This window comes from Lepidochelys kempii, chromosome 3 (genome assembly GCF_965140285.1).
Source record: "Lepidochelys kempii isolate rLepKem1 chromosome 3, rLepKem1.hap1, whole genome shotgun sequence".
In the NCBI taxonomy this organism is placed as follows: Eukaryota; Metazoa; Chordata; order Testudines; family Cheloniidae; genus Lepidochelys; species Lepidochelys kempii.
Window position 1 is genome coordinate 102,141,188 of NC_136382.1, and position 72,089 is coordinate 102,213,276.

Here is a 72,089-nt window from a genome sequence, read left to right on the forward strand (position 1 = left end):
AACCAACAGACCATGTTCCTGCAATTGAAGAGATTCCAATCGCCGCGCCCCCACAACCAAAAAAAAAAAAAAGCCACAGATTTTAAATAAAAGAACATACCCCTGCAGTGTTTGAAACTCAAATACTTCAGCACTAAGAACTGGAAATTAAAGCGTATTTCTTCCAAAATTTAACACACATCTATAGGTGCCCCTCCTGTAATTCTGGGCTCCTATCCTATATATTAAAAATTACGAAGAACTGGTAATAAATATATCCTCCTGAACAGCCAGCCTTCAGAAAGACATTAATTTCCATTATCCAAGGCTGGGTCTTGACCCTGCAATCTGAACTTATACACATGGATTCCCATTTACGTCAACAGGCCCACACACAGATGTAAAGTCCTTGTGTGGATCAGACTGCATATTTGCATCTTACAATTTGAGTGTGTCGCCCTTTACATGAGTTTTAATCTATTGGTAAGTGATGTGTGTTGGTACAGAAAAACCATTCTGAAAAACCTTCACTTTAAAAACAACATCTTTATTTTGGATTCATGGTTACAATTTTAAGTCCACAGATACTTACAGTTAAATGGTTCTCAATTAGTAAATCTCATCTTGTCATGTAAACAGTGCATTCTCTATCAAACTGCTGTACAAGAACTTTATAAAATACAGATTAAGTGACATTTTAATCTGCACAATATTCTTGATTAGTGCACTATCATATCAATTAGAAAGGCAAATAGATTACCTTTCTAATTATGGATCAGTACAAAATGGCACAAAAAGGAAAAAAATTGGAAAGCTGTAAGCCAAGCTTCTGAGCAAGTTGAGTCAGTTCAGCTGATTGGCATTTGGAAATAGAGATCTTAATCAGTCATGAACACCACATTTAAATATAATCCTTCTCTCTGATTGTGTAAGAAACAAATACATTTTTTACAAACTGGGGTCTGTACTGTTCAAAGTATTTGTACCACAACAGCAGGTTCAGATCACTGGAGTTCAAGTGCAATTAGGAAACTACAAATTTTCCACTGTTCCCAATATCATACTTAAGAGTCCACAACTAAAATTAGACCCAGATGTTCAGTCAAACATGTTCCATTGTGCATAATCATTTTCAACACTTATTTTAGGCATGAAAGTATGAGATTTGTATACATAAATTAGGTGCACGAATACCAACTAAAAATATGGCCCAAAGTCTCATTTTAAATTTAAGAGCTTAATCAAAAAGCCTATATTAATAATTTATTGCCATCCATTCTACATATAAAATAGGCTTTGCCTGGCACACAGATACCTACTGCCAGATAAAGACAAATGAAATCTATGAAAGATTTCCTAGTCAAACAGAAACTGAACACCTAATCCAAAGGCTTCAATAGTGAAGGATAGCTTTCTTACATCAACGTGATCTTTTATGTTATAATCTTGAATAATGCATAGGAGACAGCGAGTGGGAAGACCTATTCACCAGCTTAAAAATAATTTGTGACCATAAGTGTGTTGTCCCAATGAGAATAAGTTCAGGAAAGTCTGTTTTCATTTGGCAACACTTAGAAATATCAAAGCAGATTATGCCTCACTTTATCAAAAATTCTGATTAGCCCAAAATATTTGGAGTGTTTATTTATTAACTTTACCATGAAAACTAAGTTTATAAAGCTGACTGATTGGCTATACTGGCAAGACAACATTCTCAAATCCAAGAATGGAAGGAAGTTACACCAACTAGTGGTACAAACAGTCATTTTGCAGGTTTGTTTTTTTAAAAAAAGCAACAGTGATAAAGTACAGAACCATCATTTACTGAACAGCTTCAGAAGCAGACAAAAGTGATTGTAGGAGTTTTCTTGCAGAATTTAAATAATGCTCTTTCCACAGTTTTATCTCGTAGATGCCCATATGATGAGTCCAAGAACCACTGCTCCAATGACAAGCACAAGAATGATGATGCACATTTTCTTTCGGGACTTGCGCTGTGAATACAAAAATATAATTGTTGTGCAGCGTTAAGAACTACTCAGCAACTGCTTCTGTGGTTCTGCTATTTACACAATCTAAATGAGCAGTGTACTTAAAAAAAGACAATGAAGACAGTGAATGGTTAACAGGCAGAAGTCGTTCAGGAAACAAATAAAAATTATAACTTAACTCAGATTTCAAGGGTATTTGGAATTCACATTGGAAAAATTCATTACATTTCTTGAGATGCCAGGGAGAATGTATATTTAGATTTTTTGTCAGTAAGGGCTGGAGGGGGAGGGACAGTGGAAAGAGTAGACTGGGACAAAGGCAGAGAGTATGGGTGGAGATAGGGGCTGTGAGCTGGTTGGGGGTGCAGGAGCCTGGGACAAGGAACCAAGGTGTGTTTTGGGAGGTGCAGAATTAGGATGAGGAGCCCAGGGAGGAAGACAGACTGGGACTGGAACCTGGACAAAGAAGGGGGGAGGGGATAACTGGGATGAAGAACCAGGAGGTAGGCATCTCCTCCAAGTTCTAGTCTTCCACCCCTCCCCACAGTAAAAATTCAGTGTTCTCCCTGACACGCAGCCCGCTCCCAGACCCCCACCGCCAGTAACACACTTTCACTCAGTCTCCCAAGCTAACTCCCAGTCTCCTTGCCCAACCATTCTCTCCCATCTCCATCTTCCAGTCTACTTACTGAGCCAGCCCGAGTTTCTCCCCCTGCACCCTTCCAATCGCAGTCTTGTTGGACTCCTTGTCCCAATCTACTCCTTTCCCACATGGCAATCTGGTTCCCTCCTCCCTCACTCCCTGCAGATGAATCTGATGGCTTCCTCCTCCATGCTGCCTGGATACCAGCAGGGAAGTCATTGTGAATGCAGGAGAGACAGGCTCTCCATTCCAGGGCCTGAGTCCCAGAATAGCTGGGATCAGCCATTACAGGGGAGGTCTGGCTTCACCCTCACAGCCCTGAACTGGAGGGAGCATACTCAGTAGCTCTGTGGGGATGGCACATATGCAATATGCTCAGCACTAGGAGCTGCGAGAGGCTTGAGCATGCTCAATGAGGATTGAATAATTATATTTTAGCTGCTAAATATCAAGTAAGTCTTTACTGAGTATGTATGAACTATGTTTTTTTTTTTCCAAAGGCTTATAACTTGGCCAAATTTGGATGGATTTTCGCAGGGATGTCAAAAGGCCCATCCTGACACAAAGGCCATTCCTCAGCCAAATTTCAAGTCCCTCTCCAAAATCCATGGGATGCTAAAACTTTTCAAATAAAAAGGTCACCAGAATTTTTTAGCGTGGACAAAAGTTGTCAATGTTCCGCTAGCCTTGTTCTTTGAGACGGATGAATCATTTAAGACACATTTTCCATTCCAGCGTCTGCCTGGCTGAAATTTTCTGGAAAACTTCAGCCAAAATCATTAAAGCGTGGAAACTTATAAGCAACTGAAAACAGAGTCTTATAATGGGAACTGTTGGGCAATCTTAATAAGTGGTGCTACCAGCCCTGCCTATATTTTAGAAAAAAGTTGGCCACCTTATTTTGTCCCTTACAAGCCAGCAGACAAATACAGGTTTAATAAAATTTTCCCCATTGATCTGTTTGCCTGGCTATAACTGCAACATGTGTAAGACTTTAAAATGAGAAGGCCAACTTGAGCAGAGAAGTGTTCAAGGAAAAGAATGTATTACTAATAAGATTATCTTTACCCAGGCCAAAATTTAAGGATCTCTAAATAGACTTAAAAAAAAAAAAAGAAGCCTTTTACAGGTTTCTAAAACTTTTCTCTTTCATTTTATTTTTAAAGTCCGTGAACACTGCAAAAACTGGAAAGCAAAGTCTTCTATGCGCAGAAGAGATTTATGCAGCCTGACCAGCAGCAGCACAAAACCTCCCCATACTGCCCTACCAATGAACCCCGATCCTGACTTACGGAAGTTACCAAGTAAAGGATAGATTCATTCCCCAAGCACATTCAAGCCTTCCCTCACTGTACTGGAAAGGAGAGGGTCAGTTATGATGGTTTTTTAGACTTTCAGAAGGCACTGACTTTTTGTTACTATCAACCTGGGCTGAATTTGGAACAGTCACCCAGAGATCCTATCCTATGCCAGTCTTGGGCCTTTGAGTAAGTCTCCAAACCGTTAAAAAAATTAACGAGGAAGAATTAATTTTTATTATAGAAGTTGTGGTTTAAGACAAACAACTGAAAGGGACAATTGATAGATGACTGGCAGTTTGCACAGATATTACCTGGTAGTCTGCTGCTCTTGACAGCTGCTGGTTTCCCTGCTGGACATGTACCTCAGCATTTTCTACATTGGCTTCTATGCTGTCTTTTAAAAAGAAAGAAAAAGTCAAATTTTCAATTAAAGCCTGATGCAGTAAAAGCCTCATGTGTTTGCCACCTGTTACTAATTCAATTACAGCTGCTGAATTTCTGATCTTCCATATTCCCAGAGCAGACATTTACTCTCACAAAATTAAATCCCAACAAGCCTACCCCTAGAATTTCTATGTACAATTGCATCAGGTAAAGTACTTACTGCAAGACAAAACCACCACCCTCCGAATGATTAATGGCTAAAATCAACAACATGGTATAAACAGGACCTATAGGTAGTAATTTACCATCACCTCATGGTATTTATTTTCATTTTACTCTCCTGAATAAAAAGTTAATAAGTTTGTATCCCTAAAAAGCATTAAAACTAACTTTGATAAACACAGTAAATAAAACACTCAAATACACATAGAGCAAAGTGCAAGAACAATCACTTTTGATTTGCATTTACCTTCACTAACACACAAACTTTATCCTACTGCATTATGGAACTTTCCTCGTTTGTCATTTTTCCTGTGTGTACTGTAACAACGACCAGGCTAACTTCTGAAGCGCCCAGAGTATTTCAAGGTTGACTTCAGATATTATAAGAACTTCCAAGTTCAGGTATTCTAGAAGCGGAGGGTTGGCTTGCGATGTGGACCAATAAGGATAGTTTCTCAGAAAGCTGGTGTTTGAGAACTGAAGAGTGCTTACAGCTCAGAGAAAGGTGTAGATATGAGAAGAAAGTGGTGACAGATGAAATGAGTGACCCAGAACTTCTTAATACCACCACTTGGTATGAAATTCAATTGATGGAAATTTTGTTTGAAAGATTTGGTGGATCAGTAACTGAGACGGTTTTGTGGTCGTGCGCGCATGTGCGCGCACACCCACACACCCCACAGCCAGTCTGTGACTATTGCTTAGAAGAGTGTTATTTAGTTGTACTCTGAGAAAATGGTGTGCATTTAAATTTGCATTTACTGAACTAACTAAGGGCTTACTCAAGGTAATTTACTGGCATTATCAAACCAACATAATGACAACAGTGTAACTCCCTGTGTGGATGATCTTTTTTTGGAAAAACAGTGTCTGTTGTGGGTTTAGCTTAGGGCAGGTCTACGCTACGGGGCTTAGTTGACCTAAGTTACGCGACTCCAGCTACATGAATAACGTAACCGGAGTCAATGTAACTTACGTCGACCTTTTATGATGTCTACACCATGCTGGGTTGATGGAAGAGTTTCTCCCGTCAACTTACCTTATGCTTCTTGTTCTGGTGGAGTACCGGAGAGCAATCAGCAGTCTATTTAGCAGATCTTCACTAGATCTGCTAAATCAACCCCCGGTGGATCAATCACCACACCCAGTAAGTGGATACAAGCCCTTAATTTGCTTTGCCCAACATAAAGAACCGAGGAAATAAACGTTGCTTTTTTTCCCCCTGAAGTTTCTTTATACTTTGCATTTTTTCCCCCATTTTAGGTTGGTCATTCACTCAGAAATGGGGAGAAAGACATTTCACAAAAATAAGTGCAATTAAAACCTCACAAAAATTGGAAGCAAAACTCAAAACAAAGGAGTAGGACCTGAAACTACAGTTAAAGCCATTTTTCCAAGTGTACTGGATTTCCTGACTACTTTAACAGATCACCCAACAATCTCTGCCAATATAGAACTCAAAAAAAGCTGCATCAAAAACATCAAATTTCATTTTGCTAGTTTCTGGAAAATCATGATTTTGTGGTTTAAAAATAAGATCCAAGCATTATTCATCATGATGAATAATTACATAAACCAGTGGGATATTATTCTCTTTTCTCCCCCACCAATTTCTAAATTTCATGTAAATTTTCTAAAATATTTTATGATCTGTGCTTACCTATCACATCACCCTGTTCATGAATCATCATTCCTAAATCTTTAAATATTTCATTGATGTCCATAATATCTGCCTGCAAGAGAAATTTTTTTAAAAAACAAACAATTAGCAAATACCATGGGACACTCCTGAGGTTGGCTAAGCATTGTGCATTATTTCAGACAAGGCAGCTATGGTTTCCTGTGCCAAGAAGCTAATATAAATTCTTTTTCAAGCTCAAGTTTTAATTTGGATTAAAAGAATACTATCGTGTTCATCTAAATACGCAAAATCAGTTGCACTGTGCATCCTATTAGTGCAAGAGGCCAATTTCTAAGGTCTTGTCGACACAGAAACTTGCAATGGCTTAACTAAAGGTGTTCTTAAACTAGCTTAGGGCTTATCTATGCAGAGAATTAATGCGCAGCAAGTTGGGGTGGAAATCTAGTGCTTACTCTCTGCATATACATGACCTTAGTTAAAATAGTGCAAAATTCAACGTAAACACACTTCTGTCAGTTTAAGTCTAGCTTATCTCAATATGCCTTAAATAATTTCTTTAAGAACTTAAACCAAACGGAAATAAGTCTTCCCATAAGGTTTTCCAGCAATTTAACTATGTCTGTTAACTCAAACTTGTGCAACTCTTATTGACCAGCCCTTAGTTAGCAAAAAATAGTTGAATCCAGTAGAGGGCAGTAACACATACACAATATTAACTATTACAATGTGGTTATGATAAAGTGACATGTCACCTTGTTGTTTTGCTTACATTTCCTATTTATCTAATTACCCACATCTCTGTTTTTTCACAAAAATAAGTTCTTAATCAGTATTGCAAAGCCTATGAAGAAAAAGAGGACTGGATTTTATTTGTCTCATGCGTCACCAAAATTGCCTGTTTAAGGTCAAATTCCAGACTCTTAATTGTTGGTGGAGTTTGCTGGAGCTCAATATAATATCAGTCAGTCTGGAATCCATCATTCATTTCCACTGGTGTTTTAAAAGGGAGTTACTTTTTCAAAACCCACAACAGCCACAATGCCATTAATCCTTAACCTATATTTCCATTTCTGAGTCATTTAATATGTTCATTAGTACTTCTTTTGATTTAAAATATTGGAATTTCCCCTGCCTCTCCCATCCAAGGTTTTTTGTTTTGCTATTGGTAGATGAATGCACAGACAGATGGATTGTCCTCAAGCATTTCTGTTCAGTCTCAGAAAAATTCAGTCATTACTGGAGTCAATATTTCCTGTGCCAAACTATTGGTACTTTATATGCATACATAGTATAAATAGGAGTTAAACATATTAAATGTAATAAAAATGGGTATCCTGCATTTCCAGACAATGATATTAAAGGCAATGGATACCAGGAAGAACTGAAAAATACCTACACCTGGAAAATCCTGTAGAGGGGACATTTTGCATTTTATTTAAAATTTGCCTTTGAAAAAAGATGGACTTAATGGAGGAACAAGCCATGGACAAGAACAAATGGCAATACTGGGCTACACTGCATGTCTGTAAAGATGCTTTAGGATGAGAAGTCTTTGGGGGGAAAAAAAACAAAAACAAAAACAAAAAACACCACCCCATAGTTCTAGGGATATCTGCATGAAAACCCAAGTTCTATCTTATTGGTAGACATATGGGTGACTACTTATTCCTCCAGTGAAGTCAAGAGAGCTTAGTAGACCATGGCACTGCTTAATAGAACAGCGAAAAGTTGTTTTTGTGTAGGGAATTCCACGTGCAGCTCTTTACTTACTGCGTAAAAGCAATTTCTGCATTAAAAAAATAATTTTCTAATTTTTAATGATGGATTCCTCCCAATAATGTTAATACCTGCTGCATTAGGAAGTATTCTCAAGTTTGTTCTAACGCTGCACATAGCAGCGCTGCTTACCTCAAGCTGCCTGATGGAGGACTCTCTCTCCTCAATAAGACGGAGATCATCTTCTGTAATATCTTCATCTTGCACTTGTGCTTGAGGTTGACTGCACAAAACCACAAACAACCCCAAAAAAACCCGAAGAATACTCAGACTGGCTGAACTGCTCTTATACACAAAGTTGAAAAACACTTCATGTTAAAAATATTAAAGTACAGAGAATACACATTAAACTCACTATTAACAAGACATGATGTTGTTTTTACCTTTGCAAAAATCTATGTACAGCTGATGTGAAAGGCCTGAATCCTCAGGCCCTCAATAAAGGAAGTTATACAAGCAAGCTATTAAACAGCTTTGACATATGAAACTCCTTAGAACAGGGGTGGGCATTTGTGGCCCAAGGTATAAAAACTGTATGGTGGGCCATGAATGCTCATGAAATCGGAGACTGGGGTACAGGAGGGGCTGAGGGCTCTGGCTGGGGGTGCAGGCTCTGAGATGGGGCCAGAAATGAGAAGTTCAGGGTGTGGGAGCGGGCATTGGGCTGGGGGATGAGGGGGTTTGAAGTGCAGGAGGGTGCTCCGAACTGGGACTGAGGGGGGTGGGGGGAAATCAGGGCTGGGGCAGAGGTGCAGGGGGCGGCTCAGGGGTGGAGGCAGTGCTTACCTCAAGCACCTCACAGAAGCAGCAGCATGCCCCCCTATGGCTCCTATGCAGAGGTGCTGCCCCTGCAGCTCCCATTGGCTGCGGTTCCTGGGCAATGGGAGCTGCGGGGGGCAGCGCTTGGGGCAGGGGCAGTGTGCAGAGAGCCCCCTGGCTGCCCCTACACATAGGAGCTGGAGTGGGGAGATGCCGCGTGGCTCCTGGAAGCAGCAGCAAGCCCCTGATCCTGCTCCACATCTGGAGCTCGAGAGCCAGATTAAAAGGCCTGACAGGCTGGATGTGGCCCGTGGGCCATAGTTTGCCCACCACTGCCTTAAAACCTAGTGTTTTGGCTCAGCATTTTCTAACTAAGCATGCAGATATTAAACGCATCTTTTGATTTGGATTCTGAATGGAGTGTCATTTGGAGGCTGTACTCCATTTTGCCTTTCCTCGTTAGTGGAGTCTGATTTAGAAGCCACTTTGAGAAAATGCAGGTATTAATCCATAAAACTGAATAGTTAAATATCTTGATCCAAGTTTTAGAGGCCCAGCTGTCCTAATCTGGAAGGATAAAAGACAAAAGGCTGAACTGTTTTTATGTTGTCCTCTACAGGCATAGTTGGATGAAAGCTCCTTATCACATTCCCTTTCTTCAGAAGATCCTCACAAACTAGAGGAAGCACATTCCATTTTAAATGTTTGTTAATTCATACGAATTTTAAAAAGGCTTTTGAAAATTTTTCTTATGCTTGTACATTTTTACTTAAGGTTATTAAACATCATATATCCACCCACTAGCCTGTTTCTCCCCCTTATCTTGCAGTTGGTGGTTTAGTCTCTGAAAATAATCAGGAACGCAGCAGGGTTAGCTAAATCTAACCTGAATGACTCAAACACGTAAAATCCTTAGCTCGGAGTCCATTACACATGGAAATAAAGATTCATTTGGTGGCAGCAACTCTGGTGTGGTTTTTTTTTTTGGGGGGGGGGGGGGGCAAGGGGGTTAGGAGGAAGGAGAGTTTGGTACTATGCCTATCACAATTAGGCCCTTATCTTTGTTGAAGCTTCTGGGCTCTATTGTAATATAATTGTATTACATTTTTCAACAACTAATTTTAGTTTTCTATTTCCTTCTGCAGGGGGAAGAATGAACGAACGAACGAGATCAAATTCCATTGTTTCAGTTAACAAACTGATCACATTAAAGGCCAGGAGACCCTAAAGCAATAACTTTAAAAAAAAAATTAAAAAAAATAGAAAAAAGAATAAAGAAGATATTATTGAAATTGATATTTTCAGTTCTAATTTCAACTTCTGTAGAATACTAGCAGCTTGTGATCATTAGCTTTTAGAGGGGTACAAAAAAACAACAACAAAAGAAACACATAGCGTGCCTTAACAAATAGGTTATTTAAATGCACTGGATAAGTGATCTTAATGTTGTTTCACCACACAAGTCTCTTAAAACTGGGGACTACAGTACACAGTGCATCTCAAGTAAGTCCCCATTATTGGAGTTAACCAATCAATTTACAAGACAAGTTATAAGGTTTATGCACAGTCATCCTACCTGTCCCAAGAGACAAGTGTTCCTTCTTTGTAACCATCTTCTGAAGGACCAGCCTGTAGGAAAAGCAAACATTACCATTTTATTTGAGTGATGGGCACATAGTGAAGTGTTTGTCGACATTCCCATAATGAAACAAGATTAAAGGGGCTTTAACTTTGGTTAGCTCTAAAACAAAATGCCACTTATGTTCTCAGCGTGGGGCTGGTGTGTGTGTGCGCGTGAGAGAGAAAACTGAGCTTGGTAGCAGCCTGCAATATATTTTATGCCAATACACACTGCTGTTGTATTCATGGAGTCAAAGGTCAGGATTGAGCCTACATTAAAAAAGTAAGTAAATAAATAAATAAAAATTAAAAAAAAAAATCAGAGCATAATTTTGCATTCCCAAATGTCAAAAAAGTTTAGTTTTCTAAAATTAACTAAAGTTCAATTTAAAGACGGATCTAAGAAAAGACAGTCTAAACGAAAGCTACTACTTTACTCAATGTTTCCTACTCCATGCCCATTACAGCCTCAATCCTGCAAAGGGGTCTAGCAGATGGATCCTTATGTCCAAAAAGAATCCCTATTGCTTTAGGGGACACTACAGACATACAAAGATGTACCTATATGATTCCCACAGCAAGATCAGGGAATATGCACTATGCGGAGCACCTATGAACACCTTTGTAAAACCGTATGTAGGCACAAGGACAAAGTAAATCTTTTAAATCAGGAATTATTATGAAGCTATTTTTCCCATAATCAAACCATTAAACTGAAATGCAAGTTTTAAATTTAATATCTTGTGTTCAGAGGCAAAGTAAAAAAACCCACCACACAACTATGCAGGCATTGTGTGTACATTCTACATCTCCTGCAATACTGAGAATTCCTGTAAGAATGCGGCTCTCAAGCTAAGAGGCAGGTTTTATGTAAATAACGTTTGAGTATAATAATATATTTCTGGATACTTACAGATACCCTAGAGCTGGCTCTTACTCTGGCTACAAGATCTTTTTCTTTCTCAGCAGCTTGCCTTTGGACCCTCTGGAAGTTGGCTAGTGCAGAACTGAACTCCGCCACAAGACGATCTTTCTGTATTTTTCTTTGACGCTATTGGAGGAAAGACAGACAGATTTTGACAACAACATAAAACAAGCTGGCTCTTGTTCAAGGCTTTACAAATAAGTTATTTCAAGGGTCCCCCCCCCGCCGCCTTCTTCCTGTTAGTATGGGCCTCACACTTTAAATAGAGGGTATCATGGGCATGTTCCCTCCCATTTGAGACTGTATGGACTACCTCCCATTTGGGTTCACATAACAACCCTAACACTATTACAGCAGTTGTGAAAAAGTAGTATTAGGAATGCAATGTATTTTCAACTGTCTTATTGGTATTTAACAGCCGGAATTAAGGAGGATCCAGCATCTCACATCCAGACAGCTTTCAGTAAACCACTAGTGAGAACTTCTGTCTTATTTATTAACTATTAAGTAGGTGCACTGTACAATTGCTGAATATTTTGATATTGTAAAATTTAAACTGTGTAAAAACAGCCCAGAGCATCAGTGGGAGGAGGGGAAACTCACTGATTTATTTATAAGACAGAAGCGCTGAATGTATGCCCTGAACTGTACCCGAGAGGAGAAATGACCTTGTAATCATGTGTCACAAAAATATCAATTTCCAATATCTACTCCCATTGAGAGTGGACACTGGGAGGGCATGAGAGAATTTCCTCGAGATTGACCCTCCCTTTGAATTTGCAAAGAGCTACAACTTGCCCTTAGTCAATCACCTCCACTTTTCCATCTTGGAGTCAAGGAGCAAGGGTGGGAGAGAACAGTCTGGTCAAACAACATGGTTGAGTTTCTTACCACAAACTTTCAGACTCCAGGGACAAGCAAAAGAGGCACTTCAATTTTTTTTATTTTTTTTTTGGGGGGGGGGGGGGGGTCCCAGAGGTATTTATGTACCATGTGCAAAGTTTGAGCAGCAAACATGAATGAGAGAAGTGATTAAATAATTATCATCTGTTGACCATATTCACTCATTTTAAATCTCTTAATCCTACAGGTCACAACAACACACCATCAGCAGCAATAGTAATTACCCTGTGTGGTAGCAATTCTTGTCAGAGTGCTTTAGTTCTGATACACGGTAGGAGCAATTGCTTAGAGAAAGCTGTTGTGCATTTTACTGCAGTTGAGGCCTATTACGTGACTTCTGCATAGCACTGAACATTCATTTTAAACACAGACCTCACTTGGATGTTGTCAACATCTCGTATTCATATTATTGCTCTCATTACATAACTAAAGCCATTCAGATACTTTACATCAGCCAACATTATGTTCAAATGATCCATGTTCTTCATTTTTATACCTGTTCGCTTGTCGCAGGCAGAGACCCAAACTCTTTAATGTTCTTGTCAGTTTCTTTGGCAAGCTGGTTTGCATGCTGCTGCTTCTGCTGTCTAAACCAAACACAGTCTATATTATAGCCACTGGATTATTTTGCTGGAACAATTTCACTGATGCTCAGGAGCAGTATTTTTAGAAGAAAGTTACCAAGTGTCTTACTAAAGATTTATTTATTGGCATTTCTATTAGTCACTATACTATCTGTGAACTGATCACTCAAACGGGTGTTGGATGAGACACAGACCCTGAAAGAAATGATGTTAAATTAATGATCTAGCAGTGGAATCGGCCACAAGAGGGCCACTGGCTATTGTACAGAAAAAGTTACAAATACCAGAGCAATTTTGGGAAATATCCCTAAGCAAAATTATTTGTAGAAAAATAAAAAGTAAGTTGCAACCTCAATGAAATGAATCAAGATGGTTTTGCGGTGGCCCCTGAACAATGAAGTATACATATAGCAGACTTCAGACACACTCTAAAAAAGAGAAGATCCGGAAAACTTGATTTATCTAAAAAGGAAACTTAGCAGTCAAATTTTCATTTTTTAAATTGTGGTCTTTGGCTCAGGTGTAAATTTAGGATCATGCCACCCACTAAATCTATAGCAAATTTCTTCCTGATGTCAATTGGAGATTTGTACCAATATAAGGGGAGGATGTGTTTTATGTGGTAACTAAACTTGTATTATTTGTTCAGTATCTTTTAGTGGAGAAAGATACTCACCGTTAGGAGCACAGCTATTTATGCCCTTTGTTACTCTGCCTTCCTCATCCTCCTTTCCTTCACTGCCTTTTCCATCCCTGTGATGCTCCTTACTTTCCCTTTCTATTTCCTTCCCTTCCTCACCCCAGGGGTTTAACTTCAATCACCTCCCCCATTTCATCTGCAAAATGATCAGCAATGAAAGGGTTAATTTTTGTTTGTTTGTTTCAATAAAAAAAACACACACCAAAAAGTGTCCTCATTAAGCTTTAGAGGCAAAACATTTCAATGAGGTAACAGAGGCCAGGAGTTCCCACCTCTCAGGGTATGTCTTCACTGGCAATGTTAAAGTGCTGGCTGTGTAGTTGTGGCACCAGTGCTGGGAGAGAGCTCTCCCAGCACTGTAAAAAAGCCACCCCCGTGAGAGGAGTGGCCCCCAGCGCTGGTGCACGGTCTATACTGCCACATTACAGCGCTGAAACTTGCATCGCTCAGGGATGGGTTTTTTCCACACTCCTGAGCAAGGAAGTTGCAGCGCTGTAAAATGGCAGCATAGACTGAAATTGTGACAGAGGCGCTGTCTATCTGGAGACTGAGGCAAACAGCACTGCTTAAGTCAACCATTCAAAAGTGACTGGAAAGGGATCTTCACAGTCTCAGTTTTTTTTTTTTTTTTTTTTTTTTTAAAGAAAGCTTAGATTCTGCAGAATGACTCAAACAGAAAAACATGAAGCATGCCAGACCCATCCCAGATATTTTAAACATCTGCCATATCATCATCATTATTTTCCTGGACATTTAGAAGCAGCTAGGGATATAAAAGTACTCCCAGATTGCAAATCTGTACAACAAAAGGCACATGGCTTCCCCAGTTTCAGGGAGCAGAGCATCACTCCTCTGGTATACGTTCAATTTTCCCCCATACTGTACCAGAATAACTTTGGTTTTGTAGATGTAGTTGTAGCCAGTTTACCCTCAATCCAAAGAAAACATTACATAAGTCAGAGGTTCCCAAAGTGCGGGACATCCCACGGAGGAGTGTGGACGAATGTTCAGGGGAAGGGGCACAGCTGGGGCCCAGGCTAGCTCTCACAGCCCCGCCTCCAGCTGGGGCCCCAGCCTCCGCCACCTAACTTCCCCTCCCTCCCAGAGATGTGTCCCTGCTCCCAGCCCTGGCTCGCGGGGCACATACCGGAGGAGAGGGGGGCATGCAAGGTAAAGAGTTTGGGGACTACTGGCATAATCTGATCAAACCATACTAGCCAAGATCAGATTTTCAACTAATGTAGGTATGCAATTATGTCCTTAATTTTCAATATATAATCACTGCAATCATATGTGCAAATGGCTAAAAAACCAGGAAGCAGCACTAGAATGCCCAGCAGCATCCCCTCCCGCCCCCCATTCCCCGCTCCATGCTGAATGATGCCCAAGTGCAACAGGAACTTTACTAAACTCAAAGATTAGTTACTGTATAAGTGTTAGAGTTTACTTCCAATCACCGTCATCAGTAAGAAATCCATTGTGGATCCAGGGTTGTATGTCACCAATTTTGTACTCCTAGCTCAGAGTAATTAGAGTCCTGCCCAGAATGAATGTAACAGGCCTGGTCTAATGTACACTTCCCTCCTGCCATTCAGTGGCTACCGTGCTATATTAACAGCCACAGAGAAGTCTGCCAACTTTCTCACTCAAGGAGTTTGCAGATGCAGCCTGTGCACGTGTGTGTTAGGATTAAAGAGTAAAAGTAGTAGAGTTTGGTCCAAGTCGAATGAGCCTCTGTATTGAGGAACAGAGTGGCTAGTAGTCTCCTTCAATGGGACATGAATGAAAGCCCACATTCAGAGGGCTGAACTGCAGTGTAACTTCTGACAACTGGCCTTATTTCACTTCTGCTTTTTCTAGTATTTTCGGCATATGTTCACCTTGTAATTTCACTAGATACTGTGGTTAGCATTGTTTAACAGTTTCACTTTGCCTTCTTGCAGTACCCCACAAAAGCATCCCCCCCTCCAGACTATGCCACATTGCGTGCTCTACAAAAAGAACGTTCTGGAGGTTTTTAAATCCCTAGAGCCAAATCAGTACCTTCCAGTGCTGTCAGTTTGTCTGTGTTTACATTTAAACACGCATATGTTCAGCAGAAGTACTGAGAACTGCCAGTTAGGTAGGTTAGCATGGCAAGATCCTATAGGTTACAAAAATACCTCAGATTAATTTTTTCATGTTTAAACTTTAATACGTCTGTTCTACTTCCACCATCCCACTCCCAACAAGGCTGGGCACTTTGCTAAAATCACTGTCACCTACTGAGGCAGTACTTACAATACAGTGAAATGAGAGATCTTCATGTAAAGTACTTACAGCTGTTGCCGCAATTCAGGCGTGTCTTGTGGTGTTCCAAGTTGATGCAGTATTCTTTGTATTTCTGCAGCTGTTGGTGAAGAGGAAGAGAGATTTTAATGATCCAATTAGATATATTTCCCACTTTAGTTTTATGCATTTTTGCTTGACAACTCTAAAACCATACACGTTTTTGTCAACAAGCGTATGTACACCTGTGATGGGCCAAACAAAATGTGATTTTAATAAGCCTAAATTAAATCCTAGACTATATTACCAAGGAACACAACATGCTGAAATATCTAAGCAGCAAGTGGTGATGCAAGGATGAAGTTAGTTTAAGCCAGACTCCTTAACTCAAAATTTATCTACAGTTATTTTAAGAAGCAATACAAACTGTGTACTGGTTTATTCATCCTGTGTGTGCGCTAGATCAGACAAACATCTGAAAGCCTGACAAAATATTGACATGTGTCTAAATATTCATAACTAGTACGTTAGTGAAACAGCAGCTCACAAAACATGCCTAAGCTTAAAAGTAGTACTAATACAAAATGAATATTGAGGGTTACATTTGAAGTTTGATTTATACATTTGGTTCAAATGCTTTAAAGAGTCATTTTCTTATGGGATACAATGAGAAAAAGACAGTTACCTTTTCCGTAACTGGTGTTCTTCGAGATGTGTTGCTCAGGTCTATTCCACAATAGGTATGTGTGCTCGCCACATGCACCGGTGCTGGAATTTTTTCCCCTAGCAGTACCCGTAGGGGGGAGTGCCCCCGCCCATCCCGTGACCCCTGGAGCGGCGCCTGCCTGGCATGGTATAAGGAGGGCTGCACTCCCCCCACCTTCAGTTCCTTCTTGCCAGACAACTCCAACAGAGGGGAATGACGGTGGGATGTGGAATAGACATGAACACCACATCTTGAAGAACATCAGTTACGGAAAAGACAATTACCTTTTTTTCTTCGAGTGATTGCTCATGTGTATTCCACAATAGGTGATTCCAAACTATATCTGTTGGAGGTGGGTAGGCGTTCACAAGTTCCCAGGACAGAGGACAGCCCTGCCGAAGTCGGTGTCATCCCTGGCCTGGGAGACGATTGCATAGTGCGAGGTGAACCGAAGACCACGTGGCGGCCCTACAAGTGTCCTGGATGGGGATGTGGGCCATGAAGGCAGCTGACGAGGCCTGTGCCCGAGTCGAGTGTGCCCTCACAATGGGTGGCAGGTGAACCCCCGCCAGCTCATAACAGGAACAGATGCATGAAGTGATCCACTTAGAAAGCCACTGAGTGGAAACAGACTGACCCTTCGCACACTCAGCCAAGGCAACGAACAGTTGTCAAGACTTTCTGAATGGCTTGGTCCGCTCGAGGTGGAAAGCCAGAGCTCACCTCACGTCAAGCATGTGGAGATGGCATTCCTCACTAGTCGTGTGAGGCTTGGGGCAGAGGACTGGCAGAAAAGTGTCCTGACCCATGTAGTAGGTGGAGACCACCATCTGGAGGAATGTGGGGTGTGGGTGGAGCGGGAGCTTGTCCTTATGAAAAACAGCTGATGGCAGTTCGGAGATTAGGGCCCTGAGCTCCGAGAGCTGCCTGGCTGACATGATAGCTACCAGGAAGGCCACCTTCCACAAGAGGTGAGACCAGGCATGTGGCCAGTGGTTCAAAGAGGGCCCCTGTGAGATGAGCCAGCACCAGGTTTAGGTCCCACTGTGGAACCAGGGGGTTGGAATATGGGTAGATGCGGTCCAAACCCTTAAGGAACTGGCCAGTCATAGCATGGAAAAACACCGTGTGCCCTTGCACCGGGGGATGAAAGGCTGATATGGCCACCAAGTGTACCCTGACTGACGAGGGCGCCAGTCCCTGGGCCCTCAGGTGGAGGAGGTAATCAAGGATAAGCTGGATTGGGGCGGCTGTTGGGGAAACGCCCTGGCCCGCCACCCACCTTGAAAACTGAGACCACTTCACCACATAGGAGCGGCGAGTGGAGGGCAGTCTACTTTCGAGGAGGACACGCTGAACCTGTTCTGAGCACGTCCTTTCCTCGCCACCTAGCAGCCACACGGTGAGGTGAAGTGTTGCTGGGTTGCGATGGAGGCGGCGGCCCTGGTCCTGAGAGCGCCGGTCCAGGCAGAGCGGCAACTGCCATGGTGGAGCTACCACCAGCCCTGAGAGGGTCCCATACCAGTGCTGCCTGGGCCACACTGGGGCAATGAGGAGGACCCTGGCCTTGTCCGTCTTTATTTTCTCCAGGGCCCTGCTGATCAGAGACAATGGGGGAAAGGCACAGAGGAACTGCCCTGACCAGGACAGGGTAAAGGCATTGGAGATAGCGCCCCTCCGTACATTCTGCATCTGGCGTGACGGACCACATATGTGCAAGCAGACATGTGACCCAGCAGTTGCAGGTAAGCCCTGGCTGTCATCACCGGGACCTTGCGACCGAGTCGATGAGCCCTTTCAGGGTCTCGAACCTGTCTGGTGGGACAGAGGCCCTGGCCAACATTGTGTCCAGTAGCATCCCGATAAACTCTATGTGTTGGACTGGGACGAACGTGGACTTAACGTTGTTTATCAGCGGGCCCAGAGCAGTACATGTGGAAAGGAGGAGCACCACATGATCCCTCACCTGCGACCGGGAAGTGTCTTTGGCTAGCCAGTCGTCCAGATATGGGAATATTTGGACCCCCTGGCATCTGAGGTAGGCCGCTACCACCGCATTACACTTTGTAGAGACCCTGGAGGCAGTGGACAGACCAAACGGTAGGACCGTGAATTGGTAGCGACTCTGTCCCACCACGAAACGAAGGAAGCGTCTGTGCCCCTCTAATATGTGGATGTGGAAGTACACGTACTGTAGATTAAGGGCAGTGTACCAGTCCCCGGGATCCAGGGAGGAGAGGATGGAGGCCAGGGAAACCATGCAGAACTTGAGTTTCACCATGTAGTGGTTCAGGCCTCACAGGCCCATGATGGACCTGAGCTCCTCTTTGGCCTTCGGGATAAGGAAATGCCAGGAGTAATACCCCTTGCCCAGGAACTCCTTGGGCACCACCTCGATAGCTCCTAGGTCCAGGAGCTGGCCCACCTCCTGCTTGAGCAGAGCCTTGTGAGAGGGGTTCGCCAGGAGGGACAGGAGGGCAGGGAGGAGGTAAACTGAAGGGTAACCTCGGGAGACGGTATTGAGGACCCTTCAGTCCGTGACCATTCCGGAAGGAAAGCGCACGCGCACGCACACACACACACACCCCTAACTGATTGGAAGAGTTTTATTGTGGGTAGGTCCCTGCTGAGAACTGGCGGGGTACCCCGAGTGTCCTGTCAAAAATGCCTTTTGCCTGCCTGCTTCTCCTTAGAAGACCCAGGCTCGGGGGCAGGCTGGGATTGCCGTTGCGGGCGCTTTCTATAGTCCTGCTGCTTTTTGTGGGTGACCTCATACTTCGGGAGGGCGGCCTGGGTGGGAGCCTGCTGCAGCTTGAACTTGGGTTTTGCCAGAAGAGGGACATAGAGGCCCAAGGTCTGGAGGGTCATGTGGGAGTCTTTCATGCCATGCAGCCTTGTGTCTGTTTCCTCAGCAAACAGCCTTCCCGTCGAAAGAGATCCTGTATTGACTATTGCGCTTCGCTGGAGAGCCCATAGAGCAGAAGCCATGACGCCCGTCTCATGGACCCCGCTGAGGCCATGGACCGTGCGGCTGTGTCCGTTGCATCGGAAGCAGCCTGCAGGGATGCCCTTGCGGCCACCGCCCCTTCCCCCACGAGCACGTTAAACTCCTTATGTTCCCAGAGTCAGTCCTCAAACTTGGGGAGGGATTCCCAGAGGTTAAACTTGTAGTGACCCAGGAGAGCCTGATGGTTTGCTACTCGTAGCTGAAAGCTTGACAACGAATAAACTTTTCTCCCCAAAGCATCCAGCCTCCGAGATTCTTTGTCCTTGGGGGTCCGTGCCCTGCTGCTCCCTGTGGTTGACTGACTTGACTACCAAAGAGATGGGTGCATGAATATACAGATATTCGTGTCCCTTCGTGGGTACAAAGTACTTGCGTGCTGCCTTTTTAGAGATGGGAGCCAACGAGGCTGGAGTTTGCCACAGGGCATCAAAATTCTTGCCACCCCTTCATGGAGTGGCAAGGCCACCCAGCCCAGTGCTGAAGGGGACAGCACACTGAACAGGAAGCTTGAGGGCTCTTCTGTCTTCTCAGCCTGGAGGCGGAGGCTCGCTGCCACCCTTTTTAGGATGTCTTGGTGGGCCCAGTAGTCCTCCTGAGGGATGGAGGGGGGTGGGGCCGCAATCAGCTCCTCCAGACGGGGCGAGGCCAGTGCGGTGCTTTGGGTGTCGTCCAGCACCACAGGATTCACCACCTGGTCGGACTCCAGGCACAGTACAGAGGACACAGGTCCCACCGACCTTTTTTCTGGTGGTCTAAAGATAGATGCCGCTGGTGCTTCCAAGGCCCCAGCCACCGAGAGAGCCCCGATGGGGGATGCGCTGGAGGGCATGGTGCCCACTGGTACCACTGGGCCAGCCATGACGCTTGGTGCCATTGTGCTTGCTGAGGCACTGGCAGAGCCAGCTGTTCGGGCTGGCTAGCTTGGCCCTTAGACTGGAGGCTGTGAGGGGAGGCCGGGCTGGCATATGATCTGCTGCTGCCTCTGGACCGGGAATATCGGCAGTGCCGGAATATATGTTGGCCACAGGACTGCGATCTCAACGCGGAGGAGTGGCACCGACGCGACTAGCTGCTCCGTGAATGTCCTCGATGGGCAGACCCGTGTCAGCGATCAACACCCGGGGCTACGATGCCATGGAGGAGACTTGGAACAGGAATCCTAGCGGGAATGGTGTCGATGATTGTGCCGCGACTGACTGAGGTATCTCCAGCAAGATGAGGACCATTGGCGACATCCACCATGGTCCTGTCAATATTCGTTACGCGAAGATGAGCGGTGCCGGGAGTCCCAGTTGGATGGCACCTATCCAGACAGTCCGGCCCGCGTCGAGGGCGATCCACATTGACTGAGCCCTGAACGGTCGCTGGGTGGTGAGTGGTGTCGGGAACATTCCCTCAACTGAGGCCGGTACTGGACTAGTGGTGACTGTGGTGATCCCAGGGGTGGCTTTCCTCTGGAGTGGACAGACATCGGCGGAGCTCCGGGAACTGGCACGGACATGACGTCCCTGGCTGCTTGGAGAGCTTCAGGCGTAGATGGCATCCGGACATCTGGAGAGGCCTGCTCCGAAGGGGCCGGGCTACTCCGCTCAATGTGAGTCAGAGGCCTAGGGCCCGATGGGGATCGAGGACTACCTGACATGGGCCTAGCCTCTGTCCCAGTCTTCCCTCGGTGCCGTTGTGAAGAGGGAATCTTTCCGGTCCTCTTGGTGTGCCCCATGGACGGGGAGCAGTGCTGACTAGACAATGGTACCAGAGGGTCTCTGCGTATCGATGCAGGAGTCGGGGCCAGCACCAACTCCTTCAGGACGGCTCAGAGCCTAACATCCCTTTCTTTTTTAGTCCGGGGTTTGAAAGACTTGCAGATCTTGCACTTTCTGCAAATATGGGTTTCTCCCAAGCAGCGCAGACAATCCGCATGTGGGTTGCTCCTTGGCACAGAACGCCTACAAGAGCCGCACGACTTAAAGCCTGGGGCCCAGGGCATGCCCCAGCCTGGGCTAAATGACTAAACTCAACTAAAACTAAAAACTGAATAAGCTAACTGACTACAGGTTACTACTGAACAAACGAAGAGTTCTGGGGACGAGCTGCAGCAAAGCTGGAGCAGAGCAGTTCCGATGCACCTTCACTGGTGGCAAGGAGGAACTGAGGGTGGGGAGAGAGCAGCATCCCTTATATCGTGCCAGGCAGGTGCCGCTCCAGGGGTCGCGCTTCCCCCTGCAGCTACTGCTAGGGGAAAAACTTCCAGCACCGGTGCACAGGGCGAACACACACACACACCCCTATTGTGGAATATGAGCAATCACTCGAAGAAGAACTCAAAGCCCCATGCCAAGTTTTAAGCTTGTTACATAAAATGCATCTCAGCTCTGATTTAGCAAAATGAAGAGGCACCTAAACCTTCCTTTTAAGTTAATGTGTCCGGGGGGGAGGGGGAGAGAAGAGGAGGGATGAAATGTTACAATAATATTTGCAACGTGATCACTAGTCTGATTCCAGTGGCACATTTTCAGAAGGCCAAGACAGGGAGAATATTTAATGGGGAGAATCTATATTTGCATACCCTCAGTCAGTTACTTGTCTCCCCAAAACATATTTATTCCCGTGCAGTCCGGGGCAGCCATCTAGGCAGCAGAAAATATGATGAAGTCATCAAATCCAGACCTCTTCCTACATGATACATAATTTAGTGTGTTTTGAGGAACTAAAGAAAAATTGCAAAATTTAGCTAAAGTGAGTTTAAGAAAGATGCCTTCTTTTTATGTTTCTTTTATTAGTGATTAAGAACTGGAAAAATAAAGATTCAGGGCATTATACACTCAGTCTACCAGGCATTATGTAAAACTAAACTAAATATTATAGCAAGGTGTTTATCCAATCACAAAAATATTTTAAAAAAAATCATTCAACTGCTAATGTTTAAAATGTTTCAATAAGGGATCCTCACTTTAAGAGTCCTCAATTAGGGAATCATTATATTGCATTTTATATGTTTAGTTTTGAATATATACATTCCAATATTCAGTATTGTTAAAGTGACTGATTACTTTCTATATTATGATGGTAGAAAAAATTCTTAAATGTTTTGGGAAAAACTGATCATGCAAAGTTTTCTTTAAAAAAATCAAACTTTCTAAACACACAAATAAGCTTTTGAGAAGTTTGAAAGTGAATTTAAACTACACAAATTTAAGTATATAAACTACTGATCTAAAAAAAGAACTTAATGGTTTTAAATCAAGTTAAACAGAACAGATGTAGAGAAAGTTTTAAGAAAAAAATCCTGAACCAACAGCATAATTTGTTAACAAATGCCACCTGCTGGCAAGTTTGAGAGACAGAGCTTTGGGGCTCAAGTCACATTAAATATCCCCTTGAGAACATGGTGTCCTAAAACAGACAGACAAGGTTTATTGAAAATGAATGTTAACTCAAGAGTTGAATAATAACTACTAAGCTGAAATATACTGTACTAGAAATCCTCTTTATTGGTAGTTAACCACAATAGTTATTTCTGAAGTCTTTTTGGAGGGGTGGGGTGTGTGTGGGGGGGTCCTAATACACCTAAGTATTAAGTAATTACTTTAAATGTAAAATATCATTTAAATTGGTAACTCTTGCAAGTGACCCTGTGAAATTAATCAAGATGTTGGTTGATTGGCTGTTATAGACTATTTATAAGGTTTTACTGGGTACTAAACTCTCAAAGCAAAACAATTTCTGATATTCTACCTAAAGAAAGATATCTTGGACATAAGAACCAAGGTGCTCATACATTTACTGATAATTTCATCTCCAGAGTGAAACACTTCTGCATGTATTTTGGACATATTAGCTTTTAAGCACACTACTATACCTACATCTATTTCACAGATGTTTGAAAGTTTACAAGTTTGGAGTACCTTACTGCCATCTGGAGGATGAATTTTCTAACTGCAATATGACAGGTTTCAGAGTAGCAGCTGTGTTAGTCTATATCCGCCAAAAGAAAAGGAGTACCATCTGATGAAGTGAGCTGTAGCTCACGAAAGGTTATGCTCAAATAAATTTGTTAGTCTCTAAGGTGCCACAAGTACTCCTTTTCTTGTAACTGCAATAGAAGATTAAAAGTGAATGAAGGTTTAAGCAGAGGCCATCATATGTAAGTTACTCTGAACAAAGTCGGCACTTTCACTGTATTTAGTTCCAAATGCCACAGGCATGACTTTCAAAGATATATATATTGTACCATAGTTTTAAAGCTTCCTCCTGAATATTTTGGTGATTGGAAGGGGGATAGAGAACATGAGGGGGCCGGGGAGGGAAAACTTAGTCCCTATAAAACAAGGGCTGTATGTAAAAATTCCAGATACCCCCCATCTAGGGTCAAAATGGTTTGTTGCTCACAGTTAAGAGCACTCAAAAAACAAAAAAACAGACCGCACAATTTAAAAAAAAAAAATCCATCTAGTCCATTATCGCAGTTCTGAAACTTATCACGACTGTACAATTCAGGGGATGTTTAAAAACCCTACCAGGCAACTGGTCAATAGTGTTACACTAAGTTAGAGAGTTAAATTTGTTCTAGCTCTATCCTTAGCTAGCAGGATTTTTGTAAGTTACAATACACATGAACCCTGGATGGGTCAAGAGATTGGTATAGGTTAGAAGTTCTTCTTGTAGTGTTCAGTCCAGTTTTCATAAATACAGCCAGAAGGTACCACTGTGATCATTTAGCCTGATATCACAAGATTGAAATCTTTTTAGAAGCCTTTGGGAAGCAAGTTAAATTTCAGTCTAGTTTCCAGTGGGCAGATATTGACACCACAAACAATACTCTATTGAAAGGCAAGTGTGGAGTGGACATGTTTAGGCCCAACAAACAAAAACCTTTCTCCCAAGAACCATGTTTTGACACAGTAAAGCAGAAAGGTGTTAATGCAGTGTGAAAAACTTCATTAAAAAAATGAACCCAAGGAAAAAAACCCAAGAACTAAATGAATTACAGCTCTTTAGTAAGCAGTCGGGGAAAGTTTTTACTACTACTGTCTTCATTATGTACGCTTTATGAAAAGAACACTTCAGTAGCCAGAGCTGCCAATCCAGCAACATTATATGAGAGCAGGGTGGGCATGGAAAAGCATCCAACCCCCAAATACATATGCAGGAAAAAACAAAGAATGGGTACATCTAATTGTAGGCCTACTATCTTGGCAGCATCCCTTTCGATACAATATGCCTATGTATAAGCCAAGAGCTCATATTTTTTATGTAAGATGAGAAAGTCAGTGTACCAGGAAAGCCCACAAGAGTCCATGCAATACAAAAGGCCAAATGCTTCCTTGAGTTGTAATGGCAATGCCTGGGGTATAAGTTGTGTAAAATTTTCCTTTTAGCACTAACGAGGTTGACTATACACCATATATTTAAATCAAGAAATCTTCAGATACAAGTTAAGCAGGGATTTAACCCACAGTTAGTGAGGCAACTGCCCCCAGACTTTTTAAATCTTAATAGGTTTGTCAAGCTGCAGTGGTTTATAGTGGGTTTGGCACATACAGAAAAAGTGTGATGAAATAAAATAAACTTATTTTCATTAGGGGAGTGGGAAGGTAACTACCCACACACTGACATCTTAAAAAAAAAAAAAAAAAAGACTGAACTGGTTTTAAAACAAGAACTAGTTTAAATTTGTTAAACTACTCAAGATAAAGACAAACAAAACAATTCCCAATGGAACTTTAAGATGGTCTATTTCCTGGGAGCAGATGGACCTTAGCTTCTTTTTTTAGGAAAAAAAATTTTGTACCTTACTCACGACCTTTTAAATTATTTCTTAATTCAGTATACTAGAAGCTTTAAATAAAAGAAAGCTATGTCCCAGTGTAACCAGCAGGATAGTTAGAAATATTAATATTATATCTAAGGATTTACATTTATGTAATTAAGCTTTTCAACAATTAAGAAGACTTGAAAGCAAATTGCATTAATAATTTTATTAATTCCCCCAAATCCAGGACTTTCTGCACATTAATATCTTTAATTTACCATTAGTATTTAGTACTTTTATTATGTAGTATACAAAACAGTTATACCCACACATGATAAGTGACGATGAAATAAGGCAACAGTTGCCTAGACTTCATAACAGCCAACCAAAGTAAGGGATGGCACAATCTCTCAGTCAGTATGCCAATGCAGTAGACCTGTAAGTTTAAGGTCTGTGACTGAGGTAAGATAATATTTCTAAATATCCCTGGTAAGAGGGATGTGGGCCCCTTAAATGGAATTGGGCCCAGCTCTCCTGTTCCAGTCCAGCTTCACCCTAGTTTGGTGTAATGTGGAGGATGGGGCTGCCTCTGGGAGTTACACAGGAGAGATCAGAACACATAGTCTGGAGAGAGAATGACAGAGTTTGAAGAGCAGAGCTTCAAGGAAGTGATGCCAATGACAGAGGGGGCGGAGAGTTCCCTGGTAAGCAGTGGAGCAAGATCAGGCTGGTGAAAGTAGAAGGCAGGCTGGTGGAGGGGAGGTTGGGGGTCACCTACAGACCTCTCTAGGCCAGAGAGCCAAAGGCTGAGAGCAGCAGAGGGAGACGCCTACTGCCTCTTGAGCTGGAGAGCAGAAGCTGAGGAACGATGGAGGGGTGAGCCCACTGATGCTTCCAGGTAGGAGCTGGAACCATTTCTGGGAAGAAAAGCATGCCAGCTAAAGGGTCTGGGACAAGAGATACTGGAGTTGTACTGGAGTGCCAGACTGCAGAGAGAGACGTCCGAGCTGTACTGGTGTGTACTGGACTGTCAGAATTTGAATGAATGTACTGCGGAATTCTAGATGATGGTTATGGGACTTTTGTAACAAATTAACCCTGAAAAAAAGAGTTATTTATACTTGGAAAGCTAGCATGGAGTTATTAGGGACTCCAGAACAAAAGGGGAAACTGAGGCACATGCACTGGTAGCGCCATGGCCTGCTGCAGCACGGCAACCCAGGAAGGGGCCGCCATATCGCACACCTCTTAAGGCTGTCAACAAAGATAAGTAACAATGATTTAACGTTACTTGAGTCTAGTTTTGACCTGGACTCGTTCTGGGCCACCATAAAAAAAGTTGACAGTCGGCAGAAAAAAAAGTCAGTAATAGAAGAACTGCAGCTACCAAGAAGATTTTATCTTCTCAGGTGAGACTTTGTAAAGATGCATTGACCCTCACAGCCAGGAACTTTTGTAAGGTAAGGCCTGATGCCCCCAGCAGGCTGTACATACAAAAAGAGTTTGCAGGACAGAAACTGGCTGCTTTTCAGCTTTGTTACAGAATGCCCCCAAATCTCATCCTACTTCCTGTTCTGTTGTAGATTTGCTTCACCAGTACCAGTACATGACACCCTTAGCTCATCAGGACTCTGAACTCTTGTTTTGCCTTGCTGTGGGATCATGTTTTTTTTGACAGTGAACCATATGGTTCTGCTCAATCTCACTTGGCTTTGCTGGTTTGAAATGTTGCAAATGGAGTTACCTAAAGACACGCCGACTTTACACCTCTGTATAAGTATTCAGGAGCAGGCCATGGTGGTTTTTCCAAAGGATCACAACTTTGGGCAGTAGGTCTTGGCAACTGGGACATAGACTCCTCCACCACCACCCCATCCCACCTCTTCTTTAGGGCTTGGAAGGCTTAGCTATTTTTATCATGAAATGTCAGTAAACTCCATTTCACCATACATGCACAAACTCACAAAAACATATTTCCATCAATAATGAAAGTTTACAGCTAGGCTGAAAAGTTATACTTAAGAACAGAGTTAGATTTAAAGATATTTACTTTATATATTTTGACACGTGATGTTGACAATTGGTGTTTTAAGAATTATAAAGCTAACTTTTTGAATCTTGTCATCTACAAGCACTAAATAATTGTCTGACCACCTCAATTTCCTGAGACTTGAAATAAAAAAAAGTGAAAAAAAGCCTAAAAATAGACAATGATATCCATCAAAATTATAAATAAAAATAAAAATAAAATCAAAATCCAGTTTTGCCAAGCCTAGTTATGTGATGCTTATGGTAGGGTCCAAGGGTAATGCTCAGCACTTACCTATGAATTAGAATTAGAATCAGCTCTCCCTCATCAAAGGCGGACAGGGCTGATCTGCAGAGATTCCCAGGCACTTCTGAGACTTGGTGGTGTTCTCCAAGTAGTAGTGTAACCAGTTTTTTTGAGCAAATAAAGGCCCTGGAATAAGGTGGGCTCTCAGCAGCTTTGGTTTAAATGGGTCCGTTTCTCTTAGAGAGGCTCTGGATTTGAGCCTTTGGCAGTGGTGGGAGGACTGTGAGGACCCAGGATAGGCATGGCTACTTTCCTCCTCCTTTAATGCTACTAGGACAAGCTGCCCTGCAGAATTTTCCTGTTTAGGTTACTCCATTTACATTTGCTCAATCCATAAAATTAGCAATGATTGTCTGCTCTCATTGGTCCCCTTACTATTCACAGACAGTACTGTGGCTCCATGTATATCACCTCAACAAATTTCCAAACCCAAAGGGCTCAGTTTACAAGTAACAGATGCTTTTTTCTGACTTGAGAGTAAGGCTAAACATGAAGGGCTGAAAAGTCACACCAGGATTTCTTCTTCTTTCAGGCACCAATCAGGAGTTATGTAGGTCAAATTAGGATCTCATTTACACCTATGAAATTATGCCTTTTGTGAATAAGATCTCCACAAATGCACTGGCATTTGTGTTTGTGATGCACATGATGGAATAGCATTCTCAGATCACTACCACAAAGCCAAACACTGTTAAAAAGCAACAGGAATAAAAAGCAGAAGAGGTACACTTTTGCCACTAATGTGAACAGATAAGACTTTGAATTCACACAAGAAAAACATCCGTTACATATAGAGGTGCCATTTTCACACAGACACTTTTCAGAGCAGAACCACACTTTAAGAACAGTATGTAAATAATCTGTCACAGAAAAGCTGGGCTTTTCTCTAACTAATTTTAAACACAGTTGTATAAAACTATAGATAAGATGGGGACAAAAAAGACAAGTAAACTGTTTTTTGTACAGGCTTGGACTTCAAAACATCAGTGAACTAAAGTACTTTTCACATGCATATTTGTATGCCCCTTAGCTAAGAGCAATTCTACCTATATCACATGGACATCCCCAGTTATATCATTGACCTTATTTATAGGATGGCAAAAGATGTTTCATAAGAAGCAGTCACTGCACCATTTAAAAACAACTAAAAAAGACATCAGAAGTTTTCCATCTTCCAAGAACCAATCCATTTTTGTAACTTTACACTTGCCAGGACTGAAGTCATGTAGCAAATATAGTCCTGATTCATCTCATTTTAATAACACTTAGCAAAAAAGCTTACTCCCAGCACACATGGAATATAATAAAAATATCTGACAGACCTGACTTCACAGGACAGAAAAATTTAACATGCTAAAATTTACCTTCATGTGCATGTAATCTGTACTGATGGTTGCATTGCCTCAAAATCAACAGTAAGTAACTGGGGTAGGAGAACTCCTCCTTATGGGAAAAATTCAGTAATGCTTGTGAGACATCAGGGATTGACAGTCTCGTTTTTTCTTTTTACCCAGGTGAGGATTATGCCTGATTATTTTAATCAATTTACAGTATCCAAAATGCATATGCTCCCCCAGCTACATTTCCTTTCGTAATGTATGCAACAAGGTCAAATACTGTATCAGTCACCTTGTGAGTACTGAACAAACTTAGTTGCAGAGACAAGTCAATAAGAACCATATGATTCATAATCTGCTATGGGTCAGAAGCATGACACAGTCTTTTTAAATGGAAAAAAAATACTGTTACACTCACAAGAATCAAGAAGTTAAAGTTACAGCTTCCACACCAACTCCAACTGAGCTGCAGCACAGATATTTTCTATTATTTTGTAGTGCTACACAGGGCTTTGCCCTGCACCTACAAGCTTTGGGCAGTATGTTATTGCCCTGCCCCTAAAATCAAACCAGAAGGCTGAATGAAGACTTAAGCCTGATCTACACTGAAAAATTACATTGGCATAGTTGCGTCTCTCAATGGTGTGAAAAATCCACACAGAGATGTAGCTAACCTAACCCTCAGTGTAGCCAGCATTAGGTTGATGGAAGAATTCTTCCATCGACCTAGCTGTTGCCTCTTGGGGAGATGGATTAACTACAGTGACGTGAGGACCCTTCCCTTTGCTGTAGTGTCTACAGTGAAGTGCCAGAGCGGCATACCTGCAGTGCTGCAGCTGTGCTGGGGTACCCTGTGCAAATCCTCTACATGGTACAGTTTACTTCTCCCAGCACATCAACGTCGCTACACTAACCAGAGCTTTTTCAGTTGGGTGATGGCAGCTCCACTCCTATTCTACCTTGTCCTGCCCTCTCCCACAAGGGTGGAAATAGCCACTTCCCAACGGAGGCTGCTGTCCTTTCTGTGAGTTTACCACCATGCAAATTAGGCCACAGTCTGGCCATATGGTATTAGTGTTAATATTTTATTAAAGGAAACTAATGGAATGTAGTGGTCACACAGAAGAAAGCATCACTTAAAAGTTTAAACACAATATTTTAAAATAAAATGAAATAGTATACTTGTAAAAAACAACAATATATTTAATGTCCAAAATGCTAGGTGCTTTACAGACATGTAAGAAGAATGGCCAAAAAGAGCTTGCAACTTAAATTAACAAAAATGTGGAACAGGGACAAGGGTAGTACAATGAGGAAGGGACGCTACACAGAACATTTTTAAAAGCTTTTCCCCTTTTGTGCGCGCACGCACGTACATACTCACAAGTTTGTTTTTTCAATCAGGGCATATTTAATAAGTGTCCATCTAGTTGCAGCCAAATTACAGCATTTTTCTATAATACTTTATAGATCTGGAAGAGTTACAGTCGCTGAGAGAGGCAACACTATCAATTTGCATATAGGTGTCACTTATTTTGAAACCAAGAAAATAGAAGGATTGTATGGCACAGGGTTTGGTAAAGAATATAAAATCTTTCCACTCTACATCATTGTTTGTTCATAACTAGCTATGTTGGTAGTTTACAAATAATAATGATTTTTAGGTGACAACTAATGGAGAGGCCAAGAGGTAAACAAGCATGCAGACTGCATTACTTCCTCAAGCCTAGAGGTGGTTGCTGCAGGAGATGGGCAAAGGACAGTGGTGTCTCACGGTGGTGAAGGCTTTCACTGCTGTTGGCTACGATTACCAGTTCTGTGCTCAGACTGAACACTGGAGCACCCTGCACTGTCAATCCAACACCTGGCACTACCACTAATTTGTTATCATATGAGGTATCTGATGAAAAAAAAAAGGTAGCGGCTATTATGTATGTAACTTTTCTGCTTCTATTTACACCACCCCCTCCATAAAGGCCCGGATATTTATTTTTTAACCTAAACGTTTTAAAACTATTTTCCTAGGGGTTGTTTTGGCTGGAGACTCCAGAAATGGAGTGGGAACTTTTTTCAGCCCCAACTGAAGAGACAGGGGTGTTATTTCTTTAACAGAAAATCTTTGATTTTATCTTGTTCTCACATTTGTCAAAAGTTTGAATTCAACAGATAAACAAGCAAGAGTTTTAAACAGACTCTCTCAATTGCTCAGGTTTCAGTTTCTTGTGGTGTCATAATCCCTTTATTTCTTTAGTCCATCATAGAGGGTTCTTCTGCAAGAGTGAGAAAGAGAAGACCTAATATTCTTCTCTCAATGGATATACTGTACTTCTAATGTACAAAATGACCTTAGTGAAAATAAATACAAAATTAGAGAGACTCAAGCCCTTGTATGTGATAAAGCAGCAGACAGGTGAAGAATTTTTGCACATCTTGCTTTTGTGATTTATAATTCAGTTCTGTAAGAAAAATTCTCCCCACCCCTTTCAGTTACAATGTTATTTTTATAACTATTGTCCCAGTATTGAATTTTCCACATGACTAAATAGTGCCAAAGCCTCCCCTTCTAGCACCCAAAATAAGTCCACATGCACCCACACACACCACATTCAGGCTTACTTCCTATCCCGTCTGCTGCTCCTTATCTATTCCAACATCCTGAAATTTGGCTGAGGATAGTTTTGTGAAATGGTTCTTTAAATATGAGGCAAGGTGTTTTACAGTACAACAATACGATTTTTGTTGCTCTCCAAACATATACAACGAGGAATAAATAAGAAAGCTCATCATAATCAAAGAAGTTAATAAGAAAAACTTAAATCAAGAGGTGATATTTTCTATCTTTGTATTCTGAATGCATTAAGAGATTTGAGTCCAGATTCACTAAAGCTGTCGTTCAATTAGCATGTAATTGAGCATGTGATCTCTGAAGCCACTGGTGTTTTAAAATGGCTGTTCCTTTAGTAAACACTGATTAATTAAAGTATCTTGATGCTGTGGGTTTCTTTTGTTAGGCCAGTAAGCTAAAGACCTCCATGTGGTTTGAGCAATTTGATTCACATAACTCTTTTTTCTTTTAAAGAGTAGGAACAAATCTCAACCACTTTGGATTTAAAACTACCCAGCAGCGCACTCACATACAAACAAAAGAGTCAAACAAAAAAATCACCCTTCTGTCTAGAACTTAGCCATATACTACCATCCTTACTCATGGTGACTAGTATATGTAGCCCCACTGAGATAGAGGTAAAATTCTGGCCCCACTGAAGTTAATGGAAAAACTCCCATTGACTTCACTGGGGCCAGGATTTCACCCAGTGTCTCGACTCACAGTAAAGAGTTATTCAGCGTGAAGAGGAGCAGCAGAACCTGGTCTTGTGCACTTTCAGAAATATCTTGCCTATACAATTATTTGCATCAGACTGAACTATTCTTCTCCCTACACACCCAGAACTTCCCTCAACACAATACTGAGGGAAATTTGTGCTGGTATGGAAGAACAAATGGATTTCTCATAGCTACTTCCACACAGATAGTTACTCCAGCACCAAAGCTGTTCTCACTTTTATTGTTTTCCCACTCTCACTCTGACCACCAGGAATTTTAACTTACCATCAAGTTCCTAGTTACAAGGCTAACCAAAAAACCAGGGCTTCATTTCCCTCACATCCCCCCACCCCCCCAATGCAGGACACAATTCCCTGAAGTCACAATGAGAACCATAGGTGTATAGCACCTCAGGAAACAAACAAATCAAGCCACCTTTATTTAGGTGGCTAAGAATATCCCTAGGCAACTATAGTTGCAAGTTTTGGTCAGTGCTAGTGCTTTAATTTCAACCATCAGCAGCAGCTTCACCAAGAGGGTTACTCTACAATAATTTTTGCTTTACAGAGGCTCTGAAGTGTTGGTTGCTGTATGTGAGGAAGCACCTGAAAAACTGCTTGAGTTATTTATGGGAGTAAAACATGTTTTACAGATCTGTGGTTTGTGAATAAAAGGAAGAATTTAATTTTTATATAAACAAGAAAAAGGAAGAAAGTCACCCGTATTAGATCGTTGTCTGTATTACAATCTCACTCGTTACTGAAATTACAGTTACAACCCTTTCTGTGAGCTAGAAACTGTTTCTAGGGGGATTATTTTATTCTGTTATTTATTTATTTATAAAATAAAATAAATAAATAAATGCAAGTTATAAGAGGGGAAAGATAGAAATACAGAATTCTAATAGTAACTCAAAAGGCTACATTCACATAATTTTATGTTTAATATAAACTAGGCTCTTTACAAGGAAAAAAGCAAGGACAGAGGTGCTAATGATTTAGAGTTTTGTAACAATAATAGAGAGTGGGTGAAAAAGATCAATCTTCCTTTCTCTGCCACTTTTAGGTTGCCTGACACTCCAGAGTGGTTAAAAGGGGATGACCTACATGAAATGAGTTGGTGATCCTAGTGAGCGGCAGTGCTTATCACAAAAGCCACTATCACAAGCTAGTACTTTTGTTGGTCTCTTTCCCAAGACAAAAACTGAAACAGCAGACTCTTATTGAGTCAATATCAAGAGTTAGCGCATAAAGGCATTTTAAAATGTGAGCCACACACAACATCGCATGTGTGGTTTAATACCATTAGAAGAACCGTGTCAGGTTAATTTTTTTAATCTAGATACGGAGAGTACCCTTTAAATAGTATGCCCTCCACTTTTAAAATATGTAGCATCTTTCTTTTCCCCTGATGATACTTATAGAGATCTTTCAGGAAGGGAGAAACAATGTACAATGAATTGACAAAACACGAAGTGCTCTCAGTATACACACAAAAAAAGGGAACAAATGCCAATCATTTTAAGAAGCGTTATGTACAAGCACAGAAGGTACAAAAAGTTATACAGAAATGAGATTCTCAAACTGACAGAAAAGGAGTACTTGTGACACCTTAGAGACTAACAAATTTATCTAAGGTGCCACAAGTCCTCCTTTTCTTTTTGCGGATACAGACTAACACAGCTGCTACTCTGAAACCTGTCAAACCGATAGCATTTCTTTAACATCAGCACAGTTTTTTGCATAGCTACAGGCCTGAAAGTATTTTCAATAGATTAGTTTAAAAGAACATGTATTAATTCATTCAACTTACTGCATTGGGTGATCTTTCGGATATTAGAAGTTATATGTTGAGCTAGCTGGGTTGGATCCCCATCAATGCCTGTACTGTTCGACATGGCTAAATAGACTGTCCACTAAGAAGATCAAAGGTGTGAGAAGGTCAGAATTTCATCAAGTGAAGGCACCTAAAAATAAAAAGTAAGTAGTTATACACTGGTAATTCTGCAAGTCCATAATGCATTTTATCAGGTTAGAGCACACACAGACTGAAAAACTCCAACAACATGAAACTCCACCATACAATCCTATTTGGCCTTTACCAAGTAAGTCTGTTTTGAAAAGGGCATTTTAGAGAATGATTTCTCAAACTAAAGTAAGGATGTGAAACCATTTCAGAGCCTGTTACATGATATAGGCCTGAGATTTTGTGACTATGACTGTCAATTAGAAGATCAGACTAGATGATCATAATGGTCGTATCTGGGCTTGTAATCTATGAATCAGCAAATCACAGAAACAGCTTCCTATGAGAACAATTAGGTCAAATCTGTCAAGTTTAATATAAGATTTTTCCTACCCATACAAAAAAGGAAACCCTCAAATTGGGAAAAAACAAAACCAAAAAACCAAAAAACCAGAAACTCTATCCAGAGAAACTATATTAGAAATTCAAGAAAATGAATATATTAGAAATATTCACACTTTACTCCCCATGAAAATTGAAGTCTCTGTTGCAACTTTAACTATTGTCTTCTGACTACTTGTCCATAACATTTTTTTTAGGCTTTTCTCTCAAGAGATTCTAACTCTTGTAGTCTTATCTGTAATCTGATTTTCTTTTTAGTGCTCGGACAGGCCATTTTACCCCGTGTAAATGACACTATTGCTCAAAATGGAGACGTTTTTGTGCAACCTAGGGATACTACTTGAATTTTTAGTTACAATAATTTTGAAAAAGTATCTCATCAAAACAAGCCTTACATGAATCTTTTACAAGACAATCTTCGCTATACAGCATAAACATACATAAAATCTTCTACAAGTGTACACTGCTTTCCCTAGTGGCCTGATAACCTAGGTGACTGTACAGTGGCTTGTACAACGGGGTCCTAATTGCTGTTTGGAGCCCTTAAAGCATAACTGAACTACACTCAGAGAAACATTATATAGAGCACAGGTCCCTAAACTGTGGGGTACACTCCACTCTGCTCCTGGGCCCCCCCACACCACCCAGTTTGGGGACCTCAAGGAAATACTCAACAATTCAGTTTGTAAGACTACAAATACAGGTGAATTTTTCATTAGTGACAAGTAGGTTACTGAATGATAGGTTAAATGCATTTCTCACAGTGTACATACACACAATCATTCTGTTTTAAGACCTTTTGGTCTCAGTTTTCAGAAATGGATGCCCAGTTGGAGACACATTGAAAATCAGATCTTTAAAAGAAGTGGTGGCCCTGCTCAAACTTTGAGAGCAATGTCAGATGCTGGTAAGAACAGCTAATGAAAGTTTCTTCATCTTTACTCAATTTTGTAAGACAGCAAGAGAAGCCTGATTACATTAGTATAAATAAAGGATACAGGTCAGCACAATGTGAGAACAGGTTAAATGGTTATTTTATTACAACGCACTTTTCATACAGACTGGCTCCCCATACACTTGTACATACATTAAGCGAGATTAGCGGTGAAGGCAAGAAAGAAAAGCTAGGTTTCCAATCAAGATTGGAAATGAAATAGTAAATAAATGAGGTGGCAATATATGGGAATGACATCTCAGCTAAGTACGTGTGACTGAAAAGATTCTCACACCAACACCACTTAGATTGTGTAAGCTATTTGGGGCAGGCACCAGCTTTTTTGTATGTTTACATTGTGCCTAGCACAATGATTGTACTATCATAGCACCTAGTAGCCCCAAACACCACACACAACAGTGAGCATGCTTTCGATGGACAATTTAGAGTCGATATAAACAATATTTACCACATTGGGGAAGCATCTTAAATACAGTAATGCCCCAACTGCACTAAGACCAACTGTTGCAAAAGAATTCTCCTCAGTAGACAAAGCTAGTAGATTCTGGCAATTCTGCTCTAGACTGTCAGCTGAAACTGACAACCTTCAGAGGGCCATTCAAAAACTATCACCTCTCAGTCAATATCACAAATTCCTCAAGAAATACCCCAAAGGAGCATAAGACAGAAACTGCAAGGCCGGATGAAAATGGAAGCTTTATGGCCTGTGCTTTAGTTTATAAGAAGCAGGAGAAAACAAAATTCAGAGAAAACCTGGATTTGTGCTGGAAATGGCCCAACTTGATTATCATACACATTGTAAGGAGAGTGATCACTTTAGATAAGCTATTACCAGCAGGAGAGTGGGAGGTATATTTTCATGCTTTGTGTGTATAAAAAGATCTTCTACACTTTCCACAGTTTGCATCCGATGAAGTGAGCTGTAGCTCACGAAAGCTTATGCTCAAATAAATTGGTTAGTCTCTAAGGTGCCACAAGTACTCTCTTTCTTTTTGCGAATACAGACTAACACGGCTGTTACTCTGAAGTGAATAAATTAATGTGTTGTATATTGTTCCTTGAGAAGACAAGGCTGGAAAAGGGCACTTTCCATTCAAACCAGAATGGAGCAATGTTTGCAACAGTCCTTAGTTCTACAGTCTGGGGTCAGCACCTGAGAGAGATCTGTCTCCTCTGCCTACCAGCCTTATCTTTGGGATACATATTTTCGTACAGTTACCCCTGTACTGAGTTCAATAACTTGTGTTTTACCAAAGCATACCTTCCCGAAAGGCATCCAGTCTTGATTTGAAGACATCAAGAGATGGAGAGACCCTAACCATTGGAACAAACTACCAAGGGAAGTGGTAATCACCATCCCTGTTAAAAAGGTGCACTTTATTTCTAACTTGAATTTGTCTGGCTTCAGCTTCCAGCCATTGGTTCTTGTTAGGCCTTACATGCTAAAAAACTGCCTTGTGCCTGGATTTCCTTCCCTTACATGTTGCACAGGACTCCACATTTAAATAGAAAATATCCACATTTGAAAGCTCACGATGACAGGCACTGATGGGAGAAGCACAGATCAAGTTTTAGATTTCAGCTTTGACAACAAAAATATTTTCCCCCAAAAGCAAATCAGTTTCAATTATTGAGTCTCATCCCTTGTTTACTGGTTTGCTACTTTCGACTATATAGCAGAAGGATCTTCTTGAAAACTAGCCTATGTATGACATAATCAGAACTATTTACCAAGGCCCTTACAGTTTAAGTGACAATTTAGGTTCTTGTCAACTGCTGGAAACGGCCCACCTTGATCATCACTACAAAACATTTGTCTCCCCTCCTGCTGGTAATAGCTCACCTTACCTGATCACTCTTGTTACAGTGTGTATGGTAACACCCATTGTTTCATGCTCTCTGTGTATATAAAAATCTCCCCACTGTATTTTCTACTGCATGCATCCAATGAAGTGAGCTGTAGCTCACAAAAGCTTCTGCTCAAATAAATTTGTTAGTCTGTAAGGTGCCACAAGTCCTCCTTTTCAATTTAGGTCCTGACCTCGCAAAAAATTTATGCACATACAATTTTAAACATACGAGCAGTCATTGAATTCAACAAAAATAGTCACATGCTTAAAGTTAAGCATATCCGAGTCTTGCAGGATCAGAGTTTTACTCAATAAGTAGCTCTAGAGAAGTCAGTGGGACTCCCTGCCGAGTAAGGTTCTACCACCTTTACACTGAATAGTGTCAACTCCACCACAAGCAATCTGACCATTTTTCACAGAAATGTTATTTTTTTTTAAAAGTTTCTTTAGCTGGAAAAAGTATTTTGCTCAACTTTCTTCAAATTTCCAAAAAAAGTTCTCACTTTCAGTAACCATTTTTTAAACAGGTGCACAAAATATTTACAGGAAAATTTGGCTCAAAATGAAACCTGCTGCAATAGGGTTGTCAACCCTCCAGGCCTGGCCAGGAATCGGCATCAGCATCGATCTCCCGGTAACTACTGAAAGCAATCCAAGAGATTTTAATAGGATATTTTAAGAAAATGATATTACATCATGTTTTTTTGGGGGGGGGGGGTTTTGGGGGGGGGGGGGGGAGAGGGAGAAAAGAAACCTCCCGGAATAGCTTCCCGGAGTTGGCAACCCTATGTTGCAACCTTAGTTGTAGAAAGACCATTGTCTTGCTATACTCACGGTACTTCAACAAAGTATTATTCAATCCTCCTCATTCATACAGGTTTCACCATTGTCTGTATAATATTTTGATATATTAAAATAAAAGGCAATCAAGATGCTCTTGAATCTGCAGTGGTTTAAATGGGAACCATATCTATGAACCAACAGGTACATCCATACCAGCCCAGCACCTGTTACTACCTTTAGCAGTCACTTTGGAATAGGTAATTTTTTTTGTTTGTTATTTTTTAAAAGAATACATAAATTCTTGCTAGGATGAGCCTAAAAAAAGCAAGTGAAGGGACGAGAGCAGTACACTACACCGTACTATAAACTTTCCCTACGTCTAGGAGTCAGACACATCCTCACAATTGACTCCTAATATTTAGGAACAAGCAGTTATGAGTAAACATTTCATCTTATTAGAGATCAGTATTTTTTCCAGTGGGGGAGGGAAGGAGTTCTCAACCCAGAGTATGTATGTAAACAAAATAGTTAATTTTTCCCCTTTAAAAGTTAAAAACCAAATCCCTTTCTACAATCAGCTTTTGGAAACAGAAGAACTAAGTTCTGAGACATTTGAGAAGAAAGTAAGTTTTAAAGATGCTGAAAACCTCACTTTTGCCCATCATTATTGCAGCATGAGAGCAAAGTGAATAAAATAAGTCAGCCTGCTTAATTCTCCAATACATTCTCAAAATACTACAGCGTCAGTCATACATAAAAAGATGGCAATGATCCTACAGGCAGGTCCCTGAGATAGTCAATATCTGGGACCCCTTTGACCTTCTTCGCAAAGTCTAGAGATAGTATTTTAGTGAAATAAATTGACCCAGTTATCAAGTTAACATGGTAGGAGAGTTTGCAATGTTTTTGTTTCCTTTCAATTCAAATTAAAATATACAACAGGATGTATGTTTTTAAAAGGTCCTAAGGATCAAGACACTCAGGTAATTCAATTTAAAGTTTATAAGATATACCAGACATACAAAGAAGAAAAAAATGACACTCTTAACTTCAACACCCAGCTGAATGTATGAAGATTTAAAAAGCTAAATTTGCTCGTTAGCAGACTGTGCAATAGGTTAATTGATTTAGTAGGAGTCTTCTCAAGAATTAACTCTGTTTACATCAGGATGGAATTGGAATCAGTCACATGGGTCATGTAACATTTATTAAGTACTGGTGATTTTATTCATAAGCACTGTTAACAAAAAATAAATACTGCGCTTATTATTTGATTTTCTTCCCCCACCCTTCCTTCCAACTTTTTTCTTCTTTTGAAGACACACAGAATGGAGGAGACATTTGACTGGGTTAGCATTTGCAAGCCTCACAGAACAACTGAGTCTTTAGGATAGATTTGAATAAAAAGAAACTGATTGGAGGCCTGGCTAAATAGGATCAGGAGATCAGAGAGCATGGAAAAAGGTACAAAAATGGAGTGGAAGAAGCAAACAAAGAGCCAGTAAAGCTGGTATAGTTGACAGTGAAGACCAAGAAAGGGTGGAGGAAAATATGATTCATTAAGAACCTGCAGTTTATCTTACAGTATCAGATTTCTTATCCTGTACTCATTTTGAGGCAGATAATGTCTGTACATATTTGTACACCATCTAGCGTAGCTGGGCCCTGATCACAATTAGGGCCTCTAAGAAATACTATAAGTATAATAAGCTCTGTTTCTAAGAGCTCCTCCTCAGATTAAAAAGTTAGTTCTGCTAACATGTAAAACCCCACCTGTCCTCAATGTAAGTCATGGAAGTAACTGTTTATTGGAAATAGCTAAACATGAAAAACATGAGGGGAAACAAAATATTTTATGGAAGGATATAGTTTCCATTTTGTGCATTTAGGGGAAGCCTCACTAAATTGTTTCAGAATAACTTACTTTCAGTTTTAGTTTAGGGTATTTAAGAATTGATTATTTTTACTAGCAGCATTTGTTTAGATAATACCAGGCTCAGACACTTTGTTCTCCTTCAACAACTAATGCAATTGTGAATCATGTCAGTAATCCTTGTCCAGATATATACATTGCAGCTCAATTGGTCAGTGTGTTGAGTATTTTGCACTGTTTGTACACTTATCCTGGTAACTAATGAATATATCCATTTAATGAACATTTGCTCTGAGGTTTTCCCATAAAAAACAAAACACAAAACAAAACACACACACTGAGTTTACTTATTTGCATTTCAGAGTGGACAATAAAACCAGTCACGTTTAACTTTTGTTTCTAGATACTGTCAATTTTTCTTTTCTTGTACTGTAGCAAAGAGGTGTGCAAATTTTTCAGCCAAGGTCATATTAGCATCATGCCAGAAGCCTAAAGGATGGACCTAATTTGCACAGTCAATTAAGTAAAATAAGTTATAGTTTTATGGGTATGTGTGTTTTAATTAGGACTCTACGTTTGTCATGGAGGTCACGGCTTCTGTGACATTCCGTGACTTTTGCAGCCACCGGTGTCGCTGACCCTAGGGTCCCCCAAGCAGCTGGCTCTGGGGACAGCCACACCAGCTCCTCCTGGAACAGCTCTGCAGCCAGTTGCCAGGTTTTTCCAATAACGCCAGTCGCACCGGCCGCTGATGGAGCCGCCCTGGGGCCAGCTGCACCAGCCACTACTCAGACAGTCCCCAGGACCAAGTGAGCAGGAGCGGCTTTTAATTTAATCAGGGGTATTTATAACGTAAGTCATGAACAGGTCACATGCCATGAATTTTTGTTTATTGTCCATGACCTGACCATGACTTTTACTAAAAATACCTGTGACTAAACTGGAGCCTTAATTATAACATTTCCATCTCCTTTAATATGTTTTACTCAGAAATAGCCCAGGACTGAAACAACAGGACTCATGCATGTAAGGAATTAGGCACTAACAAGGACCACTGAATATCATCTGTATTAAAATTCACCAAAAATTGTGCTAATTGTACAGCACCTAAAACAACTGGGCCCCCATGGGGCCTCTGGAAACTACTACAATATAAATAAAGAACAATTCAGCAGAAAACTGTCCCAAAAGTAAGCTATTTAAATAAAATGTGACACTAGCTTCAAGAGGAAAATTTATAAACTTTGGGGCAAACAACCCGAAGTAACAGAAGAACAAAACCATTACTTTGAAGACATAGTATTAAGGAAAGAGTATACCCTCAGCACACTTTATGACTCCATTTACAGAATTTAATCTATTTAGCTTGACAAAGAGTAGGTTAAGGGGTGACCTGGTTACAGTCTGTAAATATCTACATGGGGAAACAAGTATTTAATGATGGGCTCTTCAATCAAGCAAAGAAAACAACATGATCCAATGGAAGTTGAACCTAGACAAATTCAGACAGGAAATAAGGCATAGTTTTTTTAACAGTGAGAGTAATTACCATTGAAACAGTTTACCAAAGGGGCCAGGGTGGATTTTTCATCACTGAAAATTTTAAAGTTAAGATTGGCTGTTTTTCTAATTTAAAAAGGTATGTTCTAGGAATTATTTGGGGGAAATTCTATGGCCTGTGTTTCTCTCTGGTTGAAAACAACTGTGTGCTTCTGACATTGGAATCTATGAATGCATTCAAGACCCACATCTCTCTGTAGGAACATAGATAGCTGCAACATATCACAAATTATTCTATGTGACAACAGGCCAAGCAGACTTTGAGCACATTAGCTTATTTACACAAAAATATATGCTTAACACCACAAATCTTGAATGTGATAATGAGCACAAGATGAAGGATTCTCTTCCTCAGGCTTTCACATGCTAACTTCCTGCACACAGAGAGTCCAGCAACTTCCCAAGAACACTACAATGCCTGCTTTTAAGAGGGTGAAGGGGAAGTAGGGGAAAAAGGGAAAAGGACTCTGCTTCAAAATAAGTGCAGATAACCGGGGTGTAAACCCACACCACGCTAGCCTGCCGTGCACAATGTGGACCCTGCTGCTGCATACTAAAAACTCAGTTGTACGCTTTGCTCTATCCCACTTTGAAACGGAAGCAGATTAACGTACACAATGAACCCTTTCGAGCCCAACCCCGCACAGGCAGTTGGTGCACAGTAGGCTACTGCAAGGCAGCTTTATGCTCCAGCTTGCTGAAAACTGTTTGTGTAGGCAACCCCTAAAAAGGGATACCTACAAGGATGTGTGTGTTGGTTAAGACCATAGCAGAAGCCAGGCAGCAGGAGAGCAGGGCAAGATTTAGGCAGAAGTTCCACGGTCAAGCAGAGAAGTAGCAGCTTTGGGGTAGCACTGAACTCATGATGCCAGGGAGGCGCCTTGCGCAGGCAGAAGACAGGAACGCCGCAATTCTCTACCCTCGCAACAACGGCAGGGCTGCTAAAGAAGACAGAAGGGGGTGGGGTGGGGGTGCTTTGGCTTGGCGTGTCCCAAGCCGGTCTCTCTGGAAGTAGGAGGCGCACACGCGTCCGCACTTCACAAGCCCTGCCCGCCCCCGAACGCGTCGCTCGTCCAGCCCGCTCGGCGCGCACGGCTCCTTCCGGCCATGGGCCACTCCCGGCGCGGGGAAAACAGGCCGAGAGGCGGAGGGCTGGGGCGGGGGTCGTCCCGCTCCACGCTCCCGGGGCCGCCAGCAGAGCGAGGGCTGCCCGCTCTCCAGCCGGCTGCGGGGAGAGGCAGGGCGCACGGAACCGCAGCAACTGGGCTGAGGGCCCCGGGAACGCGGAACTAACCCCTTCCCGCGGGCGCCGCCGCCTCAGCGCGGCCCCTCCTCTCCCGCGGGCAGTCCTGGGGGGCTCGCCTGGCGGGCAGGGCGGCCGCGGCTGCCCCCCTTGCCGCAGAGCGGCTGGGAACAGGGCGGCGCCCACCCGAGACGCCCACTGGGAAAAGCGAGTCCCGCTGCGCCCCAGGCTCCCCGAGGCGCCTCTTACCGGGCCCCAGCAGCTCTGCCTCCCAGCGCCCCGCCCCCAGCACAGCTGGGCTCCGGACCCCGCACTGCAGCCGCCGCCGCCGCCTCTCAGCTGACCGGCCGCTCCCGCGGCTGCGGCAGAAGTCCCCGGGGAAAGAGGCGGGGCTGGGGACGCCGGCCCCGCCCCCTCTGCTTGGCCCGGTGGTGAGGGGTGGCGACGAAAGCAGCCGCCTTCCGCCCCGTACCGGGCTGAGCGGTGGGTGCAGCTGCTGGGGCTTGTGGCCAGCGTAGGGCGGCTCCATAGTGGGGAAGCGGGTGCCTCCCTGTCCCCACAGGCAGGAGCGGCAGGTTTGTATAATTTTTGGTGGCGCCCAGAGCGAGTCCAAGTCCCTCCCCCCGATCACACTTGCCTAAGGCTCGGGGAGGAAGTTTGGGTGCTGGGTGCAAGCTCTGGGCTGGGGCAGGGGGTCGGATTGCAGGAGGGGGTGCGGGCTCTGGGAGGGGGTTTGAGTGCAAGAGGGGGTTAGGGGTGCAGGCGCTGGGTGGAAGTTTGACTGCGGGAGGGATGTGGGCTCTGGGAGGGAGTTTGGGTGCTGGGTGCAGGCTCTGGCCTGGGACAAGGGGTTGGGGTGCAGGAGGGGGGTTGGGGTGCTGGGTGTGGGCTCTGGGAGGGGGTTGGGTGCGGGCTCTGGGCTGGAATAGAGGTTTGGGGTGCAGGAAAGGGTGTGGGGCTGGGGATGAGGAGTCTGGGGTGCAGCAGGCAGGCTGCCCCGGGGCTGGGGAGGGGGGGCCAGACAGGAGGATTCCTCCCAGCCCTCTCCCTGCTGGCAGTAGTGAGCTTCGGGGGCGGGGGCTCTCACTGCCCCCTCCTCCCCGGCACAACAGTCACTCAAGCCCCCGCAGGCTGCTGCTCAGAATGTCCAGCCAGGATAAGCCCCCCACCTCCCTCAGAGTGGACTCAGAGTTGCCTGCCAGGGCGGGGGGCTGCTATGCGCCTTCTCCCTCCACAGGCGCAGCAGCCGCCTCAGCCAGCAGCAGCTGGCAAGGAAGCGCAGTGTGGAGCTGCAGGGGGAAGCTGCCTGCTGCCCAGGGCTGACAGGAATGCTCGGGGGAGGGGGCATGCGTGGGCGGCAGGCAGGGCCAGGGCCAGGGGAGAGACCTGGCCCCGAACATTGGTGGAGCCGGGCTATGAATTTGCTGGAGCACCACAGTCCCATACAGCTTGCCACCCCTGCCACAGATAGGCATCATCATAGGGGATCCTAGGAGGATTGGATCCTCATTGCTCGGGAACTGTTACCCCTTTAACTACTCAACCATCTCTTTCTCAGCAGGGATGCTGCAGCTAAGAATCATAGAATCATAGAATATCATAGAATCATAGAATATCAGGGTTGGAAGGGACCCCAGAAGGTCATCTAGTCCAACCCCCTGCTCGAAGCAGGACCAATTCCCAGTTAAATCATCCCAGCCAGGGCTTTGTCAAGCCTGACCTTAAAAACCTCTAAGGAAGGAGATTCTACCACCTCCCTAGGTAACGCATTCCAGTGTTTCACCACCCTCTTAGTGAAAAAGTTTTTCCTAATATCCAATCTAAACCTCCCCCACTGCAACTTGAGACCATTACTCCTCGTTCTGTCATCTGCTACCATTGAGAACAGTCTAGAGCCATCCTCTTTGGAACCCCCTTTCAGGTAGTTGAAAGCAGCTATCAAATCCCCCCTCATTCTTCTCTTCTGCAGGCTAAACAATCCCAGCTCCCTCAGCCTCTCCTCATAACTCATGTGTTCCAGACCCCTAATCATTTTTGTTGCCCTTCGCTGGACTCTCTCCAATTTATCCACATCCTTCTTGTAGTGTGCGGCCCAAAACTGGACACAGTACTCCAGATGAGGCCTCACCAATGTCGAATAGAGGGGAACGATCACGTCCCTCGATCTGCTCGCTATGCCCCTACTTATACATCCCAAAATGCCATTGGCCTTCTTGGCAACAAGGGCACACTGCTGACTCATATCCAGCTTCTCGTCCATTGTCACCCCTAGGTCCTTTTCCACAGAACTGCTGCCTAGCCATTCGGTCCCTAGTCTGTAGCGGTGCATTGGGTTCTTCCGTCCTAAGTGCAGGACCCTGCACTTACCCTTATTGAACCTCATCAGATTTCCTTTGGCCCAATCCTCCAATTTGTCTAGGTCCTTCTGTATCCTATCCCTCCCCTCCAGCGTATCTACTACTCCTCCCAGTTTAGTATCATCCGCAAATTTGCTGAGAGTGCAATCCACACCATCCTCCAGATCATTTATGAAGATATTGAACAAAACCGGCCCCAGGACCGACCCTTGGGGCACTCCACTTGATACCGGCTGCCAACTAGACATGGAGCCATTGATCACTACCCGTTGAGCCCGACAATCTAGCCAGCTTTCTACCCACCTTATAGTGCATTCATCCAGCCCATACTTCCTTAACTTGCTGACAAGAATACTGTGGGAGACCGTGTCAAAAGCTTTGCTAAAGTCAAGAAACAATACATCCACTGCTTTCCCTTCATCCACAGAACCAGTAATCTCATCATAAAAGGCGATTAGATTAGTCAGGCATGACCTTCCCTTGGTGAATCCATGCTGGCTGTTCCTGATCACCTTTCTCTCATGCAAGTGCTTCAGGGTTGATTCTTTGAGGACCTGCTCCATGATTTTTCCAGGGACTGAGGTGAGGCTGACTGGCCTGTAGTTCCCAGGATCCTCCTCCTTCCCTTTTTTAAAGATTGGCACTACATTAGCCTTTTTCCAGTCATCCGGGACTTCCCCGGTTCGCCAAGAGTCTAGAGCACAGTCCTGCAGTACAGCCTGGACCACATCTTCTGCAGCAAAGTTCCTGGCTGTGGAGTGGAGCTGATTATCATCACCCTTGGGCTACTTTGTCCTAGTGCAAAGGATCCAGGGGTACAAGGTGATGTGGAACAAGACTCCCCCAGCAGGATGGCACAGCGAGGCACAATGCCACAGATTAAGTAGCTGCCGCATGCACCACCCCCTTTCTGGGCTAGCTCTTCCACTTGGGTTTGAAGACCAGGTCTCAACAACAGGCCCACTTGTTGCTCCACACCCGCTAGGGTGGCTGATGGCACCATAAATAAGGCTACCTTTTAGTCACAGCTATTTGTAGTAAAAGTCACGGACAGGCAGTAAACAAAAATTCACAGTCCGTGACCTGTCCGTGACTTTTACTACAAATACCCGTGACTAAAACTTGGGCAGGGGACTGTGGATGCTTTGGGGGGTGCACTCTGGGGGTGTTGCGGGTGCTGGGGGAACTGGCCCAGGGCACCCCGCTGGGGGTGGGGGCCAGGCAGTGTGGCCCGGGACCCTCCCTGTTGCTGGGGGGGAAGGGTTGGCGGGGCTGGCAGGGGCTCCCTACCTGGCTCCACGTCCCTGCAGCTCCTAGGCAGCGGAGGGGTCAGGAGGCTCTGTGCGCTGCTCCTGCCACAAGCACCAGCTGCTGCAGCTCCCATTGGCTGCAAACCGCAGCCAATGGGAGCTGCTGGGGAGGGGCCCGTGGGCATGAGCAGCATGCAACGCGGAGCCTTCCTCTGGCCCCTTCTCCGCCTAGGAGCTGCAGGGACATGCCCCTTCCTCAACCCGTTGGCCATCGCCCCCTCCCACACACCCAAACTGCTGCTGCTGGCTCTGGGGCTGTCTGGTTTGGGCAGCCCCTGAGCCAGCAGCTGCAGAAGTCATGGAGGTCACAGAAAGTCACGGAATCCGTGACTTCTGTGACCTCTGTGAAAGACTCATAGACTTAAACATAAACAACATTAGCTTTCTGCCTGTTACCCACCCACACTGTCTGTGCATAACCTTGACCCCTAGGGTTTTATCTCTGAATCTGTTACAAATCTTGATTTCTTCAGTCATTACATTTTGAATAAATAATAAAATCTGAGGATTTGAAGGAAAAAAATCATGAGTGCAAAACTCCAAGTCAGTCAACACTTAAGTCTTGAAAATAAACAGCAATATTTTCCATGAAAATACGTGACAACAGATTTGTAATCTTTGCTTGCTTATTTTAAAAATACACTGCCAGAAATGTTAGAGCTGGTAAAGATGCATTGGCAGAGCTGTGGGAAACTAAAAGGTTTCATCTTGTGTGTTCTTTAAATCTGTGCTAAAGTGTTAAAAGTGTCAAGGACCTTTTTTGTGGTCGTTTTATTTAATCCTGTGCTTGCACCTTCTGAGTTTCACACAGAGTTTAGAATTTGAATGAATACATGGAAATTCTCAGAGCTGAGCTTGGCTTGTACCACAGTGTTTAACACCTCCCACACCCAACCTACACACTTTTTAGAGAACTTTTCTAATACACATGAGGAAGGAAGTGGTTCTTTATGAAACTCCATCAAGGTTTATGAAAAACTTATCCTCAGTTCTCCTACAAGTTTTGCAAACCTTAGTGAAGGTTTCAGTGAACATACTTTGACTTTCAGATTATTAACAAAAGGTCATGGGATTTTACTACAAAGATACAGCTAACATGAACAGATTTTCAAATTGAAATATTGGGCCACTTCCCTTTGGAGAGGAGATAGCAAAGAACAGTTTTGGTGGAAACGTTTGAGGCTGCAGAGGTTCATGAGATTATTTGCAGGGTCTTGATTTCATGCTTGTGGCAGACCATAGCTCAATGGTGACAACTGCATGATAATGCATATTGGAAGTAATAACTGGAACTAATCATGCACATTACCGGGTTCTAAGTTAATTGTATTCACTCAGGAAAAAGACCAGGGTATACAAGTAGACAATGTAATGGAAACCTTTGCTCAATCAACAAGCAAACATAATGTTAGAATACATAAGGAATAGGATTAAAAATAATACTGAAAAAGTGATAATGCCTTTACATAAATCAATGTGATGCTCTTGCCTGGAGTTGTGTGTTAGTTCTGTCACCTCATCTCCAAAAGGATATAGCAAAAATACAGGGGGATTGGAGATGAGATATATTATTAGAGGTATGTGACGGGGCGCACTTGCCCTGCACTGGATGGGAAGGAGCTTATGCCACATTGTGGGCTGAGGAAACCACGCCCCCTTCTCCCTACTGGGCATGCTCCAGCTGTACCAGTATAAAAGAGAGCAGCCCAGCTCGGTCAGGAGGAGATGCTTGTGGGGAAGTTTGTGTGCTAGGAGTGCCTGCTAAGGATGGCCTCTAGCCTGTGCCAGAGGGACATGGAGGTGGGGACCCTCGCCTCAGACCCCAGCAGCCCATGGAGCCCCAGGGAGCGGCCAGTGCTGGGGAACTAAGAGGTCCCAAAGCCTCCTGGACTACAATGCCCGAGACTGTGGTAGGAAGTGACCTGGGGCAGTGTCGCAGTGGTATCTCCCACCAAGATACGCTTGGTGTGTTTTGGTGGGACTCCCTGCTGAGCAGTTAGCTGATTGTTCCACTGATACTAAGATCCTGGATCAGGGCCCAGTGGAGTTGGGTGGGCCTGGGCCCCTCTATCTGGGCCACCAGACCTCCTGCCAGCGGCCCCCATGAACTCTGGCCATTGGACCCACACTGTAGGGATGTTTCATGGACTCCAGCTGCTAGGCTGTACTACCCTGAATGAGCAGGGTGTTTGCATAGACTCTGACCATTGGGCAACTCTGCTCCACAGCTAAGCCCAGATGTGCAGACTTGAGTTGGGGTAAATAGGCATGTAGGGCACATGCACCTGCCCCTATTCCCCGAGGAAGGAATGCACACTTGCCCTGCACAGGATGGGGCCCACCTTAATTGTGTCACAAGATACCAAAAGGTGACAAGATTGAGACTGTAGTTTAGAGAAGACCCCCCCCCAAGTCCGACCTGTACCTCATGGTGACGGAGGGGGGTGTAACATCTGAAGTTGGGGTTGCTTGTTGGAGCTATGCTATCAGTGATGAAGGCTTGTCCAAAATATCACGTTGGGTATTATGTGAAGGTGGACAGATCTAACATGAACCCTGAAAATGATGGCTAACACAGGTTGCGAAGATGCAGGGCACCTAGCTACCTGAGGTGAAGGAAGTCACTGAGAGACTCAACGGCTCAGGTTACACAGTGTGAAGCCAGTACTGGTAGACCAGGAAAAGGGTCGTGTTACTGCGCCTCAGTCTCATCCCAGTGGGACGAGGTATTTCCCTGGATAATCGTTCGCTCCTGTTTGTTGACCATGAATAATCTAGTACTCAGCACCAGGGTTAAAGCCCCTGCCTTATTTTCAGCTGTAGATGCCTTGTCGGTGCCATCTCCCCTCAGTGCAAACATGACAGGTTTGTGTCAAAGCCCCCCTGGGGACGTGCGTCCTCTGATGTCAGCAGGCTCGTCTGCAGTACATGGTGACAATGCATCCAATAGTATCTGGGATCTCTGGCAGTCCACCAAAATTGCAACTTGGAATGTTGGAACTCTTCACAGGCATGGTCATCAGGTCACTGTCTAACGTGAAATGGACCGTCTTGGTATATCAGTCGCAGGACTAAGAAGGAAGGCTGATAGATTACGGATGTCACGAGGTGGAAGATTACTTCTGTATTCTGGCAGCCCCAATCATTTATATGGGGTAGCACTGCGACTGCGAGGCGAGGCCAAGTCTTCCCTGACAACTTGGACACCCATGTCTCCTCATTTACTTATGGCACATCTTAAACATCGGCACAGTAACATCACTTTCATACTAGTCTATGTGCCGACAGAGGAATCTGACTCAGTTAAAGATCATTTCTGTGATTAATTGGAACATCTAGTATGTACAGTCCCTCCATATGATAATCTCATGATCCTGGGTGACCTAAATGCAGATACTGGCTCCCTGCGAACTGGATTTGAATAAGTCATTGGTCATTATGGTTCAGGCACAACGAGTGATAACTCTCGCCACTTGCTTACATTCTGTGCCCCGCAGAATCTTTCCATTCTTGGGTAATGGTGCAAGCAGTGACACATACACCAGATGTCATGGATCTCTCGTGATGGCATCACTTGGAAGGAGTTGGACCACATCACTGCAGGTGGCGAAGAGATGCCTATTGCGTGACAAGTATATGGTGGTATGGAATGCGTGGCGAACACAGATCACCATCTAGTGGTCCCCCATATGATGTTGATGTTCCAATGAGCAGGTAAACCCTCTGCGATGATGAAGAAGTTTGACATCGACACACTCTGTGTTACAGATTTAGTCAACAGGTTTTGTACTGGCATCAGCAACAGATTCTCAGTTCTAACTAGTCTGCCAGATGACATGGAGGTTGCCTGATCCCTGTTCACTTCTACGCTCAACCAGTCTGCTGAGCAGACGATTGCCTGTAGGCATCCAGCTTGCTGACCATGGCTATCGGAGGAGGCCTTCCAGATAATTAAATTGAAGGCTGCAGTCTATCAGCATGGTGATAAGAATAGTCATAATCAGCTGAAGAGAAAATTTAATACCCTGGCATTCCGCGATCGTGAGTCACAGTATAACCAAGTGTTGGATGATGTCGAATTTGACTTAGCCAGGGGTGACTTGAAGCCAGCATTTCTCACCATTCACAACCTCAGTGGTCAAGAGGTAGTCAACTACAAACGGCATCCTGAATGACAGCCAAAGCCATCCATGTAAATTGGATGATGAGATTCTCTCACTGGCTGGAACGTTTAGTGTCCTGAACCATCCTTCAGCTGCCACTTGTTCAGAGCTGGATGATCTGGCAGCCACTGCAGTTCCAGATCCAGACATTTGTACTGATGCACCAACATTGAATGAAGTGAAGTGTGCCGTATTTAAACTGAAAAATGGGTGTGCAGCCGGTGCTGATCACATCCCCTCAGAGGTGCTAAAATGTGCTATTGATCCTGTAGCAGAATCACTTCTGGCCAGCTTTCATCTGGTGTGGAGAACTGGAACCCTGCCAAATGCCTGGAAGGACAGCATTGTGATCTCACTGTATACAGGCAAGGGACCGCACAGTGAATGTAAGAGCTGTAGGCTGATCGCCTTGCTCTCCATTCCAGGGAAGGTGTTTGTGCATGTTTTTCTGGTACGCCTGGAGCCTTTGCTACATTGGAAGCATCATCCCCAGCAGTCGGGCTTTATGAGGAACAGGTCCACATTAGATGCCATTTTGGCCATTCACGTTTTGACAGAGATACACTACATGCAGGGGCTTCCTGAACTTGCGATGTATGTCGAACTTAAGACTATATTTGATTCCATAGACCATATCACGTTATGAAAGTTCTTAAAGGGCATAGGCGTCTCTACCACTCTGCTGGATTGATTGGAGAGCTACATAATGGAACCACTGCCCATGTTTGTCTGTCTGGGGAACCAGATGTCAGCGCCTTTTAAATCAGTATCTGGTGTTAGGCAGGATTGCGTTCTGGCCCCTGCACTCTTTTTGTTGGGCAATGGATTTCATAATGCAGTATTCCGTCAGGTCCATAGGCATTGAGATTGGTAATCTCTCGCTCACCGACCTTGACTACACTTATGACATTGTTCTTTTAGTACAGAACCCCGACAGGTTTTGTGAGGCACTCCAGCATATGGAGGAGAAGTCAGCTAAGACTGGGCTCCGTGTTTCATGGTCAAAGAAAAAACTGCAAAGTCTAGGACCAGGTCCATCTGTGACTCCAATCTCTTTGAACAATGAATCCATCTAATCAGTTTCCAGCTTTTGGTATCTGGGTTCTATACTTACCTGTTCCTCCAATTCTCACACAGAGTTTCTCCATCAGATTGGTATTGCAGCATCTGCCATGGGCTGTTTACAACTGATATGGAATCAACATCATCTTAGTATGACAACCAAGTTCAGGATTTATTTGAGCTGTATCCTTCCCATACTGGTGTACAGATGTGAAAAATGGACACTACACCACTCAGACTGGACAAAGCTGGAGGCTTTCCACACAATGTCAGCATCATGTATTGGGAATAAAGTGGAATGACTTCATCTATAATGCAGATGTTTATGGTCACTTGGGTCTACAGAATACTGGGGCCTTTGTCTGCAGGGAGCACCTTACATTTTTCAGACATGTCACAAGGGCGCCGCAAGATGTTCCAGCAAATGTCATTGTCCGGGTGGCTTGTAACATCCGGGATAAAATTCCACCAACCAAGGGGTGAAGACGGCCCAGAGGCAGAATCCCTATTAGATGGGTTCATCAAGTCTGTTCCAATGTTGAACTATCAGGCCATCAAGCCTTCGCTGTTGTACAGGAACGGACCAAATGGTGAATGATTGCTACATCAGACTGTCTAGCTAAGCATTGAAGAAGTTTAGGGAAGAGACACATATGAGGGGTCATGACAGAGGTATACAAAATAACAAACAGTATATCATGCACTTCTGTTTATCCTTTCTCATAAGAGCAAAGGAACTCTTCAGAAAAATTGAAAGGCAGATAATTTTTTTTTCAGTTTTAAATTATTTTTACATAAATATAACTGACCTGTGGAACTTACTGCCACAAGATATTACCTGTAGGATTCAAAAAAGAATGTGAATATCATCATTTAAATTAAATTTTTAAAAATGGAAGTTTATAAACTTTTTGTGCTTTAAGGCATAAGACAACCACTAAGTGACAGGTGTTAGGAAGTGTTATAGACCAGGGTGGGGCAGCCAGGCCAAGTGGTCTGAGCACTGGTTCTCAAGGCTAGTGATCAAAGGTGGAGACAGAGGCCAGGAACAGCACTGATGGTCAGTGCCAGAGTCAGGAATCAGTCAGAGCCGAGGGTCAGAGAGAGGTGGGAACCAAGAGCCAGAGCTCAGGGTCAGAACCAGATACAGGAATTATGCAGTGGAGTGGACTGGAGCAGGGCAGGAGTGAGGCTGGGAACAAGGTCTGTGCCTGCCTTGCTTCAGTCCTGCTCAGGAACAATCATACCTGCAGGTGTAACACTGAGCAGGCACTAGGTTGGTGCTGCTGTTTGGGCTTTAATTGTCAGCCCTATGCACCAGGACTATTTTAATTGCAGTTAACTCATATGGTTTAACTCAAAAAATTAATCGCACTGTTAAACAATAGAATACCAACTGAAATTTATTAAATATTTTTAGATGTTTTTCTACATTTTCAAATATATTGATTTTAATTACAACACAGAATACAAAGTGTACACTGCTCATTTTATATTAATTTTTATTATAAATATTTGTGCTGTAAAAATGATAAACAAAATAGTATTTTTTCAATTCCTTCATACTAGTACTGTAGTGCAATCTCTTTATTGTGAAAGTGCAATTTACAAATGTAGATTTTTTTTTGTTTGTTTGTTACACAATTGCACTGTTAAAAAAAACCCAAAACTTTAGAGCCTACAAGTCCACTCAGTCTTATTTCTTCTGCAGCCAATCACTAAGACAAACAAGTTTGTTTATATTTTTGGGAGATAATGCTGCCCACTTCTTATTTACAATGTTACCAGAAAGTGAGAACAGGCATTTATTTGCATGGGACTTTTGTAGCCAGCATTGCAAGGTATCTAAGTGCCAGATATGCTAAACATTCATAAGCCCTTTCATGCTTTGGCCACCATTCCAGAGGACATGCTTCCATGCTGATGATGCTCATTTAAAAAAAAAATGCTTTAACTTAAATTTGTGACTGAACTCCTTGGGGGAGTATTATGTCTCCAGCTCTGTTTTACTTGCATTCTGCCGTATATTTTATGTTCTAGTAGTCTCAGAAGATGACTCATCATGCTGTTCATTTTAAGAACACTTTCACCGCAGGTTTGACAAAGCGTAAAGGAGGTACCAATGTGAGATTTCTAAAGATAGCTGTAGAACTCGACCCAAGGTTTAAGAATCTGAAGTGCTTTCCAAAATGTGAGAGGGATGAGGTGCGGAGCATGCTTTCAGATGTCTTAAAAGAGCAACACTCCAATGCAGAAACTACAGATCCCAAAGAAGATTGTGGGTTTAATATTTAATTTTGATTAGCCATTATTTTAATGCTGCAATTTGTATTGCTTTCTTTGTCTTACAGTTGAAATATTCAGAATAACCCAGTATTATCCACTAGATGGCATAACTGAAGATCTTGGGCTTGATTTTGATCTCACATAGGTTTTACACTTATATAACTCTACTGATTTCAGTACAGTCACTCCTGATTGACAGAGACTCAGCTGAGATGAGAAACCCTTCTCCCAAAGCAATATACCTACCAGTATTTTGTTTTGCATTTGTATTTATGATTAAAAATGTCCTTTTCAGAGGACATTTTGTCTGGAACTTGGGGGACAATTTACTTTGATTCACAGCATATGGACAGCTCTGTCTACTTTTCATGTCTTCTGATGGTAGTGTGTGATGCCTGTGCTCTAAAGCAGAGGTTCCCAAACTGTGGTTTGCAGGCTATCTGTGGAACCATGGAGATCTTCCCAGTGCGCACATGGTGCTGGCTTCTCCTCATTTCCAGCAGCTATTTTACGTTGCAAGGCAGATAAAAATACATTAAATATTTATCTAATATTGTTCCTTGTAGGCAATTGTTGTTGTTGCCACAAGGATGTTACAGGGTGGCAAGAGAGGTAGATCACAAAACAAACCCAATTGCCCCAAGGGAGAGGGAGAAAAAATACTTCTGAACAATAGTCTGTCTCAGACTCTCCTCTATTTGTTTCTAGAGCCTCCCTGCTTGTAGCATTTGGGTGCTGAGTTCAGGGTTAAATAACTGTCTGATTATGTACCATCTTCTCTGCTCCTCTGGAAGCAAAATCATGTTTCATGTGCCCATATTAGGCAGAGGAAAACTAAGGGGAATGAGAGGAAAAACGGGAAGGAGGGGGCGATTTTCAGAGCTACTAGTCCCCAAAATTCTTTTTGAAGTCCATGGAAGGTGTGGTACTTAGCACCTCTGAAAATCAGACCTGCCCCCCAGTCATTCTGTATTCCTCCTTATTGTGGGAAAGGCTGCATGAAGAGCTGTCTTTCCCAGCACCCAAAATGGGGATGAGTATTCCGTATGGTGTTCTGGAAGTGAACTGGAAAGATTAATGTGCTTTTTGAACTGATCAGACCCTGATGCGTGGGTTGGTCGTGTAAAGTTTCATTTAGCATTCTGCAGTATAAAACTCTGTCGAGTGCTTGTTAGAGGTCTCAAGATTGATCAGTCGCAGCCCTCTTCTCCAAGGAGGGCTGCCATTGGCCCATGAGCACTACAGTATCAGACAAGGGTGTGTGGCCCATCCGCTTCCACCTCCCCCCATTCTACAGTCTCTTCTTTTATCTTCAGTTTTGAACAATAAAACTAATGATAAATACGTAGATGATAAACCATATAGCAGATGTGTCCAAGGCAGTTTTTATAAGTGTGGCTCATCAGAATGAATAACAATAAAGTATTATTATATGCATTTATTTATTTGTTTGTTTGTTTGTTTGTGTTAAAGTAGTGCCTAATGAAATCTCAGCCCTACTGTGCTAGGCTCTGTACAAACATATGGTGGAAGATGGTCCATGGCCCAAACAGTTTAGAAGCTAATTACATGTATTGCTTAAACCACTTACATAAATTTACACTCCATAGTGTTTTTCATATTATTTAGAGCGGGACTTAATCTTCAACAGGAGCAGAGTTAGGCCAGTGCTGGATGCTTTCGAAAATCCCACACTACATTCTTAAGTCTGTGCTCAAGTACCCTTCAATCTCCCTACCTTGCCCATGCTCTAGTTTGTCTCATCCATCTGTTATATCTTATCTTTTAAAACACAAGTTCTTTGGGGGGGGAGCTTGGGCTGTCACTTATTGTTTTGACTATATAGTGCCTAGCACAATGCAGCCCCACTCTGTCTGAGATTTCTGTTTTTTCTTAATCATGCTACAAAATCACTATGACTTTATATTTCACATTACTTCACCTGAAAAAAAAGAAACTACAAAGGTTTAGAAGAAATGAAGAGTAGAAAGGTGCCCCAGGGTTCACTGACAGAAGGATTTAGTGTTGTTGTTCAAACACAGCCTCTAGACAGATTTTCAGTCTGAAATTCAGCTTTGAACAATCATCAGTTATTTAAATTTTAGGACTTTTTTGCACTGCATCTTAAGCAAAGATAAAAGCTGGCATAAATCAGAGTTGACAGAGAACTTATAATTAACAAAATTATCAGCCCACAAGAATCAGCAGGACTGTCAGATCAAGAAAAAAACATATATTATGTTAAATAAAAGGTGATCAAAACCCCAGAAGAGCTCCTTTGAATACTAACAGAGCTTTACTTTTCTCTCCTTTCACTATTACCTGTTGTGTTTTTTGTGATGATGACTGGGTTTTGCTTGTTTTACTTTGGTTAATTCAAGTCTGTTGTTCAGCTAGCACAAACACTTTGAAATAAGGGAATAGCCAGTCGGTCCTGCCACTGTGGCTGCATGGATATTTCCCTGAGCTCTGGGCTTCTCCAGTATTTGTCTCAGAATGGACCATACTTTGCAAACACTGGATCTTGCGAGATTTACCTCTGGAGTTGCAGAAAAGTGGTGTTCTGCAAGGTCCAGGGATAGGAACCAGTGAAGAGGCTACAGGTGGCTGCTTCTGAAGGAGGCAGGATGAAGTGGGCAACCTGCCTATCCCAGTCAAAAGGCTGTGCCATGAGAAGCGGGAGTAGACAGATACTCAACTTCGAAGTAGAGGCACTATTTTATATGATATTTGATTAATAGTAAGATGTTGTTTATTCAACTGAAAGTCAGTTGTCGTTCTATTGCTATGTATAGCCAAGTACGTTTTCTTGCAGAGGCGGTGAGCGACTGAAGTTGGTTTAAAGCCTTGGGTCAGTTGGACATTTATAAAATATGTCTCATGCTCTCATTAATGATTTGGATATAAGCAGGAGGCACAGTTTTTTCTGTTGTGAAGATGCTAATTTATATCTGCTGACTCCATGTCACTGCTTTGTGGCTTGTTAACTCCACTCTGGGGGTGAAGGAAGTAAGAGTGGCTCCTTAGGCAGAGGGACGTATGGCTTGGGACAGAGAATTCCTACGTGGAGAGCCCTGAGAACTGTCAAGCCTGGGGAGAAGGTTTGGACTGAAATTTATTATTATTTTCTTTTTAATAACCTCAGAAAGGAGGAGAGTTTCACGCTATGCAGTTTGAAGCAGGCAGGGAATACTTGCCACTCAAATTGTACTTTAAAGAAAATTTATTTTTGGAATTTGTAAATTAAACTTTTAGAAGCTTTTATGAACACAATCTAAATTAGTTTTTGTGATACACAGTTAACTTACCAGCTACAGTAAAGTCAGTGGCATGCTCCTACTTAACTTACAATTTAGCAAACCAGATAATAAGCGGGTATTGTTGTAATACGACAATATTGCAAACTAACAAATCTTTCTCATTCACAACTGGCATGTCCAGGGCTTCTGTAGCAAGTGTTTGAAATCCAGATCCCTTGCTGCCAGTAAGAAATATCTGAGGGATTGTCCATATCGGAAATTTTCTGGAATTGATATTGTAGAATAGCTAGCTATTGCACTTTAAATTCACACTTTACTTTAAACCAAAATAACTTTCAAGGATAGACAAGCCCTTAGAAGGTTGCTGTGACACAGAAGACTATTCTGTGATTGGATTTTCTCCTGTAATGGAAAAGACAGTTTTCTCTCAAAACAGCAGGTGTAAAATCTTGGTCCTGTTGATGTTAAGGGCAGTTTTACCATTGAATTCACTGGCATCCGGATTTCTCCTTTGTTTATTGTTTTCTTTTAGTGACTGTTATTATTAGAACCCTCCCAGTGCACAAGGATTCTTCACACATGAAAGTGTCTTATTTCTACTCAATCCTTCCCCGAGAGAAAGGTTGGCCTTGTGGTTAAGGCACAGAGCTGGACATTTCCTGCGTGAATATGGGCAAGTCAGTTCCAGCTTATTCTTGCTCCCATTACAAGTCAATGGGAGTTTTGCCACCAATTTAAAAAGTAGCAGGATTGGGTCATTGATTTCTTTGGGTTTTTCAATGGAGCCTAAGGGAGTTAAATGTCCATCTCCCTTTGAAATTCAATTTTCTTACCCATTAAATAAGGATAATAATATCCATTCCGTATGGGTGTAGGGGGACTTAATTCACTAGTATAAGTAAAGAATTTGAACATAGGTTGACACTAATATATAAGTATAAAATATTAATGTTTACTACTGATTTGGTAAAATATATTATCTAGGTTTTAAAGGTATGGAAAAACATTTGTTTCTCAGTATTGTTATCACTTCCTAACAAACAGATGAATTGCACTGAAACCAATTTTTGATATTTTTTTTTGCCTTTGTTTAATTCTGGATGGCCTTTCTGTCTTCTCAGTCACACAATTACAACCAGTGGACATTGCTCTATTATTATTTCATAGCATAATATAATATTAACAGTATCTGTAAATAAATTGTCTTGATATCATGTGATAAACCAGTTTTTCACAATGATAAAAAGTTTTACAAAGTATAAAAGCAAGATGACAATATTTCATCCAGCAAAAGAAATACACAGCTAGATTTTATGAAAAGGACAATGACTGTGAAATCTGAATTGAGTAGCTTTGTGCAGGAGCGGATAGGTTTTCATTCTGGAAACAAATTCATTGTTGAACAGTCAAGCCGGAGCATTTTACAGCTCAGAATCACTTTCATTGCTTTTCGAAACCAAGGATAAAAGACAGAGTAAATCAAAGGATTAATGGCAGAGCTGGAATAAGTGAACCAAACCATGATGTCAAAGAGAAGGGGTGAAGTTATGAAGTTAAGGAAAACATCAATTATTACAGTTATAAAAAAGGGTGACCAACATACCAAAAAAGCAATCACAGATATACCCAGGGTTTTAGCAGCTTTCCTCTCTTCTGCTAACTCTGTCACTGTAGTTATTAGGTGACTGGGTGTTGTTGCTTCTCTCTATCATTCTAGCTTGTCGTTTAGCCACAGCAAAGATTTTGCTGTAAAGTGCTATCATTGTAAAGAAAGGTATGAAATAAAGGAGAGAGGTTACAACCACCCATGTTTTGTTGAAGACAAGTTGACAGCTTCCTACACAAGAGAGGGCATTTACTAATTCTTGTATCCCTTTGTCATTAGCCCCAGTGAAGACAACAGAAAAACTGTATACTAAGGAAAATGTCCACGTAACAGCTATGCACATGACTAAAACTGGCACTGTGAACTTGAGAGGGTAAATTAAAGGATCAGTAACAGCAACGTAACGATCAACAGAGATGAAAAACAAGTGAAACAAGTAAACAACAAAAAGATGCATCTAAAAAACTGTGGAATCTACAGAATGTTTCCCCAAAATACCAGCATGTTTCGACAGATCTTATACTGCTGAAGAGCAGCATAGTCAGACCCAAACAATAATCAGCACATGCCAAGGAGGCGAGCAAAATATTTGTAGAAGAGTGAAGCTGTTTGAAATAAGCAATTGTAATCATTACCATTAGGTTTCCACCTAGTGTAAGAATTGTCAGAAAACTAAGCACAACATACAAAGTTATGCGGATTCCAGAAGACCACGATGTTTTATAGCAGGATCCATTAATATTCTCAAAGCAATATTGTGTTTCTTCATTCTGAAGAAGCGCTGAAGTCATGTTGTGCTTTTGTTGTTAACTACTCTGAACTTTTTAGTGTTTGCGTTTGTATACCAATGGTGTACATCAGTGTTGTGGCACTGGCTGGTCAAGCGCTTCAGTTTTTAAATCTTTCTGAAAAAGAGAATTAAAGTCAACATGAGTGAGAGTACAGTAATTCCAAAGTGTTGCATTATGTCCATCAGTAGACTAAAAATGTGTACGTAACTGGGAAGTAAATAATAGAACATATCAAAATATCTGTTGTAACTACAGCTTTCAATGGCATTTTGAAATATGTAAACAAGTAGCAAAAATATTTTATAATTGAAAAGTTTTTCCTGTACTATAATATAGAATTTGTTTTTACTTATTCATATTTATTTACATTTCCTTGATGCCTGATCTTTCCATTTAAGTCAATTGCAAAACTCCCATTGATGTCACTTGTAATTGGATGGACTGCTAATGCTTTACCTTTTGAGAAGCTTTTCTTCAGATAGAACCATGGATTAAAATGTGAATAGAAGGCAGGAAGAGATGCATGTTTTCAGTAAAAAGAAAAGGAGTACTTGTGGCACCTTAGAGACTAACCAGTTTATTTGAGCATGAGCTTTCGTGAGCTACAGCTCACTTCATCGGATGCATACCGTGGAAACTGCAGAAGACATTATATACACACAGAGACCATGAAACAATACCTCACCACTCCTGAGGCTGTCTTAGCAAAGTTAATGAGAAAGTACTTGCATGCTCTCCTCTCAAAAATGAGGGATGGTGTGAAGAGAAAAACAGCAAACATAAGGGAAATTTAGCGATCATCCCATAATGTTAAATCCTTCTGGCAAATGGTGTAAACACTGATAGATATGTAGAGTCTGAAAAAAACCCATCATTAAGCAATCTACTTTGATTCATCACAAGACAGTCATTTAACCAGGTACATACTGTCATGCATATGTTTGAACTAAGTCTCATTATGGGGTCTTTCCTTTATTTTTTGAAGGCAAATTTAACTGGTTCCCACAGCAACCAGGTGTTATCTCAGTATTATTACTGTAAATTGCTTTGTCAGGAATACTGACTAAGGAAACTGAGGTCATAGACAATGGTACGTGTGTTAAAGAAAATCTATCCCACCTTTATTAATCTTGCAGTGGGTATTTCTCTCTCTCTCTCTCTCTCTCTCTCTCTCTCTCTCTCATATTTTAGCCATTTTTCCACACTCTGGGCTAAACTCATTTCAGTCCTAAGAATGCAGCAAGGGTTGAGGCAGCTTGTGTTATCCCGATGTGTCTGTTGTGGTCCAGTGCAGTTCCTCTGCCCCATGGATTTCTGCAAGTGTAAAGTTGGTGGAGCAAGCTCTGAACCTGGCACCCTTGAGGCTACTTGCCGGGGGACTGTGCAGCTGCTGGGCTGCTGAGGGCAAAGGAGTTGTGGGCCACATATGATTTAGGTCCTGTCTTCCTCAATGAGTTTGAGTAGGTGTAGAAGTATGGTCGAGATGGCGCTTCCATTCCAAACCTATATTCTCCATGGCTTATAGGTTTCTCAGAAATGCAGGTCAATCCTTTAGTGGTGTTCAGGCCCTTAGGCCTGGTCTATAGTACAAACTTATGTCAGTATAATTACATTGCTCAGGGGTATGAAAATCCACACCCCTGGGCTCTGCCGCAGTTAAAGCAATCTCACCCGCACTGTGGACAGCAGTAGGTCAATGGGAAAATTCTCCCATCAGCCTAGCTACCGCCTGTTGGGGAGGTGGATTACCTACACCAACAGGAGAACCCCTCCTGTCTGCGTAGGTAGCGTCTTCTCTGAAACCTTACTTTCACTCCTTGCCTCCCCCCCTCCCCCCGCCAGCAGGAGGATGTGCTGTTTTTACCCCCCTAACCTCAGCCAGGAGGGTGACACATTGTTTTTGCCCTCCTTCCCTCCCCCCACAAGGTTGCAAAGTCATGCCAGGGCTCAGTAGAGAGCTTAGCTGCTGCTGAATCCTGGTCTGGAATGTCAGCTGCTGGATCTGGAGCCCAAACTGCGCTTTGTTCAGAGTTACAAACATTCCAGAGTTATGGACAGCCTCCATTTCCTAGGTGTCCATAACTCTGAGGTTGTACTGTTGTGATACATGAAGGCGGGGGAGATGGGGGCGGGTAGCACCCTTTAATGGACACCCAGCCAGCCAGATAGCTGTAAAAATTCGTCTTGGTCTGTTCTCCACTTGCTTTACCTGTAAGGGGTTAACAAGCCCACAGATAAAATAAAAGGGCTGGGCACCTGACCAAAAGAGCCAAGGGGAAGGTAGAACTTTTTAAAATGGGGGGAAAACCCTTCCCTTTATTTGTTTGGGACCCTAGTGTTGCAGCAGTTGCTCTCTGGCTACAGAGCTGTACCACATCCCAGTTTGGGATTTTCACCCAAAATCTTGGGTAAAGAAGCAACGGGACGGGGTTACATCTTCTCCAGGAACTAACCTGCAAAACACCCTCAAGGACGCTCTAGCCCTTGCTTGAGAAAACCTACAGGATCTCAACAAGAGCAAAAGGCCTGGTATGATAAATGTGCAAGAAAGCATTCCCTTCAGAGTAGGTGACCAAGTCATGGTCCTGAAAGTGCTCCAGGCCAGTAAGATGGAAGTGTCGTGGGAGGAGCCATTTATGGTCCGAGAGCATCTGAGAGCTGTTAATTGCCTCATAGTGTTCCCAGACCCAACCCTAAAACCTAAAGTATACCATGTTAATTCTCTAAAGCCCTTTTATTCCCAAGAAATCAAGGTTCTCCAGTTTACAGACCAGGAGAGAGGCGATGCTGAGTGGCCTGAAGAAGTCTACTATGACGGAAAAAGCAACAGTGGCATGGAAGAGGTGAGCCTTTTCATTACCCTTGGCCGTAAGCAGCAACAGCAAATCCAGAAGCTGTGCACCAGCTTCGCACCAATGTTTTCAGCCACTCCAGGATGGACAGAACGGGTGTACCACTCCATTGACACAGGTGATGCTCGCCCAATTAGAGCCCAACCCTACCAGATGGCTCCTCAAGTCAAAACCTCAATAGAAAGGGAGATCAAGGATATGTTACAGATGGCTATAATCCGCACCTCTGAGAGTGCATGGGCCTCTCCAGCTGTTCTGGTTCCCAAACTAGATGGGGAAATCTGCTTTTGTGTGCACTACTGTAAACTAAATGCTGTAACTTGCCCAGAAAACTATCCAATGCCATGTACAGATGAGCTATTGGAGAAACTGGGACATGCCCAGTTCATCTCCACCTTAGACTTAACTAAGGGGTACTGGCAAGTGCCACTAGATGGCCCAGCCAAGGAAAGGTCAGCCTTCATCACCCATGTAGGGCTGTATGAATGTAATGTGGTCCCTTTTGGGCTGCGAAATGCACCCACCACCTTCCAGAGACTGGTAGATAACCTTCTGGCTGTGTCTGGGGAATTTGCAGTCACCTACCTCGACAATGTGGCTATATTCTCAGATTCATGGGCAGAACACCTGGAACACCTCCAAGCTGTCTTCCAGCATGTAAGGGAGGCAGGATTAACCGTTAAGGCAAAAAAGCGTCAACTAATCCTAAACAGGGTAACATACCTTGGACACTAGGTGGGTCAAGGTACTATCAACCCCCTACAGGCTAAGGTAAATGCTATCCAAAATTGGCCTGTCCCTAAGTCAAAGAAGCAGGTCCAATCCTTCTTGGGCTTGGCCGGGTATTACCAATGATTTGTACCACACTACAGCCAAATTGCCACTCCACTGACAGACCTGACCAGGAAAAAACAACCAAATGCAGTTCAGTGGACTGAAAAGTGTCAGCAAGCCTTTAACCAGCTTAAGCTAGACCTTACATCTGACCCTGTACTGAGGGCCCCAGACTTCAACCAACCGTTCGTCGTAACCACAGATGCATCCGAGCGTGGTGTGGGAGCAGTTTTAACGCAGGAAGGACCCGATCAGCAATTCCATCCTGTCTTGTTTCTCAGCAAAAAACTTTCTGAGAGGGAAAGCCACTGGTCAGTCTCAGAAAAAGAATGTTACGCCATTGTGTATGCTCTGGAGAAGCTACGCCCATATGTTTGGGGACAGAGGATCCACCTGCAGACTGATCATGCTGCACTGAAGTGGCTTCACACAGTCAAAGAGACTAACAAAAAACTTCTTCGGTGGAGTTTAGCTCTCCAAGACTTTGATTTTAAAATACAACACATTTCAGGAGCCTTTAACAAAGTGGTGAATGCACTCTCCCGGGAAGGTTTCCCAGAATCAGTGGGTAAAATGTCCCTGCATTCTAAGTCATTGTAGTCCTTGAAATGTAAAAAGTACTGTTTAGTTCTTCATGTAATTATTAGTAAAATTAGAGGTGCATGTATCTTATTAACTCTGTTTCCTAAATCCTAAAGGAAGAAATCCCAGCTGGTGTAGACCTGACCTGAACCAGGCTGGCCAGAACGTCTGTGATTTGGGGGGCGGTGTGATACTTGAATGGTGAGGGAGTAGCTCCCTTTGATGGACACCCAGCCAACCAGTTAGCTGTAAAATCCCTCTTGGTCTGTTCTCTGCTTGCTTTACCTGTAAAGGATTAACAAGCCCACAGGTAAAAGAAAAGGAGTGGGCACCTGACCAAAATAGCCAATGGGAAGGTAGAACTTTTTAAAATGTAGAAAAAAACTTCCCTTTGTGTGTGTGTGTGTGTCTGTGTGTGTGTCTGTCTCCAGGAAAGAGGGGAACAGAGGGCAGCAGGAATGCTGTGTAAGGCTTGAACCAGGCATAAAAATTCATCTTCTATACCTAGAAGATGTGCATAGGGAATGTTTAGTTAGATGCTATCAGGTTTATTTCTTATTTTGGCTTGTGGATCTCCTCTGTGCTAACCCCAGATGCTTTTGTCTGCTTGTAACCTTTAAGCTGAACCCCCAAGAAAGCTATTTTGGGTGCTTAATTTTTGGAAATTGCTCTTTTAAAATCTAACAAAAGCCTAAGTTCCAGATGTATTTTTTTTTCTTTCTGTTTTAATAAAATTTACCTTTTTAAAGAAGGGTTTGGATTTTTATGTCCTAAGAGTTTGTACGTATGCTGTTTGATTAGCTGGTTGCCACAGCTAATACCCTTTGTTTTCTTTCTCAGCTCTTTCCCTGGAGGTGGTGGTGGGGGTGGGTGGAAGGAAGGGCTTGAGGGTACCCCATAGGGAGGAATTCCCAAGTGCTCCTTCCTGGATCCAAGGGGTTTGTTTTGTTTTGTTTTCATTTGAGTGGTGGCAGCGTTTACCAAGCCAAGGTCAGAGAAAAGCTGTAACCGTGGGAGTTAAATACAAGCCTGGAGTGGCAAGTATTAATTTTTAGAATCCTTGAGGGCCCACACTTTCTGCACTCAGAGTGAAAGAGTGGGGATTCAGCCTTGACAACTGTACTACCACCTAACCAGTTATTCGAATTTTGTAGTTGTGCGTTTGATTTTTTCCTTCCTAAGTGAAATACATTCCACTTATCTTTATTGAATTTCATCTTGTTGAATTCAGACGTATTCTCCAATTTGTTGGTCATTTTTAATTTTAATACTGTCCTCCAAAGTGCTTGAAATCCCTCCTAGCTTGGTGTTATCAGCAAATTTTATAAGAATACCTTCCACTCCATTTTCCAAGTCATTAATGAAAATGGTGAATAGTACTGAACTGAGGCCTAACCCTTGCGGGACCCCACTAATATACCCTCCCAGTTTGACAGCAAAGCATTGATAACTACTGTTTGAGTAGGGCCTTTCAACCAGTTGTGCACCCACCATACACTAATTTTATGTAGACCACATTTCCCTGGTTTAAGAGACCGTCACGTGGGATTGTGTTAAATATCTTACTAAAATCAAGATATATCATGTCCACTGCTTCCCCCTTATCCACTAGGCCAAAGAAGGAAATTAGGTTGGTTTGGCATGCTTTGTGCTTGACAAATCCATTTTGCCTATTCCTTATCACCTTACTACCCTCTAAGAGCTTACAAATTAATTATTTACCAGTTTGTACTAGGGCTGTCAAGTGATTTATAAAGTTATTCTTGATTTAATAGTGCAATTAATCGCACCATTAAACAATAATAGAATACCATTTATTGAAATATTTGTGGCTCTTTTCTACATTTTCAAATATATTGATTTCAATTACAACACAGAATACAAAGTTTACAGAGCTCACTTTATATTTATTTTTATTACAAATATTTCCACTGTAAAAATGATAAAAGAAATAGTATTTTTCAATTCCCCCCATACAAGTTCAGTAGTGCAATCTCTTTATCATGAAAGTTGAACTTACAAATATAGAATTATGTACAAAAATATAACTGCAGTCAAAAATAATACAATGTAAAACTTTGTATTAGGGGTATAGAACAGCTTCTGTATGAGGAGAGATTAATAATGGGACTTTTCAGCTTGGAAAAGAGGCAACTAAGGGGGGTATGATAGAGGCCTATAAAATCATGAGTGGTATAGAGAAAGTAAATAAGGAAGTGTTATTTACTCCTTCTCATAAGACAAGAACAAGGGGACACCAAATGAAATTAATAGGTAGCAAGTCTAAAACAAACACAAGAAAGTATTTTTTCATGCAACGCACTGTCAACCTCTGGAACTCCTTGCAAGAGGGTGTTGTGAAGGCCAAGACGATAACGGGGTTCAAAAGAGAGCTAGATAGATTCATGGAAGATAGGTCCATCCATGGCTATTAGCCAGGATGGGCAGGAATGGTGTCCCTAGCCTCTGTTTGCCAGAAGCTGGGATTGGGTGACAGGGCATGGATCACTTGATGAGAACCTGTCTGTTCATTCCCTTTGGGGCACCTGCCATTGGCCACTGTCAGAGGACAGGATACTGGGCTTGATAGACCTTGTGTCTAACCCACTATGGCCATTTCTTATGTTCTTTAGAGCCTACAAGTCCACTCAGTGCTACATCAGCCAATTGCTCAGACAAACAAGTTTGGTTACAATTTGCAGGAGATAATCCTGCCTGCTTTTTGTTTACAATGTCTCCTGAAAGTGAGAACAGGAGTTTGCATAGCACTGTTGTAGCTGGCATTGTAAGATATTTACATGCCAGATGCGCTAAAGATTCATATGTCCCTTCATCTTCAACCACCATTCCATAGGACATGCTTCCATGCTCATTATGGGCTCTGCTTGGTAATGATCCAAAGCAGAGCGGACCTATGCATGTTCATTTTCATCCTCTGAGTCAGAGGCCACCAGTAGAAAGTTAGCTTTCTTTTTTGTGGTTCGGGTTCTGAAGTTTCCACATCTGAGTGTTGCTCTTTTAAAACTTATGAAAGCATGCTCATCACCTCATCCCTCTCCGATTTTGGAAGGCACTTCGGATTCTTAAACCTTGGGTTGGGTGCTGTCGCTATCTTTAGAAATCTCACATTGGTACCTTCTTTGTGTTTTGTCAAATCTGCTGTGAAAGTGTTCTTAAAATGAACATGTGCCGGGTTATCACCTGAGGCTGCTAGAACATGAATAGATGGCAGAATGTGGGTAAAACAGAGCAGGGGACATACACTTCCCCCCCAAGGAGTTCAGTCACAAATCTAATTAACACATTACTTTTTAACGAGCGTCATCAGCATGGAAACATATCCTCTGGCATGGTGGCTAAAGCATGAAGGAGCAAACAAATGTTTTGCGTGTCTGGCATGTAAATTCCTTGCAATGCCGGCTACAGAAGTGCCATGAGAACACCTATTCTCACTTTCTGGTGACATTGTAAATAAGAAGCAGGCAGAAGTGTCTCCCACAAATGTAAACAAAATTGTTTGTCTTAACGATTGGCTCAACAAGATATAGGACAGAGTGCACTTGTAGGCCATAAAGTTTTACATTGTTTTATTTTTTTTGCGCAGTTATGTAACAACAACAAAAATCTACATTTGTAAGTTACACTTTCATGACAAAGAGATAGCACAACAGTACTTGTATGAAGCAAATTGAAAAATACTATTTCTTTTGTTTATCACTTTTATAGTGCCAATATTTGTAATAAAAATAATAATATAAAGTGAGCACTGTACACTTTGTATTCTGTGTTGAAATAGAAGTCAATATATTTGAAAATGTAGAAAAACATCCAAAATATTTAATAAATTTCAATTAGTATTCTATTGTTTAACAGTGCGACTACTCATGATTAATTTTTTAATCACGATTAATTTTTTTTAGTTAATCACGTGAGTTAGCTCTGATTAATCAACAGCCCTAATTTGTACCAATATCTTTCCAGGTATTGGAGTTAGACTGACTGGTCTATATTCCCTGGTCTTTGTTCCCCACTTTAAAGATAGGTACTATGTTTGCCCTTCTCCAGCTTTCTGGGACCTCACTCATCTTCCAGGGGTTCTCACAGATAATTGCGAGTGGTTCTGAGATTGCTTCAGCTACTTCCATAAGTACATAAGATGAACTTAACTTATTTAAATATTTATTAACCTGTTCGTTCCCTGCTTTGGCTTGTTTTCCTTCCCTCTTATTGAGTATCTGGTCACTATTATCCTTTTTAGTGAAGTCTGAAGCAAAATAGGCATTAATTACCTCAGTTTTCTGGGTGTCATCAGTTATTATCTCTCCTTCCCTGCTAAGTAGAAGATCAACACTTTCCTTCATCTTTCTCTCTCTCCTAATTTATTTAAAGACCCTGTCTCATACGTCCCTTGCTAGGTGTAACTCACTTTGTGCCATAGTCTTTCTGATTTTGTCCCTACATGCTTGTACTGTTCTTTCCTCTGTAGTAATTCATCCATATTTCCCCTTTCTGTCAGCTTTCTTTTTGAATTTCAGGTCATTAAAGAGTTCCTAATGGCACTAATAAAGGAAGAGAAGAGCCGATCCTCAGAAGCAGTAACCAAACCCCAGGAGAACAGGGGGAGAAGATCCAACTCCTTTCCCCTGCCAACGACAACTACCAATATTATAGATCTCAGCTGGAAGCAGGTAGAGGAGCCTGACTGCATGCCCTCCCAGCAGGCCCGGCTCTAGGATTTTTGCCACCCCAAGCAAAAAAAATGTTTGTGCCCCTCCCCCCACCTCTGGCTCCGCCCCAGCTCTGCCCCTTCCCAACCCCTTCCCCAAATCCCCGGCCCTGCCTCCTCCCCTGGGCATGCTGCATTTCCCCCACCCTAGCTCACCTCTGCTCCAGCTGTTCCCCTGAACACGCCACCGCTCCGCTTCTCCCCCCTCCCTCTCAGGCGAGGGAGAGGCAGCGTGCTCAGGGGAACAGGTGGAGCGGAGGTGAGCAAGGGTCAGGGGGGAGCACAGGAAGTAACGGGGGAGGGGGTAGAGGAACCGCTCCCCGCTCCAGCTCACCTCCGCTCCAACACCACCGCCTCCCCTGAGTGCGCCGCCGCTCGGCTTCTCCTCCCGCCCTCGCCGGGAAACAAGCCGGGGAGGGAGGGGGAAGAAGTGGAGCGGCGGCGAGCTGGGGGGAGGCGGAGAAGTGGAGCGGCGGCAGCACGCTCAGGGGAGCAGGCAGAGGCGGAGCGGAGGTGAGCTGGGATGGCGGGGGCACATTTCTAGGGGCAGCATGGCCAGCGCTGGAATGCCACCCCTAGAAATGTTCCGTTCAAGCACCTGCTTGTTTTGCTGGTACCGACAGCCGGCCCTGCCTCCCAGAGACCCTCCAGAACAGGAGGGGCCACAGCTTAAGAGAACTCAACTTCTACACACATACATTCTCTTTCCCACAGGGTGAGCAGAGGAACCAAGTCTCCAGTTTTGGGATCTTTCTGTACAGCTGGACTCTGTTCCCTCAGAAAGCACAGGAAAGCAGGCAGAGTACTCACCATTCCAGCCTTGCACTCTTCCTTTCTGTGGAGCTGCGACTCCAGAGTATGAGCGTGGGTACCATACAGGACCAGTCCTGGAGCCTGGTAGTCCTGTCTCTTCAAGATTTAATGACAGTTGTTTCCACCCACTGTCTTCTCTTCCCAGTCATCCTAGGCTTCTAGACAGTTCTGCAATTTTATTATTGTTTCATAGTGGGGATATCAAGAACCTTAAGCTCATCACTGCCTTTTTAATTTTTAGAATAGTTAAAGTGTTCATTCACAGTCTGAAATTAGTCTAATGTTTTTTGTATTAAAAAAAAGAAAAAGAAATAAAGAGAAAAACCCTTCCTAATATATGTTATACTTATGTAAATACAACAGAGTGACATAGATGTTACTTAACCCTGTGAGCTCTTCAGGGCAGAGACTGTTTTTTGTTAGGTGCTACCACAATACAATCATACTAAGAAGACGTTCAAAATCTTAGAAGAAAAAACCAAACTAAAAAACATTAGTTGAAGTTCTGATATCAAAACTCATTCCACATCACTCTTCCATCTCGCTGACTGTTTCAGATCCGGTGCCCTCTCTGCAATTAATTTAAACAATGTGGTAGCGTTTACTCATATTTATTAAAGCATGCCAGAGAGAAGTCATCCCAGAGGTGGAACAAAGTAGATTGGCAGGGCTTAGGTGAGGTCTTTATGCCAGGTATTTGGAATTTAGATGAGCAGGGATAGGTGATTTTTGATATTTTTTTCATAAAGAGTAATAAAAATGGCAGTCCCATGTATCTGTGCTATCATACGGTACATAAATCGTGTATGCATGCTGATTGTGGATTTAATATTTCATTTTGATTAGCAATTATTTTAATGCTGCTATTTGTATTTTCTTTTTCTTACATCTGAAATATTCAGGATAACCCAGTATTACCCACAACAGTGACATTAGCTTGCTCTCCTCTGCTAGCTGAAGATCTTGGGCTTGATTTTGATCTCACATAGGTTTTACACCAATATAACTCTACTAATTTCAGTACAGTCACTCCTGATTTATAGAGACTCATCTGAGATCAGAATCAACCCCTTCTCTCAAAGCAATATACCTACCAGTATTTTGTTTTGCATTTGTATTTATGATCAAAAATGTTGTTTTCAGAGAAGACACTTTCGGGGACAGTTTACTTTGATTCACAGCATATGGACAGCTCTGTCTACATTTCATGTCTTCTAATGGTATTCTGTGATTCCTCTGAAAGCAGAGGTTCCCAAACTGGTGTATGCAAGCTATCAGTGGTCTATGGAGATCTTCCTGGTGGGCACATGGTGCTGACTTCTCCTCCTTATCTTCAGCAGCTATTTTACATTACAAGCCAGATAAAAATTCATTAAATATTTCCCTAATATTATTATTCCTTTTAAGCAATTGTTGTTGTTGCCACAAGGATGTTACAGGATGAGAGGAGACAAAGTACAAAGTGCAAGCTGGTCTCCATATTGGAAGAGAAGATTGAAGGTCTGGAGCAACAGATAACGACCCTGCGTTGCATACGAGAAACTGAGGATTTTCTGGACAAAAGTCAGGATATGCTTCTACGGGCACAAAGCTCTAAAGATTTAGAGCAGGTTGCACAGTGGAGCCAAGAGGCCAGTGAAGAAGCTTGGCAACATGTGACCTCCAGAAGAAGAAGGCGGAATGTCCGGGTTCCAGCAACGCGGACACAAGTAACTAACCGCTTTCATGTTCTCTCCACAGGTACCTTTGTGGAGAGTGGACCAGATGATATGTCTGGGGGGAGAAAGCAGAAGGAGACTCTGCTGGTTGGAAGGCATGAGATGCACTGTCCTGAGATGGGGGGTTCCATGACCACCACTCCCAAAAGAAGGAGGTGGGTGGTGGTGGTCGGGGACTCTCTCCTCCAGGGGACTGACTCATCTATCTGCCGCCCTGACCGGGAAAACCGAGAAGTCTGCTGCTTGCCAGGGGCTAAGATTCGCGATGTGACGGAGAGACTGCCGAGACTCATCAAGCCCTCGGATCGCTACCCCTTCCTGCTTCTCCTCGTGGGCACCAATGATACTGCCAAGAATGACCTTGAATGGATCACTGCGGACTACGTGGCTCTGGGAAGAAGGATAAAGGAGTTTGAGGCACAAGTGGTGTTCTCGTCCATCCTCCCCGTGGAAGGAAAAGGCCAGGGGCCATCGAATCGTGGAAGTCAACGAATGGCTACGCAGGTGGTGTCGGAGAGAAGGCTTTGGATTCTTTGACCATGGGATGGTGTTCCATGAAGGAGGAGTGCTGGGCAGAGATGGGCTCCATCTTACAAAGAGAGGGAAAAGCATCTTTGCAAGCAGGCTGGCTAACCTAGTGAGGAGGGCTTTAAACTAGGTTCACCAGGGGAAGGAGACCAAAGCCCTGAGGTAAGTGGGAAAGCGGGATACGGGGAGGAAGCACAGGCAGGAACGTCTGTGAGGGGAGGGCTCCTGCCTCATACTGAGAATGAGGGGCGATCAGCAGGTTATCTCAAGTGCTTATATACGAATGCACAAAGCCTTGGAAATAAGGAGGGAGAACTGGAGGTCCTGGTGATGTCAAGGAATTATGACGTGACTGGAATAACAGAGACTTGGTGGGATAACTCACATGACTGGAGTATTGTCATGGGGGTTA

At 42.9% G+C, this 72,089-nt stretch overlaps 1 protein-coding gene and 1 pseudogene across 2 annotated transcripts; both read right to left on the minus strand.

Annotated features, from left to right (window-relative positions):
• Nucleotides 1-505: 505 nt before the first annotated feature.
• STX7 (syntaxin 7) lies at nt 506-43,183 on the minus strand. 2 transcript variants are annotated; one of them, XM_073337343.1, is made up of 11 exons: nt 43,039-43,183; nt 42,288-42,487; nt 33,971-34,124; nt 15,749-15,818; nt 12,642-12,732; nt 11,231-11,368; nt 10,274-10,326; nt 8,071-8,161; nt 6,181-6,253; nt 4,226-4,308; nt 506-1,973 (listed from the first exon to the last, which is right to left on the minus strand). In XM_073337343.1, the coding sequence occupies exons 3-11, from the start codon at nt 34,053-34,055 to the stop codon at nt 1,881-1,883; spliced, it is 777 nt and encodes a 258-aa protein (XP_073193444.1). In that variant the 5' UTR covers nt 34,056-34,124; nt 42,288-42,487; nt 43,039-43,183; the 3' UTR covers nt 506-1,880. The 2 variants fall into 2 exon arrangements, with proteins under 2 accessions (XP_073193444.1, XP_073193443.1); XM_073337342.1 differs by lacking the exon at nt 42,288-42,487.
• Nucleotides 43,184-58,602: 15,419 nt separating this feature from the next.
• LOC140909022 (trace amine-associated receptor 7a-like) lies at nt 58,603-59,624 on the minus strand (annotated as a pseudogene).
• Between the last annotated feature and the right edge of the window lie 12,465 nt (nt 59,625-72,089).

Coding starts and splice junctions, on each gene's coding strand:
- STX7 (XM_073337342.1), bottom strand. CDS start 34,055: ATGTCGAACAGTACAGGCATTGATGGGGATCCAACCCAGCTAGCTCAA. Junction 15,819..33,970: donor CCGAAAGATCACCCAATGCA/GTAAGTTGAATG, acceptor CTTCACCAACAG/CTGCAGAAATACAAAGAATA. Junction 12,733..15,748: donor CCTGAATTGCGGCAACAGCT/GTAAGTACTTTA, acceptor TGTTTGGTTTAG/ACAGCAGAAGCAGCAGCATG.